Here is a 72,089-nt window from a genome sequence, read left to right on the forward strand (position 1 = left end):
CGGCACAAAGCCTCAGCCACCCAGATTTCACACACTCGCGCTCTCGCACGTAGTGTGATGAAAAGGATTCTCACGTCCGTGAGCAATCCCGATTCCGGCGCTCGGGAACAGACAAGGGACAAACGCACACAGATGTTACTCACCGTCAGTTTTGCACTGCGAACGTCTTCTTATCTTACAGGTCCCTGTAAGGAGATAAACAAACAAGCAAACCGCCGTGCAGGGCCTAACTCTAACCTAGTGTCACACCCTATACTAACTACAACGGCAGAGCCCTCAAACTAGCTCTGTGGGTGTGGTGCAACAAAACTAACACACTTAACGAGCTCACACATCGCCCCGCACGGTAACATACATCACGATACACAATGCAAGCGACGGTACGGTCCCTTTATCTACCCGACTCAGAACACCCAGTAGTGGGGGCCGCACAGCTCACCCACCTACCGTACTCTCTCCTTAGGGGCTCATGCCGAGCGGGCCTGCCTACCTAACACCTCAGGGTGGCCTGGGCCTAGTGCCCAGTGCCACCTTTATTCACCTCGGGGCACTTGTTCACTGGGCCTAGCGCCCCCTAACTGCACACAGGCCGGAGGCCTGACTTCGCCCACGGGCCTAGCGCCCGCCTAACTTGCCGCCCGTTGGGTGACCTGGGCCTTGTGCCCAAGGTCACCTTATATGTACCAACTGCCAAAATACACTAGGGCCTAGCGCCTTCTAATGCCCCACAGGCCTATCGCCTGATATGCCCCCGGGCCTAGTGCCTGCCTAACTGGTGCCCGTTGGGTGACCTGGGCCTAATGCCCAGGGTCACCTTAATGTACCCCTAATTGGCCACGGGCCTGCAGGGCCCGACTAAATGCCCCCACGGGCCAGGAGGGCCCGACTATGTGCCCACGGGCCGGGAGGGCCCGACTACGTGCCCACAGGCCGGGAGGGCCTGACTGTGCCCACGGGCCTAATGCCCGAACACCCGGTGGTCTAGGGAGGAGCGGGTACAGGGGCACCTGAAAAGGGCCTACCTGACTCACTGGAAGAGGCACCAGGGGGGAGCTTCGTCAGCTCTTCGCTTCCCACCCCTGGTGACCTCTCCGACGCTCTCCTTCAATCTTCGGCCGCTGGCCCGTCCTGGCCAGCGGCGCCGCCGTCGCCTCGCCGCGTCCAGCCGCCGCTGGACATCCTCCGGCCGCCGGGCGTCTTCCGGCCTCTTCCGCGGCCACCCGAACTCCGACCACCGCGACCAGTTCTTCCGGCTCCTCCGCGCGGTGTCTCTCCTCTTCGCGCTCTTCCGCGCGCTCCGTCCCTTCGGCTCCTCTGACGTCAGACGCCGGGGGCGGGGCCTATGACGTGGCGAGCGCCGATTGGCTCGCCGCGTCCCTCTCTGACTGGCTGGCTCCCGGAGGGCGCCAAGATTCAAACGCCTCTGGTCCGGTGCAGGGAAAAGGGTAATCCCTGCACCGGACACCCGCCGCCACGCACCCAGCGCTGGGGACAGACAAGCTGCCCCAACGCTGTCCCCAGCTAGGGACAGCACCACAGATGTGCCCACAGGGCACATCTCTACATTTTTACTAACAATTCGTTTTTGGTCGATTTTGTTCGATTTGTCTTTTTTTTTCAAAGTGTCCAAATCGGGAATTTATGAAAGTCAAATTTCGGCAGTGATGTTGATATTCGTATTTTTGTAAAACTCAAAGTTGTAAATTACGATTGAATACACCATCGGTCAAATTCGGCTGCTTAGGTATAGAACACCATCCATGAGATCCGTGCATGCATATCTGTGGGCAAGGGTTTGTTAACATTAGAAATGTTTAGAAAAATTTGCGTGGGGTCCCCCCTCCTATGAATAACCAGCCTCGGGCTCTTTGAGCCGGTCCTGGTTAAAAATACGGGGGACCCCTACGTCTTTTGTGCCCCATATTTTTTACACCAGGACCAGGCGCAGAGCCTGGTGCTGGTTCTTAAAATATGGGGGGACCCCTGTCAATTTCACCCCCCCTATTTTTACAACCAGGACCGGCTCAAAGAGTCCGAGGCTGATTATTCATAGGAGGGGGGACCCCACGCAAATTTTTCTAAACATTTCTAATGTTAACAAACCCTTGCCCACAGATATGCATGCACGGATCTCATGGATCCATGCATTAATATTATAACAATATTCTACCAAACCTAAAATACTTTATTAACAAATATAGCATTACGTTTTTTTTTTTTTTAAACACATTTGTCAGTCATCTAAATTAAGCACCTAACTTAGCTTATATTGTAATTTATTATATCCTAATTAGAGATGAGCGGGTTCGGTTCCTCGGGATCCGAACCCCCCCGAACTTCACCCATTTTACACGGTTCCGAGGCAGACTCGAATCTTCCCGCCTTGCTCGGTTAACCCGAGTGCGCCCGAACATCATCATCCCGCTGTCGTATTCTCGCGAGATTCGTATTCTATATAAGGAGCCGCGCGTCGCCGCCATTTTCACTCGTGCATTGGAGATGAAGGGAGAGGACGTGCAGCGTTCTCTCAGTTGTGTTCAGTGTGCTGCAAATATCTGTGCTCAGTATGCTGCAAATATCTGTGCTCAGTGTGCTTGCAAATATCTGTGCTCAGTGTGCTGAAAATATCTACGTTCTCTGCCTGAAAAACGCTCTATATCTGTGCTCAGTGTGCTGCAAATATCTGTGCTCAGTGTGCTTTATTGTGGGGACTGGGGACCACCAGTATTATATAGTAGGAGGACAGTGCAGAGTTTTGCTGACCAGTGACCACCAGTATTATACGTTCTCTGCCTGAAAAACGCTCCATATCTGTGCTGCATTGTAGTATATAGTAGGAGGACAGTGCAGAATTTTGTTGACCAGTGACCACCAGTATTATATCAGTACGGTACAGTAGTCCACTGCTCTACCTACCTCTGTGTCGTCAAGTATACTATCCATCCATACCTGTGGTGCATTTTAGTTGTGCGCAGTATATATAGTAGGAGTACAGTGCATAATTTTGCTGACCACCAGTATATAATATATAGCAGTACGGTACAGTAGGCCACTGCTCTACCTACCTCTGTGTCATCAAGTATACTATCCATCCATACCTGTGGTGCATTTTAGTTGTGCGCAGTATATATAGTAGGAGGACAGTGCATAATTTTGCTGACCACCAGTATATAATATATAGCAGTACGGTACAGTAGGCCATTGCTATTGATATATTACTGGCATATAATTCTACACATTAAAAAATGGAGAACAAAAATGTGGAGGGTAAAATAGGGAAAGATCAAGATCCACTTCCACCTCGTGCTGAAGCTGCTGCCACTAGTCATGGCCGAGACGATGAAATGCCATCAACGTCGTCTGCCAAGGCCGATGCCCAATGTCATAGTAGAGAGCATGTAAAATCCAAAAAACAAAAGTTCAGTAAAATTACCCAAAAATCTAAATTAAAAGCGTCTGATGAGAAGCGTAAACTTGCCATTATGCCATTTACGACATGGAGTTGCAAGGAGCGGCTGAGGCCCTGGCCTATGTTCATGGCTAGTGGTTCAGATTCACATGAGGATGGAAGCACTCATCCTCTCGCTAGAAAACTGCAGGTCCACTCCTAGATGGGCCAGGTGTTTGTGTTGGCCACTTGGGTCGCTTAGCTTAGTCACACAGCGACCTTGGTGCACCTCTTTTTTTCTTTGCATCATGTGCTGTTTGGGGACTATTTTTTAAATCTGCCATCCTGTCTGACACTGCAGTGCCACTCCTAGATGGGCCAGGTGTTTGTGTCGGCCACTTGGGTCGCTTAGCTTAGTCACACAGCGACCTTGGTGCACCTCTTTTTTTCTTTGCATCATGTGCTGTTTGGGGACTATTTTTTTAATCTGCCATCCTGTCTGACACTGCAGTGACACTCCTAGATGGGCCAGGTGTTTGTGTCGGCCACTTGGGTCGCTTAGCTTAGTCACACAGCGACCTTGGTGCACCTCTTTTTTTCTTTGCATCATGTGCTGTTTGGGGACTATTTTTTAAATCTGCCATCCTGTCTGACACTGCAGTGCCACTCCTAGATGGGCCAGGTGTTTGTGTCGTCCACTTGGGTCGCTTAGCTTAGTTACACAGCGACCGTGGTGCACCTCTTTTTTTCTTTGCATCATGTGCTGTTTGGGGACTATTTTTTTTAAGTGCCATCCTGTCTGACACTGCAGTGCCACTCCTAGATGGGCCAGGTGTTTGTGTCGGCCACTTGGGTCGCTTAGCTTAGACACACAGCTACCTCATTGCGCCTTTTTTTTTCTTTGCATCATGTGCTGTTTGGGGACTATTTTTTTTAATCTGCCATCCTGTCTGACACTGCAGTGACACTCCTAGATGGGCCAGGTGTTTGTGTTGGCCACTTGGGTCGCTTAGCTTAGACACACATCGACCTTGGTGCACCTCTTTTTTTCTTTGCATCATGTGCTGTTTGGGGACTATTTTTTAAATCTGACATCCTGTCTGACACTACAGTGCTACTCCTAGATGGCCCAGGTGTTTGTGTCGGCCACTTGGGTCGCTTAGCTTAGCCATCCAGCGACTTCCGTGCAAATTTTAGGACAAAAAATAATATTGGGGGTCATTCCGAGTTGTTCGCTCGCTAAGCCGCCGCCTACTGGGAGTGAATCTTAGCATATCAAAATTGGGAACGAAAGATTAGCAGAATTGCAAATAGACACTTCTTAGCAGTTTCTGAGTAGCTTCAAACTTACTCGGCATCTGCGATCAGTTCAGTGCTTGTCGTTCCTGGTTTGACGTCACAAACACACCCAGCGTTCGCCCAGACACTCCCCCGTTTCTCCAGCCACTCCCGCGTTTTTCCCGGAAACGGTAGCGTTTTTTCGCACACTCCCATAAAACGGCCTGTTTCCGCCCAGAAACACCCACTTTCTGTCAATCACACTCCGATCACCAGAACGAAGAAAAAACCTCGTAATGCCGTGAGTAAAATTCCTAACTGCATAGCAAATTTACTTGGCGCAGTCGCACTGCGGACATTGCGCATGCGCATTAGCGACTAATCGCTCCGTTGAGATAAAAAAATACCGAGAGATCAACTCGGAATGACCTCCATTGTGAGGTGTGAGGTGTTCAGAATAGACTGGAAATGAGTGGAAATTATGGTTATTGAGGTTAATAATTCTATGGGATCAAAATGACCCCCAAATTCTATGATTTAAGCTGTTTTTGAGGCGTTTTTGTAAAAAAACACCCGAATCCAAAACACACCCAAATCCGACAAAAAATTTTCAGGGAGGTTTTGCCAAAACGCGTCCGAATCCAAAACACGGCCGCAGAACCGAATCCAAAACCAAAACACAAAACCCGAAAAATTTCCGGTGCACATCTCTGATCCTAATTATAACATACACTTACATCCATCATAAAGTGCATAATGTGTGACATGTGTCTGCACTACCAGCAAAATAAACCAACAAATACATGTGTACAGAAACTAAACATCTTTGGGACAAACTACTTTGATAGTGAAAACAAAACCTTTATTGAAGGTTAGAACAGTACCCACAAATGCTAATGTAAATCACACATGTTTAAAGTTATCAACAATATGTGTAAAAAAAATAATGTATAAATGTTGCCAAAAATTCTTAAAAAACAATAACGTAAAATATTAACCAGATTGTTTTATGTTGTGTAGTTAAACATTTTTAGCACAAGTTTCAGGTGTCATTTTGGATGTTGCTTTTTGGACGAAGATGATCCCTGTCCAGCAACATTACTTCGGGTTCTCTGGGATCTCCGTACTGGGGAAGGTAACTGGGGTGATGCTGGGTGTGGTGGTTGAGGAGCTTGCTGTTTGGGTTTGTTGTTGAATGGGTAAAATGTTCTGACTGAGATTGTTTATACTGGCGGACAGTTGAGTATTGGCATCAGAATTTTGCTCTATTGTTCTAGATAAACTTTGCAATAGAAGCAGATTGTTTTGCATGATATTGATGAACTGCTGTTGGTGTCTAAGCTGATCATCCATTACTCTGATAATGGCATGGTTGTTTTGCACATTGTCTGCACGTATTTGCTCAAGGGTATTAGCAGTACGGGTCATTTGGAGGTTCAGTCTGCTGCTATTTCGTGATATGCGTGGGAGGTGAAGTGGCAGACTTGCCTGAAATTGGGTTTGTCCTTTTTTGTATTCACCAACGATGGTTTGCGCATGTGACTACCTGGTCAAGAATTCATTGTCACGGATGTCCGCCTGTGATGTTTGTGTGGTCAGTTGAGCAGTTGGTGTTGGCTGTGTGGGTGATGACCTCATTGTGGGCGACCTTGGTCGGGTTGGTGAAGAAGGCTGCTGTTGATGCACAGAATTGTCATCACTCAATGTGTCCTGCTGTGTTTCCTGGGGCATGTCGGATTCTGTATGGGTTGTAATAAAGGTTTGATTAATTGTATTAAGGAATTTTAGTCATGTCGGACTTTAAAAAAAAATTCAGCAAACCATGCATGATGTAGGCCATATTGGCTGGGTAAATGATCCATAAATGAGCCAAACATAAAATTCCAAAAAGAAATATAATTTGGTTAGATTTTGAATTGACTTTGTCAATAACATGATTACACACTCCTGCCAAAAATAAAAAACAAAAACATTCAGAAAACACTATGACATTTAAAAAAACAACCAAAAAAACAACAACAAAAAAAAACATTGGAAACACATGAGCTGAATCTATGCCTTACATTTGATACTATGTAAGCTACATTTAAGATGGCATGCTAAGCAACACAACACAGCAAGACAACAAATGAATTCATATAGCACCTTCTACAACATTGATGGGTAACCTTTACACTACAGCTGCTGATGACATACACATCCCAGCATAGCCTGCGTAAGTTTCCAATACTCCAAATGTACAAAATGTCGCAGGACATGTTGGGATGATAAGTTCAGCAACAGCTGGAGTCGGAAGGTTAGCCATTAAGGTTACATAATATAATACATGCAATATGCTTGTTTGCTCTGGTCAACATCCAACCTCCAAAAATACCACAAATTAATCACATTGGCAACTATGTTGCCATGGATCAATTTGTAAGGAATCAATTCTGCTGAACCTTGCTATGCGGACAGTTCCGCATGCACTTTCTTAAAAAAAAAAAAAAATTCACAAGTGACGACACATATCTGTTTCACCAAACCAATTTTATGTGATAAACAATATCCTTCACTTATCACTTCTTTACTTGCCACATTTCTGTGTGACATATTGACAGGGCCGGAATGACACACAGGGTTAGCATACAAAACACCGGTACACACCACTGCATGAGGGGCCACTACTTCCTCTAATGAGCGGAATCAAGACTGTGCACTTGTCTTATACATGGAATTTATATATCATTACACTGTAGGACTTTATTGGTTTTGGCACGCCTCTGTGTTGTTTTCATTGAACACCTTGGTTGGCTTTGACCAGGCAAAAGTATGGGTCCATAACAAGAGGTGTCCCCGGTGTGCCCTTCATGTCCCAGTACAACACTGCATGCTGACAATGTGTCTTTAAATACATTTTGACACCACAAAAATGAATGTTAATCAGTGTATAAGTCTTGATAATGTAATTCTGTGTGTACTTACCAGCAACATGATGAGAGTGTGGCTGAGGTCTTGGAGGAGTTGCCAAAAGCTCTTCTGGAGGCTGTGGGGCCACAAGAGAAAGGCGCCGTTGTTGTTGATACTCGGTAACTGTTTGACTTGGTTCACTCCGTCGCCTCTTGTGTGGCATACTTTTGCCTTGGCGAGACACGTATGTACTTTGAGTTTGTGGAGTTGCGTGCAATGTGGCTGGGCCTATGTAGAAAGATTTTAATTATTTATTGTCTATTTTTTTTTTTTTAAACTTAAGACAAATTTTTAAAATAATGTACCTGCTTCTCCTGTATCTGCAGCTTAGGGCCTTGAGGTGGCAGCCATGGTTGCTGATTTTCTTTGAGTAACTACACACAAATAAAAAAAAAAAAAAATTAGTCATTTCATAAAATAATAGCATCATCGGTATAAAAATCATACAGGATTAATTGCAAAAACATCATTTATAATGTGTGTGACTAAGACATGTTAGTAACGAAAAAACACAAAATAGTCCAAGGACATTAGGATACAAAGACATTATGATGGAGCATGATATTACTGTTTGTAGTTAAAGAATCTCAAAACAACGTCATTCGGGTAAAAAAACATTTTCAAACATCTTGCTTGAGTCATGAATCAATAAAAAACAATACCGCAGGAGTTAGCACTAAATCAGATACTAATTTAACTAATTTAAATTATATTTACATAATCATTACAGTGACAATATTGTAAACCATTAAAACAACCTCAAAAACATGCTGCAAAATATATTACATAATATTATGCAAAATAACAACAGGTTACACTTCATCTGTTAAGGTAAAAAAATAAGATTTTACTCACCGGTAAATCTATTTCTCGTAGTCCGTAGTGGATGCTGGGAACTCCGAAAGGACCATGGGGAATAGCGGCTCCGCAGGAGACTGGGCACAACTAAAGAAAGCTTTTAGGTCACCTGATGTGCACTGGCTCCTCCCACTATGACCCTCCTCCAAGCCTCAGTTAGGACACTGTGCCCGGACGAGCTGACATAATAAGGAAGGATTTTGAATCCCGGGTAAGACTCATACCAGCCACACCAATCACACCGTATAACTCGTGATACTATACCCAGTTAACAGTATGAAAACACTGAGCCTCTCAACAGATGGCTCAACAATAACCCTTTTGTTAACAATAACTATGTACAAGTATTGCAGACAATCCGCACTTGGGATGGGCGCCCAGCATCCACTAGGGACTACGAGAAATAGATTTACCGGTGAGTAAAATCTTATTTTCTCTAACGTCCTAGTGGATGCTGGGAACTCCGAAAGGACCATGGGGATTATACCAAAGCTCCCAAACGGGCGGGAGAGTGCGGATGACTCTGCAGCACCGAACGAGAGAACTCAAGGTCCTCCTCAGCCAGGGTATCAAATTTGTAGAATTTTGCAAACGTGTTTGCCCCTGACCAAGTTGCAGCTCGGCAAAGTTGTAAAGCCGAGACCCCTCGGGCAGCCGCCCAAGATGAGCCCACCTTCCTTGTGGAATGGGCTTTTACAGATTTAGGATGCGGCAGTCCAGCCGCAGAATGCACCAGCTGAATTGTGCTACAAATCCAGCGATCAATAGTCTGCTTAGAAGCAGGAGCACCCAGTTTGTTGGGTGCATACAGGATAAATAGCGAGTCAGTTTTCCTGACTCTAGCCGTCCTGGAAACATAAATTTTCAAGGCCCTGACTACGTCCAGCAACTTGGAATCCTCCAAGTCCCTAGTAGCCGCAGGCACCACAATAGGTTGGTTCAAGTGAAAAGCTGATACCACCTTTGGGAGAAACTGGGGACGAGTCCTCAATTCCGCCCTATCCATATGGAAAATCAGATAAGGGCTTTTACATGACAAAGCCGCCAATTCTGACACACGCCTGGCCGAAGCCAAGGCCAATAACATGACCACTTTCCACGTGAGATATTTTAGATCCACGGTTTTAAGTGGTTCAAACCAATGTGATTTTAAGAACCTCAACACCACGTTGAGATCCCAAGGTGCCACTGGAGGCACAAAAGGGGCTGAATATGCAGCACTCCCTTTACAAAAGTCTGAACTTCAGGCAGTGAAGCCAGTTCTTTCTGAAAGAAAATCGACAGAGCCGAAATCTGGACCTTAATGGAACCCAATTTTAGGCCCATAGTCACTCCTGACTGTAGGAAGTGCAGAAATCGACCCAGCTGAAATTCCTCCGTTGGGGCCTTCCTGGCCTCACACCACGCAACATATTTTTGCCAAATACGGTGATAATGGTTTCCGGTTACTTCTTTCCTAGCTTTAATCAGCGTAGCAATGACTTCCTCCGGCATGCCCTTTTCCTTTAGGATCCGGTGTTCAACCGCCATGCCGTCAAACGCAGTCGGCGTAAGTCTTGGAACAGACAGGGCCCATGCTGTAGCAGATCCTGTCTGAGCGGTAGAGGCCATGGGTCCTCTGATATCATTTCTTGAAGTTCTGGGTACCAAGCTCTTCTTGGCCAATCCGGAACCACGAGTATCGTTCTTACTCCTCGCCTTCTTATTATTCTCAGTACCTTTGGTATGAGAGGCAGAGGGGGGAACACATAAACCGACTGGTACACCCACGGTGTCACTAGAGCGTCCACAGCTATTGCCTGAGGGTCTCTTGACCTGGCGCAATATTTATCTAGTTTTTTGTTTAAGCGGGACGCCATCATGTCCACCTGTGGTCGTTCCCATCGATTTACAATCAGCGTGAAGACTTCTGGATGAAGTCCCCACTCTCCCGGGTAAAGGTCGAGCCTGCTGAGAAAGTCTGCTTCCCAGTTGTCCACTCCCGGAATGAACACTGCTGACAGTGCTAGTACGTGATTTTCCGCCCATCGGAGAATCCTTGTGGCTTCTGCCATTGCCATCCTGCTTCTTGTGCCGCCCTGTCGATTTACATGGGCGACTACCGTGATGTTGTCTGACTGGATCAGTACCGGCTGGTGTAGAAGCAGGGATTTTGCCTGACTTAGGGCATTGTAAATGGCCCTTAGTTCCAGAATATTTATGTGTAGGGAAGTCTCCTGACTCGACCATAGTCCTTGGAAGTTTCTTCCCTGTGTGACTGCCCCCCAGCCTCGAAGGCTGGCATCCGTGGTCACCAGGACACAGTCCTGTATGCCGAATCTGCGGCCCTCTAGAAGATGAGCACTCTGCAGCCACTACAGCAGAGACACCCTGGTTCTTGGAGACAGGGTTATTAGGCGATGCATCTGAAGATGCGATCCGGACCATTGGTCCAACAGGTCCCACTGAAAGATTCTGGCATGGAACCTGCCGAAAGGAATTGCTTCGTAAGAAGCCACCATCTTTCCCAGGACCCGCGTGCAGTGATGCACCGATACCTGTTTTGGTTTCAGGAGGTCTCTGACTAGAGGTGACAGCTCCTTGGCTTTCTCCTCCGGGAGAAACACTTTTTTCTGGACTGTATCCAGAATCATACCCAGGAACAGTAGACGTGTCATCGGAACCAGCTGTGATTTTGGAATATTCAGAATCCAACCGTGCTGGTGTAGCACCTCCTGAGATAGTGCTACTCCCACCAATAACTGCTCCTTGGACCTCGCCTTTATTAGGAGATCGTCCAAGTACAGGATAATTAAAACTCCCTTTCTTCGAAGGAGTATCATCATTTCCGCCATTACCTTGGTAAACACCCTCGGTGCCGTGGAGAGTCCAAACGGCAGCGTCTGAAATTGGTAATGGCAATCCTGTACCACAAATCTGAGGTACTCCTGGTGAGGATAGTAAATGGGGACATGCAGGTAAGCATCCTTGATGTCCAGGGATACCATGTAATCCCCCTCGTCCAGGCTTGCAATAACCGCCCTGAGCGATTCCATCTTGAACTTGAATTTTTTTATGTATGTGTTCAAGGATTTCAAATTTAAAATGGGTCTCACCGAACCGTCCGGTTTCGGTACCACAAACAGTGTGGAATAGTAACCCCGTCCTTGTTGAAGTAGGGGCACCTTGATTATCACCTGCTGGGAATACAGCTTGTGAACTGCCGCTAGCACAGCCTCCCTGTCTGAAGGAGTAATCGGTAAGGCAGATTTTAGGAACCGGTGGGGTGGAGACGCCTCGAATTCCAGTTTGTACCCTTGAGATACTATTTGCAGGATCCAGGGATCCACCTGTGAGCGAGCCCACTGATCGCTGAAATTTTTGAGGCGGCCCCCCACCGTACCTGGCTCCGCCTGTGGAGCCCCACCGTCATGCGGCGGACTTGGAAGAAGCGGGGGAGGACTTTTGCTCCTGGGAACCTGCTGTTTGTTGCAGCCTTTTTCCCCTACCTCTGCCTCTGGACAGAAAGGACCCGCCTTTTCCACGCCTGTTTTTCTGAGTCCGAAAGGACTGTACCTGATAAAACGGCGCCTTTTTAGGCTGTGAGGGAACATGGGGTAAAAATGCTGACTTCCCAGCAGTTGCTGTGGAAACTAGGTCCGAGAGACCATCCCCAAATAACTCCTCACCCTTATAAGGCAAAACTTCCATGTGCCTTTTTGAATCTGCATCCCCTGTCCACTGGCGAGTCCATAAGCCTCTCCTAGCAGAAATGGACAATGCACTTATTTTAGATGCCAGCCGGCAGATCTCCCTCTGTGCATCTCTCATGTATAAGACTGAGTCTTTTATATGCTCTATGGTTAGCAGAATAGTGTCCCTGTCTAGGGTGTCAATATTTTCTGACAGGGAATCTGACCACGCAGCGGCAGCACTGCACATCCATGCTGACGCAATAGCTGGTCTAAGTATAATGGCTGAGTGTGTATATACAGACTTCAGGATCGCCTCCTGCTTTCTATCAGCAGGTTCCTTGAGGGCGGCCGTATCCGGAGACGGTAGTGCCACCTTTTTAGACAAACGTGTGAGCGCTTTATCCACCCTAGGGGGTGTCTCCCAACGTGACGTATCCTCTGGCGGGAAAGGGATTGCCATTAGTAACTTCTTAGAGATTACCAATCTTTTATCAGGGAAAGCCCACGCTTCTTCACACACTTCATTTAATTCTTCTGATGGGGGAAAAACTACGGGTAGATTTTTTCTCCCCAAACATAATACCCTTTTTAGTGGTACCTGGGTTTATATCAGAAATTTGTAACACCTCTTTCATTGCTTCAATCATGCAACGAATGGCCTTAGTGGACATTAGACTAGACTCATCGTCGTCGACACTGGTGTCAGTATCCGTGTCGACATCCGCGTCTGCCATCTGAGGTAGCAGGCGTTTTAGAGCCCCCGATGGCCTTTGAAACGCCTGGACAGGCACGAGCTGAGCAGCCGGCTGTCCCGCATTTGGCATGTCGTCAAATTTTTTGTGTAAGGAGTCGACACGTGCACGCAATTCCTTCCATAAGTCCATCCACTCAGGTGTCTGCCCCGCAGGGGGTGACATCCCTTCTATAGGCATCTGCTCCGCCTCCACATCATTATCCTCATCAAACATGTCGACACAGCCGTACCGACACACCGCACACACACAGGGAATGCTCTAACAGAGGACAGGACCCACAAAAGCCCTTTGGGGAGACAGAGTGAGAGTATGCCAGCACACACCAGAGCGCTATATAATGCAGGGACTAACTGAATTATGTCCCCTATAGCTGCTGTTATATATACTGCGCCTAAATTTAGTGCCCCCCCTCTCTTTTTTACCCTTTTCTGTAGTGTAGACTGCAGTGGAGAGCCAGGGAGCTTCCTTCCAGCGGAGCTGTGAGGGAGAAATGGCACCAGTGTGCTGAAGGAGATAGCTCCGCCCCTTTTTCGCGGACTATTCTCCCGCTTTTTTATGGATTCTGGCAGGGGTAATTATCACATATATAGCCTCTGGGGCTATATATTGTGGTATTTTTGCCAGCCAAGGTGTTTTTATTGCTGCTCAGGGTGCCCCCCCCTAGCGCCCTGCACCCTCAGTGACCGGAGTGTGAAGTGTGTATGAGGAGCAATGGCGCACAGCTGCAGTGCTGTGCGCTACCTTGGTGAAGAGTGAAGACTGATGTCTTCTGCCGCCGATTTTCCGGACCTCTTCTTGCTTCTGGCTCTGTAAGGGGGACGGCGGCGCGGCACCGGGACCGAACACCAAGGCCAGTTCCATGCGGTCGATCCCTCTGGAGCTAATGGTGTCCAGTAGCCTAAGAAGCCCAAGCTAGCTGCAAGCAGGTAGGTTCGCTTCTTCTCCCCTTAGTCCCTCGCTGCAGTGAGCCTGTTGCCAGCAGGTCTCACTGTAAAATAAAAAACCTAATTATATACTTTCTTTTTAGAAGCTCAGGAGAGCCCCTAGTGTGCATCCAACCTCGGCCGGGCACAAAATCTAACTGAGGCTTGGAGGAGGGTCATAGTGGGAGGAGCCAGTGCACACCAGGTGACCTAAAAGCTTTCTTTAGTTGTGCCCAGTCTCCTGCGGAGCCGCTATTCCCCATGGTCCTTTCGGAGTTCCCAGCATCCACTAGGACGTTAGAGAAATAAAACACTCACCAGCCTGTTTTGGGCGATCAGAATCACGTACGTAAGTGGCCCCGACAACCTCAGCAGGAATCAAACTACGGACAGGCTCCTCCCACTCCCTATAAGTTGCACGAAAGGCAGGTCCGCCCTCAGTTTTCCGTGCTGATTTGGCCTCCTTGGACATCTTGGCCTTCACATGGCGTTTAATATCGTAGAAGCGTTTTCTACATGTGTCCTCCGTACGCTTCAACACACCCTCGCAGTTCACTGCCGCAACCACTTTGGACCACAGTTGAGACTTGCGACGAGATGGGACCTTGGAGGCGTGTTGGCCAAACAGCTGCTGGTGATATTGCATGAGCACACGCACCAACGCCATATTTTCAGCATAGCTGAACTTCACATTCCTGACAGATTTGGTGGTAGTGCGTGGCTGCGGAGCAGCAGCAACATCACTCTCTGAATCACTGGAGGACAAAGCAGCAACCTCACCCTCCACCTCACTCACCTCCTCCCTCTCACTAACTTCCTCAACCTCACTCACCTCCTCCCTCTCACTCACCTCCTCCACCTCACTCACCTGGGACATGGACATATTACAGACGGAAAAAAAATACATTGAGAAATAAAAACACAAAACACAAACCTCCACTTCCACTACACACCGCACAACAAACAAACAAACAAACAAACAAACAAACAAACAAACACAAGAGACTTCACACAAAAATGACTTACAAAAAAACAACCACAAACTGAAAAAATACACCACAACAATAAACACAAGACTACTTACACACAATACAGCACACACCAATCGATCACAAAACTCCAAAATCACTCTCCAAAACGCCAACACACACCTCTACCTCTCACCTCTCCACTAGCTAAACCCACAAGGTTTGGACGGTTTGAGGCAATTTTATAGTCCTGGCCACACACACACCTCCTTCAGGAACACAACCAATCACGTTCGAGTAGAAAAAAACGAAAGTTCCAATAAAATACGTACGTGATTAACTGTAAGCCCGCCACGTAAAAAAAAAAATTACGAATTCGTAAACAAAGCACACACAAATACGAACGCATATCAACATCGGCCGAGATCCTAACCAAAAAATTACGAACAACATCGACATCGGAAAACACGAAACTTCAAAATACGAAAGAATAGTAAATAACAGATTTATGAAACAAAAAGTTGCACAAATACACTGTCGATGTCAGCCGTGATTTTTTACACTTCAAATCGCATAAAATACGAATTGTTAGTAAATATACCCCACAGTCAGAAACATATACACATACCACAAACAATCACACACTTATACACATATTATATATATATACTGTAGAGTGCTCCTCTCCTCCCTCTTACCTCACACACACACACACACACACACACACACACACACACACACACACACACACACACACACACTGACTGGGTGGGCCGTGGGCACATGTCTATAGCTGCTCCTACTGCCTTCTCTCCTCCCTCCTCTCACATGCTGCCTTCCGTGAAACTGAAAGCAGTGCCGTGTAGCCCCGCCCCCCAGCTCGGATTCCACCCCTCTGCCCTCTCCCTCTATTTTTTTTGGAATGTATGCAGCTTGCGGTGCACATTGCTCTGCAGCTGCACACTGAACAGTGGGGCCCCTAGCAGCAGGGGGGCCCAGGGTAATGTACCCCCTGTGACCCCCCCTTAATCCGGCTCTGACCTATTCCTACCAGGGGATCTGGTTAGCATACTGGTATTGTGGATGCCGGCAGTCAGTATACCGACACTGGAATCCTGACACTGGTCACAAGACCGACACCGGGATACCGACATCGATGACAATGATGGTGACGGAATCCTGACTGTCGGCATCCCGGTCATAACAATGACGGGGAGGGGCAAGGTAGGCTGCGGGGGTGGGGGGAGCTTACGTTTAAGCACTAGAGGGAGGGTTAGGGTTAGGAAGCAGAGGGGGGTTAGGGTTAGGCACGAAGAAGGAAGGGTTAGGGTTAGGCATTAAGGGGAGGAGGGTTAGGCTGCGGAGAGGGAGGGTTAGGCTTAGGTACTAAGCATGGAGAGTTAGCGTTAGACTGCAGGGAGGGAGGGTTGGGGTAGGGGGTAGAGTGGGAGGCTTAGGATACTTACTTACCAGGTGTTGGTATTCTGACCACTGGGGTTAGAACAGGGCTCTATGCCATTTATACTGACCACACTACCTAAACCTGTGATGTCATGACATCACACCTAGGGAGAGTGGCCTTGGGCTCTAGGCAGAGCATCCTAAGAATGCTCCGGGCAGCTCCACAGGCTGCAAGGTGTCTGCCCAGAGTGTTCCTTGGATGCTTCAGGCAGCTTAGCAGCAGTGCTAGAAGGCACCCTGCAAGCCACATGCAGGTGCCATGGGGTATCGATGGTGCCATCCACAAGGCCATGTACCCTGTGCAATGGCACCGCCTGTACACCGATAGTTATGAACTTAATTGCTACACTTAGGGTAAGATGTACTAAGCTTTGGAGTAAGATAAAGTACCAGCCAATCAGCTCATAACTGCCATGCTACAGGCTGTATTTGACAAAAGACAGTAGCTGAGTGGCTGGTACTTTACGTCTCTCCACTTTAACTATCTCCATGGCTTAGTACATCTTACCCTTGGTTTGATACTTGTAATCATTATCAGTGCAGACTTGCAGCAGCCAGCAAATGTAATGCCGGAAAACAGGTGTATTTACGCTTATGTCCAATGCTGCATAGACCGCAATTGTATTGACATACCCTCACTTAGCTTTGCCACAGTAGGAATGCCCCCTTACAGCCCAGTTACACCTTCAGATGCTGTCCATACTTCTGTGCACTCAGTTCTAGACTATGCGGAGTGCGATGGCACGTAAGATATGCTCTGCACATAGGGGGTCATTCCGAGATGATCGCTCGCTAGCAACTTTTTACAGCGCTGCGATCAGGTTAAATCTCTGCAAAATTGCGCATGCACCACAATGCGCAGGTGCATCGTACGGGTACAAAGAAGATCGGTTCTGGGTGATGGATTTAACAAAGAATCCATTTGCACAGCCGATCGCAAGGTGATTGACAGAAAGAGGGCGTTTGTGGGTGTCAACTGACCGTTTTCTGGGAGTGCTTGCAAAAACGCAGGCGTGTCCAAGCATTTGCAGGGATGGTGTTTGACGTAAATTCCAGGACCAAAAAGACTGAAGTGATCGCAGCGGCTGAGTAAGTCCAGAGCTACTCAGAAACTGCAAAAACTTTTTGTGCCGTTGGCTGCAACAGCATTCGCACACCTGCAAAGCGAAAATACACTCTCCCATAGGCGGAGACTATCTGATCGCAGCGCTGCAAAAAGTTGCTAGCGAGCGATCAACTCGGAATGACCCCCATAGTAATAGGGCTGTCGTTATCATTTTTGCATGATCACCACCCATATACTGTACTTATCTGTAGCTAATCACACACTAAAACCAACTCATAATACTAAATAATAATATTTACTCGAGATCAATTTTGAGTATATATCTTTATTAAATTACATACAACTGTATTAGTGATGTAAACCTTATATTCAAAATATTTAGCAATAAACAGAAAAAGCATCTGCAAACTCTCACAGTAAAACCCATAAAGCTCTTTACCCTGAGTTCTCTGTATGCATTTTCATTTTATACTTCTCATGGCATATAAGGCAAATCCATAACTGGTGTCAGAGGCGACCCGCTGCCTCACACTCCAGTGCTCAGTGTGCTGAGACTGGTGCCAGGGGTCAGCCAGCGGCCCCACAACCTAGTACTTAGTGTGCCAAGACTGGAGCCAGGGGTCAACCAGCAGCCCCACAATCTAGTGCTTAGTGTGCTGAGACTGGTGCCAAGGGTCAACTGACCCCTGACCACTGGTTGACCACAACCTAGTGCCCAGTGTGCCGAGACTGATGCTAGGGATCAAATAGGTTGTGGGCAGCCCCACAACCTAGTGCCCAGTGTTCCGAGACTGGTGCCAGGGGTCAACCGGCGGCCCCAAAACCTAGTGCCCAAAGTGCCGAGACTGATGCCATGGGTCAACCGGTGGTCCCACAACCTAGTACCCAGTGAGCCGAGACTGGTGCCAGGGGTCAACCGGCGGCCCCACAACCTAGTGCCCAGTGTGCCGAGACTGGTGCCATGGGTCAGCCGGTGGTCCCACAACCAAGTATCCAGTGTGCCGAGACTGGTGCCAGGGGTCAACCGGCGGCCCCACAACCAAGTATCCAGTGTGCTGAGACTGGTGCCAGGGGTCAACCGGCGGCCCCACAACTTAGTGCTTAGTGTGCCGAGACTGGAGCCAAAGGTCAACTGGCGGCATCACAACCTAGTGCTTACCGTGCCAAGACTGGTGCCAGGGGTCAACCCACGGCACCACAACCTAGTGCCCAGTGTGCCGAGGCTGGTGCCAGGATTCAACCGGCAACCCCACAACCAAGTGCCCAGTGTGCCGAGACTGGTGCCCCACAATCTAGTGCTTAGTGTGCTGAGACTGGTGCCAGGGGTCAACTGACCCCTGACCACTGGTTTACCACAACCTAGTGCCCAGTGTGCCGAGACTGATGCTAGGGTTCAAATAGGTTGTGGGCAGCCCCACAACCTAGTGCCCAGTGTGCTGAGACTGGTGCCAGGGGTCAACTGGTGGCCCCAAAATGTAGTGCCCAAAGTGCAGAGACTGGTGCCAGGGGTCAACCGGTGGTCCCACAACCTAGTACCCAGTGTGCCGAGACTGGTGCCAGGGGGCAACCGGCGGCCCCACAACCTAGTGCCCAGTGTGCCGAGACTGGTGCCAGGGGTCAGCCGGCGGTCCCACAACCAAGTATCCAGTGTGCTGAGACTGATGCCAGGGGTCAACCGGTGGCCCCACAACCAAGTATCCAGTGTGCTGAGACTGGTGCCAGGGGTGAACCAGCGGCCCCACAACCTAGTGCTTAGTGTGCCGAGACTGGAGCCAGGGGTCAACCGGCGGCATCACAACCTAGTGCTTACTGTGCCGAGACTGGTGCCAGGGGTCAGCCGGCAGCCCCATAACCTAGTGCCCAGTGTGCCAAGGTTGGTTCAAGGGGTAAATCAGTGGCACCCCAACCTAGTGCCCAGTGTGCCGAGATTGGTGCCAGGGGTCAACCGCCGGCCCCACAACCTAGTGCCCAGTTTACCGAGGCTTGATCCAGGGGTCAACCGGCGGCCCCACAACCTAGAGCCCAGTGTGCTGAGACTGATGCCAGGGGTCAAATTGGTTGTGGGCAGCCCCACAACCTAGTGCCCAGTGTGCTGAGACTGGTGCCAGGGGTCAACCGACGGCCCCATAACCTAGTGCCCAATGTGCAGACACTGGTGCCAGGGGTCAACCGGTGGCCCCACAACCTAGTGCCCAGTGTGCTGAGACTGGTGCCATGTGTCAACCGGTGGCCCCACAACCTAGTACTTAGTGTGCCGAGACCGGAGCCAGGGGTCAAACGACGGCCCCAGAACCTAGTACTCAGTGTGCCGAGACTGACGCCAGGGGTCAAATTGGTTGTGGGTAGCCCCACAACCTAGTGCCCAGTGTGCTGAGACTGGTGCCAGGGGTCAACCAATGGCCCCAAAACCTAGTGCCCAGTGTGCCGAGACTGGTACCAGGGGTCAACCGGCAACCCCACATCCAAGTGCCCAGTGTGCCAAGACTGGTGCCTAGGGTCAACCGTCGGCTCCAAAACCTAATATCTAGTGTGCCGAGACTGGTGCCAGGGGTCAACCGGCGGCCCCAAAACCCAGTATCCAGAGTGCCAAACCTGGTGCCAGGGGTGAACCGGCGGTCCCAAAGCCTAGTGCCCAGTGTGCCAAGACTGGTGCCAGGAGTAAATCAGCAGACCCACATCCTAGTGCCCATTGTGACAAGACGGTTGCCAGGGGACAACAGGCGACCCCACATCCTAGTGCCCAGTGTGCCGAGACTGGTGCCAGGGGTCAACCGGCGGCCACACAACCTAGTTTCCAGTGTGCCGAGAGTGGTGCCAGGGGTCAACCGGTGGCCCCACAACCTAGTGTTCAGTGTGCCGAGACTGGTACCATGGGTCAAACGGCGGCCCCACAACCTAGTGCTTAGTGTGCAGAGACTGGTGCCAGGCGTCAACCGGCGGCTCCACAACCTAGTGCCCAGTGTGTCGAGACTGGTGCCAGGGGTCATCCGGCAGACCCACAATCTAGGGCCAGTGTGCCGAGTCTGGTGCCAGGGGTCAATTGTCGGCCCCACAACCTAGTATCTAGTGTGCCAAGACTGGTGCCAGGGGTGAACCGACGGCCCCAAAACCCAGTATCTAGAGTGCCAAAACTGGTGCGAGGGGTGAACCAGCGGCCCCACAACCTAGTGCCCAGTGTGCCGAGACTGGTGCCAGGGTTCAACCGGTGGCCCCACAACCTAGTGGCCAGTGTGCCAAGACTGTTGCCAGGTGTCAACCGGCGGCCCCACAGCCTAGTGCCCAGTGTGCCAAGATGGTTTCAAGAGGACAACCGGTGACCCCACTTCCTAGTGCCCAGTTTGCCGACTCTGGTGCCAGGGGTCAACCGGCGGCCCCACAACCTAGTTCCCAGTGTGCCCAGACTGGAGCCAGGGGTCAACCGGCGGACCCACAACCTAGTGTCCAATGTGCTGAGACTGGTACCATGGGTCAAACGGCAGCCCCAAAACCTAGTGCTTAGTGTGTCGAGACTGGTGCAAGGCATCAACCGGCGGCCACATAACCTAGTGCCCAGTGTGTCAAGACTGGTGCCAGGGGTCATCCGGCAGCCCCACAATCTAGTGCCCAGTGTGCCGAGACTGGTGCCAGGGGTCAACCAGTGGCCTCGCAACCTAGTGGCCAGTGTGCCAAGACTGGTGCCAGGTGTCAACCGGTGGCCCCACAACCTAATGCTTAGTGTGCCACAACTGGTGCCAGGGGTCAACCGCCGGCACCACAGCCTAGTGCCCAGTGTTCCAATACTGGTGCCAGGGGTCAACCGGCGGCCCCACAACCTAGTGTCTGGTGTGCCGAGGCTGGTGTCAGGGGTCAACTATGTTGTGGGCGGCCCTACATCCTAGTGCCCATTGTGCCATGGCTGGTGCCAGGGGTCAACCGGCGGCACCACAGCCTAGTGCCCAGTGTTCCGATACTGGTGCCAGGGGTCAACCGGTAGCCCCACAACCTAGTGTCCAGTGTGCCGAGGCTGGTGCCAGGGGTCGACCAGCAGCCCCATTACCTAGTGCCCAGTGTGCAAAGACTGGTGCCAGGGGTCAACCGGTGGCTCCACAACCTAGTGCCCAGTATGACAAGACTGGTGCCAGGGGTCAACCGGCAGCCCCACAACCAAGTGCCCAGTGTGCTGAGAGTGGTCCCAGGTGACAACCAGAAGCCCCATAACCTAGTGCACAGTGATTCGAGACTGGTGCCAGGGGTCAACCAGCGGCCCCACAGCCTAGTGCCCAGTGTGCTGAGACTGGTGCCAGGGGTGCCGAGACTGGTGCCAGGGGTCAACTGGCAGCCCCACAACCTATTGCCCAGTGTGCCGAGGCTGGTGCCAGTAGTCAACCGGTGACCCCACAACCTAGTACCCAGTATGCCGAGACTGGTACCAGGGGTCAACCAGCGGCCCCACAACCTAGTGCCCATTGTGCCGAGACTGGTGCCAGGGGTCAACTGGCGGCCCCACAACCTAGTGCCCAAAGTGCCGAGACTGGTGCCAGGGGTCAACAGACAGCCCCAAAACCTAGTACCCAGTGTGCCGTGACTGGAGCCAGGGGTCAACAGGCGGCCCCACAACCTAGTGCCCAGTGTGCCGAGACTGATGCCAGGGGTCAACCGGCAGCCCCATAACCTAGTGCTCAGTGTGCCGAGGCTGGTGCCAGGGGTCAACCGGCGGCCCCACAACCTAGTTCCCAGTGTGCAGAGGCTGGTGCCAGGGGTGAACCAGCGGCCCCACAATCTAGTGCCTAGTGTGTCAAGGCTGGTGCCAGGGGTCAACCGGCGGCCCCACAACCTAGTGCCCAGTGTGCCGAGACTTGTGCCAGGGGTCAACCGGCAGCCCCACATTCTAGTACCCAGTGTCCCGAGGCTGGATCCAGGGGTCAACCGGCGGCCCCACAACCTAGTGCCCAGTGTACCGAGACTAGTGCCAGGAGTCAACCGGTGGCCCCACAACCCAGTGCCCAGTGTGCCAAGACTGGTGCCAGGGGTCAACCAGTGGCCCCACAACATAGTACTTAGTGTGCCGAGACTGGAGCCAGGGGTCAACCAGCAGCCCCACAACTTAGTTCTTAGTGTGCCGAGACTGGTTCCAGAGGTCAACTGACACCCCAAAACCAGGTGCCCAGTGTGCCGAGACTGATGCCAGGGGTCAAATTGGTTGTGGGCAGACCCACAACCTAGTGGCCAGTGTACTGAGACTGGTGCCATGAGTAAACCGATGGCCCCATAACCTAGTGCCCTGTGTGCCGAGACTTGTGCCAGGGGTCAACCCGCATCCCCAAAGCTTAGTGCCCAGTGTTCCAAGACTGGTGCCAGGAGTCAACCGGCGGACCCACATCCTAGTGCCCAGTGTGCCAAGACGATTGCCAGGGGACAGCCGGCGACCCCACAACCTAGTGCCCTGTGTGCCGAGTCTGGTGCCAGGGGTCAACTGACAGCCCCACAACCTAGTGCCCAATGTGCCAAGACTGGTGCCAGGGGTCAACCGGCGGCCCCCAACTTAGTGCCCAGTGTGCCGAGACTGGTGCCATGGGTCAAGCGGTGGCCTCACAACCTAGTGCACAGTGTGCTGAGAATGGTGCCAGGGGTCAACCGACGGCCCCACAACCTAGTGCCCAGTGTGCTGAGTCTGGTGCCAGGGGTCAACCGGTGGCCCCACAATCTAGTGCCCACTGTACCGAGACTGGTGCTATGGTTCAACCGGCGGCCCCGCAACCTAGTGCTTAGTGTGCCAAGACTGGAGCCAGGGGTCAACTGGCGGCCCCACGACCCTAGTGCTTAGTGTGCCGAGACTGGAGCCAGGGGTCAACCGGCGGCATCACAACCTAGTGCTTACTGTGCCAAGACTGGTGCCAGGGGTCAACCGACGGCCCCATAACCTAGTGCCCTGTGTGCCGAGTCTGGTGCCAGGGGTCAACTGACAGCCCCACAACCTAGTGCCCAATGTGCCAAGACTGGTGCCAGGGGTCAACCGGCAGCCCCACAATCTAGTGCCCAAAGTGCATAGACTGGTGCCATGGATCAAGCGGTGGCCTCACAACCTAGTGCACAGTGTGCTGAGAATGGTGCCAGGGGTCAACCGACGGCCCCACAACCTAGTGCCCAGTGTGCTGAGTCTGGTGCCAGGGGTCAACCGGCGGCCCCACAATCTAGTGCCCACTGTGCCGAGACTGGTGCTATGGGTCAACCGGCGGCCCCGCAACCTAGTGCTTAGTGTGCCAAGACTGGAGCCAGGGGTCAACTGGCGGCCCCACGATCTAGTGCCCACTGTGCCGAGACTGGTGCTATGGGTCAACCGGCGGCCCCGCAACCTAGTGCTTACTGTGCCGAGACTGGAGCCAGGGGTCAACCGGCGGCATCACAACCTAGTGCTTACTGTGCCAAGACTGGTGCCAGGAGTCAACCGACGGCCCCATAACCTAGTGCCCTGTGTGCCGAGTCTGGTGCCAGGGGTCAACTGACAGCCCCACAACCTAGTGCCCAATGTGCCAAGACTGGTGCCAGGGGTCAACCGGCAGCCCCACAATCTAGTGCCCAAAGTGCAGAGACTGGTGCCATGGGTGAAGCGGTGGCCTCACAACCTAGTGCACAGTGTGCTGAGAATGGTGCCAGGGGTCAACCGACGGCCCCACAACCTAGTGCCCAGTGTGCTGAGTCTGGTGCCAGGGGTCAACCGGCGGCCCCACAATCTAGTGCCCACTGTGCCGAGACTGGTGCTATGGGTCAACCGGCGGCCCCGCAACCTAGTGCTTAGTGTGCCAAGACTGGAGCCAGGGGTCAACTGGCGGCCCCACGACCCTAGTGCTTAGTGTGCCGAGACTGGAGCCAGGGGCAACCGGAGGCATCACAACCTAGTGCTTACTGTGCCAAGACTGGTGCCAGGGGTCAACCGACGGCCCCACAACCTAGTGCCCAGTGTGCCGAGACTGATGCCAGGGGTCAAATAGGTTGTGGGCGGCCCCACAACCCAGTGCCCAGTGTGCAGAGACTGGTGCCAGGGGTCAACCGGCAGCCCCACAATCTAGTGCCCAAAGTGCAGAGACTGGTGCCAGGGGTCAAGCGACAGCCCCAAAACCTTGTACCCAGTGTGCCAAGACCGGTGCCAGGGGTCAACAGGCGGCCCCACAACCTAGTGTCCAGTGTGCAGAGACTGGTGCCAGGGGTCAACCGGCAGCCCCATAACCTAGTGCCCAGTTTGCCGAGGCTGGTGCCAGGGGTCAACCGGCGGCCCAACAACCTAGTGCCCAGTGTGCAGAGGCTGGTGCCAGGGGTGAACCAGCGGCCCCAAAACCTAGTACCTAGTGTGTCAAGGCTGGGGCCAGGGGTCAACTGGTGACCCCACATCTTAGTGTCCAGTGTGCCGAGACTGGTGCCAGGAGTCAACCGGCAGACCCAAAACCTAGAGCCCAGTGTACAGACACTGGTGCCAGGGGTCAAATGGTGACCCCACAACCAAGTGCCAGTGTGCCGAAACTGGTGGCAGGGATTAACCGGTGGCCCCTCAACCTAGTGTCCAGTGTGCCGTGACTTGTGCCAGGGGTCAAATGGTGGCCCCTCAACCTAGTGCCCAGTGTGCCAAGACTAGTGCCAGGGTCAACCGGCGGCCCCAAAACCTAGTGCCCAGTGTCCCGAGACTGGTGCCAGGAGTCAACCGGCGGCCCCACAACCTAGTGCCCTGTGTGTCGAGACTGGTGCCCGGGGTCAACCGGTGGCCCCACAACCCAGTGCACAGTGTGCCGAGATTGATGCCAGGGGTCAAATTGGTTGTGGACAGACCCACACCCTAGTGGCCAGTGTGCTGAGACTGGTGCTATGGGTAAACCGACGGCCCCATAACCTAGTGCCCAGTGTGCCGAGACTGGTGCCAGGGGTCAACCGGCATCCCCAAAACTTAGTGCCCAGTGTTCCAAGACCGGTGCCAGGAGTCAACCGACGGACCCACATCCTAGTGCCCAGGCTGCCAAGACGATTGCCAGGGGACAACCGGCTCCCCCTCAACCTTGTGCCCACTGTGCCGAGACTGATGCCAGGGGTCAACCAGCATCCCCACAACCTAGTGCCCAGTGTGCTGAGACTGGTGTCAGGGGTCAACCGGCAGACCCACAACCTAGTGCCCAGTGTGCCGAGATTAGTGCCAGGTGTCAAACGGCAGCCCCACATCCTAGTGCCCAGTGTGCCGAGACTGGTGCCAGGGGTCAAATGGTGGCCCCACAACCTAGTGCCCCGTGTGCCGAGACTGGTGCCAGTGTTCAACCGGCGGCCCCACAACCTAGTGCCCAGTGTGCCGAGACTGGATCCAGGGGTCAACCAGCGGCCCCACAACCTAGTGCCCAATGTGCTGAGACTGGTGCCAGGGATCAACCGGCGGCCCCATAACCTAGTGCCCAGTGTGCCAAGACTGGTGCCAGGGGTCATCCGGCAGCCCCACAGCCTAGTGCCCTATGTGCCGAGACTGGTGCCAGGGGTCAACCGGTGGCCCCACATCCTAGTGCCCAGTGTACGGAAACTGTTGCCAGAGTTCAACCGGCAACACCTCAACCTTGTGCCCAGTGTGCCGAGACTGGTGCCAGGGGTCAACTGTCGGCCCCACAACCAAGTGCCCAGTGTGCCAAGACTGGTGCCAGGGGTCAACCGGTGGCACCACATCCTAGTGCCCATTGTGCCGAGACTGGGGCCAGGGGTCAACCAGCGGCCCCACAACCTTGTGCGCAGTGTACCGAGACTGGGTGCCAGGGGTTTAACTGATGGCCCCACAACGTAGTGCCCAGTGTGCCGAGACTGATGCCAGGGGTCAACCAGCGGCCCCCAAACCTAGTGCCCATTGTGCTGAGACTGGTGCCAAGGTTCAACCGGCGGCACCACAACCTAGTGCTTAGTGTGCCGAGACTGGTGCCAAGGTTCAACCGGTGGTCCCACAACCTAGTGCCTAGTGTGCCGAGACTGGTGCCAGGGGTCAACCAGTGGCCTCACAACCTAGTGCCCAGTGTGCCGAGACTGGTGCCAGGGGTCAACCAGTGGCCTCACAACCTAGTGGCCAGTGTGCCAAGACTGGTGCCTGGTGTCAACCGGCGGCCCCACAACCTAATGCTTAGTGTGCCACAACTGGTGCCAGGGGTTAACCACCGGCACCACAGCCTAGTGCCCAGTGTTCCAATACTGGTGCCAGGGGTCAACTGGCGGCCCCACAACCTAGTGTCCGGTGTGCCGAGGCTGGTCTCAGGTATCAACTATGTTGTGGGCGGCCCTACATCCTAGTGCCCAGTGTGCCATGGCTGGTGCCAGGGGTCAACCGGCGGCACCACAGCCTAGTGCCCAGTGTTCCGATACTGGTGCCAGGGGTCAACCGGTAGCCCCACAACCTAGTGTCCAGTGTGCCGAGGCTGGTGCCAGGGGTCGACCAGCAGCCCCATTACCTAGTGCCCAGTGTGCGAAGACTGGTGCCAGGGGTCAACCGGTGGCTTAACAACCTAGTGCCCAGTGTGACAAGACTGGTGCCAGGGGTCAACCGGCAGCCCCACAACCAAGTGCCCAGTGTGCCGAGACTGGTCCCAGGTGACAACCAGAAGCCCCAAAACCTAGTGCACAGTGATTCGAGACTGGTGCCAGGGGTCAACCAGCGGCCCCACAACCTAGTGCCCAGTGTGCTGAGACTGGTGCCAGGGGTGCCGAGACTGGTGCCAGGGGTCAACTGGCAGCCCCACAACCTATTGCCCAGTGTGCCGAGGCTGGTGCCAGTAGTCAACCGGTGACCCCACAACCTAGTACCCAGTATGCCGAGACTGGTACCAGGGGTCAACCAGCGGCCCCACAACCTAGTGCCCATTGTGCCGAGACTGGTGCCAGGGGTCAACTGGCGGCCCCACAACCTAGTGCCCAAAGTGCCGAGACTGGTGCCAGGGGTCAACAGACAGCCCCAAAACCTAGTACCCAGTGTGCCGTGACTGGAGCCAGGGGTTAACAGGCGGCCCCACAACCTAGTGCCCAGTGTGCCGAGACTGATGCCAGGGGTCAACCGGCAGCCCCATAACCTAGTGCTCAGTGTGCCGAGGCTGGTGTCAGGGGTCAACCGGCGGCCCCACAACCTAGTGCCCAGTGTGCAGAGGCTGGTGCCAGGGGTGAACCAGCGGCCCCACAATCTAGTGCCTAGTGTGTCAAGGCTGGTGCCAGGGGTCAACCAGCGGCCCCACAACCTAGTGCCCAGTGTGCCGAGACTTGTGCCAGGGGTCAACCGGCAGCCCCACATTCTAGTACCCAGTGTCCCGAGGCTGGATCCAGGGGTCAACCGGCGGCCCCACAACCTAGTGCCCAGTGTACCGAGACTAGTGCCAGGAGTCAACCAGTAGCCCCACAACCCAGTGCCCAGTGTGCCAAGACTGGTGCCAGGGGTCAACCAGTGGCCCCACAACATAGTACTTAGTGTGCCGAGACTGGAGCCAGGGGTCAACCAGCAGCCCCACAACTTAGTTCTTAGTGTGCCGAGACTGGTTCCAGAGGTCAACTGACACCCCAAAACCAGGTGCCCAGTGTGCCGAGACTGATGCCAGGGGTCAAATTGGTTGTGGGCAGACCCACAACTTAGTGGCCAGTGTGCTGAGACTGGTGCCATGAGTAAACCGATGGCCCCATAACCTAGTGCCCTGTGTGCCGAGACTGGTGCCAGGGGTCAACCCGCATCCCCAAAGCTTAGTGCCCAGTGTTCCAAGACTGGTGCCAGGAGTCAACCGGCGGACCCACATCCTAGTGCCCAGTGTGCCAAGACGATTGCCAGGGGACAGCCGGCGACCCCACAACCTAGTGCCCAGTGTGCTGAGTCTGGTGCCAGGGGTCAACTGACAGCCCCACAACCTAGTGCCCAATGTGCCAAGACTGGTGCCAGGGGTCAACCGGCGGCCCCCAACTTAGTGCCCAGTGTGCCGAGACTGGTGCCATGGGTCAAGCGGTGGCCTCACAACCTAGTGCACAGTGTGCTGAGAATGGTGCCAGGGGTCAACCGACGGCCCCACAACCTAGTGCCCAGTGTGCTGAGTCTGGTGCCAGAGGTCAACCGGTGGCCCCACAATCTAGTGCCCACTGTGCCGAGACTGGTGCTATGGGTCAACCGGCGGCCCCGCAACCTAGTGCTTAGTGTGCCAAGACTGGAGCCAGGGATCAACTGGCGGCCCCACGACCCTAGTGCTTAGTGTGCCGAGACTGGAGCCAGGGGTCAACCGGGGGCATCACAACCTAGTGCTTACTGTGCCAAGACTGGTGCCAGGGGTCAACCGACGGCCCCATAACCTAGTGCCCTGTGTGCCGAGTCTGGTGCCAGGGGTCAACTGACAGCCCCACAACCTAGTGCCCAATGTGCCAAGACTGGAGCCAGGGGTCAACCGGCAGCCCCACAATCTAGTGCCCAAAGTGCAGAGACTGGTGCCATGGGTCAAGCGGTGGCCTCACAACCTAGTGCACAGTGTGCTGAGAATGGTGCCAGGGGTCAACCGATGGCCCCACAACCTAGTGCCCAGTGTGCCGAGACTGATGCCAGGGGTCAAATAGGTTGTGGGCGGCCCCACAACCCAGTGCCCAGTGTGCAGAGACTGGTGCCAGGGGTCAACCGGCAGCCCCACAATCTAGTGCCCAAAGTGCAGAGACTGGTGCCAGGGGTCAACCGACAGCTCCAAAACCTAGTACCCACTGTGCCAAGACCGGTGCCAGGGGTCAACCGGCAGCCCCACAACCTAGTGTCCAGTGTGCCGAGACTGGTGCCAGGGGTCAACCGGCAGCCCCATAACCTAGTGCCCAGTTTGCCGAGGCTGGTGCCAGGGGTCAACCGGCGGCCCAACAACCTAGTGCCCAGTGTGCAGAGGCTGGTGCCAGGGGTGAACCAGCGGTACCAAAACCTAGTGCCTACTGTGTCAAGGCTGGGGCCAGGGGTCAACTGGTGACCCCACATCTTAGTGCCCAGTGTGCCGAGACTGGTGCCAGGAGTCAACCGGCAGACCCAAAACCTAGAGCCCAGTGTACAGACACTGGTGCCAGGGGTCAAATGGTGACCCCACAACCAAGTGCCAGTGTGCCGAAACTGGTGGCAGGGATTAACCGGTGGCCCCTCAACCTAGTGTCCAGTGTGCCATGACTTGTGCCAGGGGTCAAATGGTGGCCCCTCAACCTAGTGCCCAGTGTGCCAAGATTAGTGCCAGGGTCAACCGGCGGCCCCAAAACCTAGTGCCCAGTGTCCCGAGACTGGTGCCAGGAGTCAACTGGCGGCCCCACAACCTAGTGCCCTGTGTGCCGAGACTGGTGCCCGGGGTCAACCGGTGGCCCCACAACCCAGTGCCCAGTGTGCCGAGATTGATGCCAGGGGTCAAATTGGTTGTGGACAGACCCACACCCTAGTGGCCAGTGTGCTGAGACTGGTGCCATGGGTAAACCGACGGCCCCATAACCTAGTGCCCAGTGTGCCGAGACTGGTGCCAGGGGTCAACCGGCATCCCCAAAACTTAGTGCCCAGTGTTCCAAGACTGGTGCCAGGAGTCAACCGACGGATCCACATCCTAGTGCCCAGGGTGCCAAGACGATTGCCAGGGGACAACCGGCTCCCCCTCAACCTTGTGCCCACTGTGCCGGGACTGATGGGGTCAACCAGCATCCCCACACCCTAGTGCCCAGTGTGCTGAGACTGGTGTCAGGGGTCAACCGGCAGACCCACAACCTAGTGGCCAGTGTGCCAAGATTAGTGCCAGGGGTCAAACGGCAGCCCCACATCCTAGTGCCCAGTGTGCCGAGACTGGTGCCAGGGGTCAAATGGTGGCCCCACAACCTAGTGCCCCGTGTGCCGAGACTGGTGCCAGTGTTCAACCGGCGGCCCCACAACCTAGTGCCCAGTGTGCCGAGACTGGAGCCAGGGGTCAACCAGCGGCCCCACAACCTAGTGCCCAATGTGCCGAGACTGGTGCCAGGGATCAACCGGCGGCCCCATAACCTAGTGCCCAGTGTGCCAAGACTGGTGCCAGGGGTCATCCGGCAGCCCCACAGCCTAGTGCCCAATGTGCCGAGACTGGTGCCAGGGGTCAACCGATGGCCCCACATCCTAGTGCTCAGTGTACGGAAACTGTTGCCAGAGTTCAACCGGCAACACCTCAACCTTGTGCCCAGTGTGCGGAGACTGGGGCCAGGGGTCAACTGTCGGCCCCACAACCAAGTGCCCAGTGTGCCAAGACTGGTGCCAGGGGTCAACCGGTGGCACCACATCCTAGTGCCCATTGTGCCGAGACTGGGGCCAGGGGTCAACCAGCGGCCCCACAACCTTGTGCGCAGTGTACCGAGACTGGTGCCAAGGGTCAACCGGCGGCACCACAACCTAGTGCTTAGTGTGCCGAGACTGGTGCCAAGGTTCAACCGGTGGTCCCACAACCTAGTGCCTAGTGTGCCGAGACTGGTGCCAGGGGTTTAACTGATGGCCCCACAACGTAGTGCCCAGTGTGCCGAGACTGGTGCCAGGGGTCAACCAGCGGCCCCCAAACCTAGTGCCCATTGTGCTGAGACTGGTGCCAAGGGTCAACCGGCGGCACCACAACCTAGTGCTTAGTGTGCCGAGACTGGTGCCAAGGTTCAACCGGTGGTCCCACAACCTAGTGCCTAGTGTGCCGAGACTGGTGCCAGGGTTCTTCTGGCGGCCCCACAACCTAGTGCTCAATGTGCGGAAACTAGTACCAGGTGTCACTTGCGGCCCCACAGCCTAGCGCCCAGTGTGCCGAGACTGGTGCCAGGGGTCACCTGTGTCCCCACAGCCTAGTGCCCCTTGTACTGTATCTGGTGCAGGGATCAACTGCTTTCTCACATTCTAGTGCCCAGTGTGCCGAAACAAGCCAGCGGAGGCCAAAACTGGTGTCAGGGGTAACCCGTCGCCTCACAATCTAGGGCCCAGCAGTCGGAGGTTGAAACTACCCAGTCTATCAAACAAACATGCGGCATGGCAGGATTTCTCACAAGCAACCTAGGCGCCTGCCTAGCGCCCTGCGGTTCGCAATGGGCCATTGCACAGGCCCCAGGAAATCCGGCTTAGACTCCGTTCCCAGAGGAACACTGTGCTGCATGTGTGTCAGGTACAACGCATGTCATGACATCACGTGACAGACCCGTCCACTATGTGCCCTAAGCAGTGAGCATCGGAGTGAGGAGGTTCCATCGGCGCATCTCAGCCAGAAAATACAAAGTCTGTAGGTCTGGGATGCTTTACAACAATAGCGCCTAGGGCTATCATCAGTGAACACTAGAGTGGGAGGATGATGTGGTGAGGGATAAGAACAGCACAGTCGCACGGCTCGTCCGACGCTAGAAACGGCACTGGGTGCAGGGAGTTCAACTGTCAAAGTTACACGTGTTATATACAGTACATTTTTCACCATTAGGTGGCACATAGGAGCCCTTACTAACTTTTGCCTTTATGCTTGCAATATATCTACTTATGCCTCTGGACCTGCTCATTGTACTGTGGTATAAAATGAACTGGAGGGCATTATAATGTTACATAATATGAATTGGGGAGCTGTAGTGTGGCACAATATGAAGTGGAGGCACTTTGCAGTGGCATAATATGAGCAGCGGGCACTGTAATGTGACATAATGTGAACTGGGGACACTGTAGGCCATAATGTGAATTGGAGTTACTGTGTTGCATAATGTGTACTGGTAGCCCTACAATGTGACATAATGGGGGTCATTCCGAGTTGATCGCAGCTGTGCTAAATTTAGCACAGCTACGATCATCTTCCCTGACATGCAGGGGGATGCCCAGCACAGGGCTAGTCCGCCCCGCATGTCAGTGCCGGCCATCCCCCCGCAGAAGTGCAAAGGCATCGCACAGTGGCGATGCCTTTGCACTTCAAGAGTAGCTCCTGACCAGCGCAGTAGCGTGCTGGCCGGGAGCTACTCGTCGCTCCCCGGCCCGCAGCGGTTGCGTGTGACGTCACGCAGCCACTGCGGACTGCCCCCGCCCCCCCCCCCTCACGGTCCGACCACACCTGTGTTGGCCGGACCTCGCCCTCTAAACGGCAGCTTAATGCCGCCGTCCAGCCCCCTCCCGCCCAGCGAATGCCTCTGTCTCAGAGGCGATCGTAGGCATCAATGGTTGCTATGCGCCGGCACATGTGCAGTTCTGACCCGATCGCTGCGCTGCGAACTGCAGCGAGCGATCGGGTCGGAATGACCCCCAATGTGTACTGGAAGACCTACAATGTGACATAATATAATCTAAGGCACTATGATGGTTCATAAATAATCGAGGGCACTACTATGGGGCATAACATCAACTAGGGCTCCACTATTGTTCAGAAAATGCACTAGGGGACTATTATGGGACATCAAATTAACCATTGCTGCAGAAAGGTGTCTCTTAAAAATGTTTCTATGGGGCCCACAAAATTATGGCTACACTCGTTCTTGCTCATTTAAATAAAGCGCCCAAAACCGCCGAAGAGGAGTCAGCTCTAAAGTGCGCTTAGTAAATGTGCTCCTGCAACCTAATTTAACATGGATTGCTTGCTTTCTATAACTTCAATGTACGGCAACACCAATACTATACCTGCCAACGCCGTACCTCTGTACAGTATTTCTCCAACAAAATCTGCGCCCATACCCTCTACCTCTCTATCTGTCCCTGCTGTGCAGAAAAGCCACATAAGGTTTACAAATAAATGGATTTGCTGCCCCATCACGCTAGGTACCGGCCACCTGTCTGCCTATTGATCCAGCAGACATATAAGATGGACAGACCTGACCTCCCATCACCCGGATTACAGGATAACAGGGAATGCATTCTGAACAGACACTTCACTTTTCATGCAAAGTGTGACTGCAGTTCTTCATTTGTGCTACAGAAGATTTATATTTACTACAGTGTATATTATTAGTTATCTTGAACTCAGACCAATTTTGTAGATATCTTCTTTTTTAGCTTTTTCCTCATATCTCGTTGTCTGTTTGTTCTGCCCTATCTTGTTTTATTATTGTATTTGTGCCAATTCTAAACCTTAAATTATACATGAATGCATAGTTTTATAATTATTATTATTATTATTATTATTATTATTATTATAAGAATAAGATAAAATATATTGCTCAGATGCTATTCTTTGCTACAATCACACAGTACCTATTTTTTGCATAATAACTGGAATGACATGGTATTCCAATTATTTTTTTGTGTCCATACTGTTCCTGGTTATATACTATATAGGCACTGTGCACCCCTTTTGGTGCTATATAAGTAAAGGATAATAATAATAATAATAATAATAATAATAATAATTGTTCTGACAATTATTCTATAAGTAATCTTTTATTTTTGCCTTCTGCTGAGCATGCAGTATGGCTTATGGGAGGGATCCGGTCTGAAGATCGACACTGTCTAGGTCAACAATGTTTAGGTCGACCACTATTGGTCGACAGTCACTATGTCGACATGGTTTCAAGGTCGACATGGTTTCTAGGTCGACAGGTCAAAAGGTCGACATGACATTTTCTAATTTTTTTTCTTTTTTTTTTACTTTTTCAAATTAACGATCCACGTGGACTACGACTGGAACGGTAATCTTTGCCCGAAGCATGGCAAGTGAAGCGAGCCATGCGAGGGGACACGGTGCACTAATTGGACTTCCCAGTCACTGTACGGAGAAAATTACACAAAAAAAACATTAAAAACTCATGTCGACCTTTTGACGTGTCGACCTAGACCATGTCGACCTAGAACCCCTGTTGACTTTCCAACCCTGTCGACCTAGTGCCTGTCGACCTATAGTGGTCGACTCAAACATTGTCGACCTAGAAACTGTCGATGCAATAATCCACACCCCTTATATATATGACATAGGTTTGCTCCATTGGTTACCAAGAATATCTAATAATGTAATATTATTGTTGTTTATCATGTATTTTCTTTAATTATTAGCAGTGTGCGACTCATACCTTCAGTCTTCGGGGTGGGGTGGGGGGGCTGCCGGTGCATGCGCACCAGTCACTCTCGGGGATTAAAAAAAAAACAGTTTGTGTATGCGACCTGACTTATATGGGCTGCATCGGCTGCAGCCCATAGAAGCACATTACCGTTCTCCTCTGCGGCATATGCTGCCGTCCTAGAAGCACATTACTGCTGGCAGAAAGGCTTCCTAATGGAAGCCCTATCTGCCAATCACTGTCCTGCATGTGATTAGCAAATTGTGCTTCCAATAGGAAGCACTGCAATCACTCTGGACTCACTGGTTATGGCGGATTTTTACTGGGGCTGCAGCCCCCAGGTAGAATCTGCCACTGATTATTAGCATTTGTTACCAGTTCATCATAGGTGCAGACAGGAGTGCCAAGACAGGGGGAGGAGTACAAAGTACCGTGGCAGAGCTGGTCTGGGGACAAGGCCTGCTAAACAGGTATAGCCATGCCACACCATTATATGGTCACACCCTGTTCAATTTTCATGTCATGGAGTGGCCATACAACTACTTGCTTGGCCCCCCTCCCATCATTCTCATGATGGCTGTGGTTGCAGATAAATGGGATTGAGCCATTCGAGGTATTAAAGAGCACCTCGCATTATTTGAAGCTCTGAAGCCATATAACTACTGTTTGTAGCTCCACTGCATCTCAGCCAATGGGGACACATTAGCAGTGTTGGACTGGGGCATGAAGGGCCCACCGGGGGGATCTGTGGTAGGGGCCCATGTTTAGGGGTGTGGCCACTCTCCAGAAGGGGGGTGGCCAGCCACCACAGAGGTTTGGCTAACCATTAGAGTGTGCATGGTCTGGTCCCCTTCTAAATATATATAGTAAATACTGCTGGTGCATGCATTATAATGTACCAGATTAATAACAGTAATGCACTATAGAAAATACACCATAGTCCTGTGCAGTATAAGGTAACATATGTATAATGTATAATTCAAGTTCACAGTCTCGAACCTGACCCTTAGAGGAGGAGGTGGGGCCCCAGGCAGTGAGGCCCACCGGGGGTTCCCCCTGTAGCCCTATGGGCCAGTCCGGTCCTGCATACTAGTTCACACTTCGCCCACCAGGAGATAAGTGAAGCAGGAAGTCCAGGTGGGAGGGGCTTGGTGCTGTGACTTGTCTTATCACAGTTCTGCCTTCAAGAACCAAGTTTGGAAGTCTCCCAGATAGTGTGACCAACCATCCCAGTTTGCCCAGGACTGTTAAAGTTTTGATACTCAAAGTCCATGGCCAGCAAACCCCTCCTGGGAAGCCTAAAGTCACTGTTTCCTTCTACAGGGTCAATCCCTTTAGCTGCGATTATATTGTGGATGCAAATCATTGCAGCAGCGGCCGCACTTTACGATGGCCTGAATTTGCACAAAAGTGCTCGCTGCCCTCTGAGCACATTGGTACGAAATTCAGCACAAAACCAGGCCGCGAAGGGTGCAAGATTGGGTGTTGTTGCCGACGTTTACACGCCGTGACAACGACACATCGCGCCCTTCGCGGGTAAATGGGTCGACCCATAATTGTGTGAAAGAAGGAAATGTCATATGGTGGCTTTAAAAAATAAAAATAATAATAGGCTGAAAGCAATTATATTATTATTTAATGGCAAATGTACTGTATACAACGTAAAAAAAAGCTCCAAGACATGGGATAAATCCCACTATCTCAGTACAACAATGTAACAATTACCACATTAATGCACAGTTTAATAAATCACCCACTGTTCCATCAAGCTTTCCTTTCAAATTATGAGCATTGTTATTATGGCCTCGCAACTGTTAATAGTCAGCCTTTGGGCTCTATTCATCATTCAGTTAAAGACATGGAATTATTCCTGTCTGTGTCTTTTACACAAACTGAAGTAACAATCCAATTCATTATCTAGGTAACATGGGAGATTTCACTAAGGTCTGCTTACCTGACAGAAAATGACAAAGTCCCGATAATAGTGTACGGGGATCAGTGTTAATGCAGCAGGTTACTAACATACACAACTTTAAGAATTTGTATAGTCAAAATGGCAGTTTTTCTTGCATGAAACAAAATGTCAACAAAAGAAAAGCCTTCTTGTAAACCTCAACTTTTATGGTCTGGTAAACATGTGACCGGAGTTGGCCATATAAAATGTTTGGTCACCCTACCTCTACTACGGTATGCCGGTGCTCGGGATCCCGGCATCCAGCTTACCGGCGCCGGGATCCCGACCGCCGGTATACCGGCAGGGGGGTGAATGCAAAAGAGCCCCTTGCGGGCTTGCTGTGCTTACCATGCTACGGGCTCGCTGTGCTCGCCGCGCTGCGGGCACGGTGGCGTTTATTCTCCCTCCAGGGGTGTCGTGGCCAACCCAAGAAGGAAAACAGCTGTTGGTATGCCGGCTATCGGGATTCCGGCGCCGGTATGCTGACCACCGGGATCCCTACAACCGGCATATCCAGTGTGTAAGGATGTTGCATTCTGATAAGACAGTTTGTGGAGTGTGTTATCATTAGCTAATCATTAGTCATGAAGAATTCCTGTCAATAGATAGATAGATAGATAGATAGATAGATAGATAGATTCTGTCTATACATCTATAAATTAAAATGTCTGTTTGTCCGATTACGATAAACTTTGAAACCACTGAACTGATTGCGATGCGGTTTTCACCATTGTGTAGGTAATTTTCTCAGGCAAGTTTTAGGCTACGTATCACCACGATCAGTCATCAGGGGGCTGTGGGCTGGACTCTGTGAGGAGAGGTCCCGTTCACTGCGCTCGGCAAGTTGGTAGTGACAGGCGTACGCGCCCCAATAGCAACCGATCAGAATATTGCAGCACATGTGTACTGTGCACCATGATAGACTTATCCGCAGGTAAGCGTTGTAACTTGTACTATCATCCACCGCACTCTATAGCATACCTCCCACACTGTCCCAATTTTCATGGAACAGTCCCGTTTTTCTGGGACTGTCCCACATGCAAGCTGTGGTGGGAGGGGGCAGTTGTGAGACCCTCTCTCACTTGCTGTTCTGCTTAGCTCTCTGCTCTGCTTAGCATGCGTGCAACGTCTTTTCACCAGGAGAGAGTCTGTCTCACAGAGCGCTGGGCATTCCCCCCATAGTGACGGAAATGGAAGTTCTGCGAGCAGAAGGGTCCTGCTTCACAGGGACTAGATGTTGGGAGGTATGCTATATATCACCAAAATCCCCAAACCCTAGGTAACCTACTTACATTATTACTGAATTCCACCCGAGCAAATCCAGATGCTGCAGCTTTTAGATACAGTACATAAAAAAGAAAAGAATAGGCAGCACTGAAAAGAAACAGCCTTAATGGTCACCTGTATTTTATTTTATTTTCTGTACTGTACAGTATTTTTTTATATATATATATATATATATATATATATATATATATAGCAGAGCAAAAACGTGGCACTCACGGCAAATCGAAGAACTCACACAGTCAACAGAAGTTGATGTAACGTTTCAGTGGACACCCCACTGTCGTTTTTGCTCTGCTGTATTACTTCGGTTTCACGGAGGCACCGGCATTATCTGCATTGAGCTTTAGTAGTGCCTTACCTCTCCATATATATATATATATATATACACACACACACACACACACACACACACACACACACACACACACACACACACACACACATGCATACACATTTACAGTGATAAGTTTTATTTTAGATTTATTACCCAATAGAAGATGCCAAACATGCAGGTAAAGAAAAAATGATACACAAGGAGATAGAACCAGTTTTCACTACTGTTTACTCATTAACACTAATAAAGACAGTTCCTCAAATTACAATAATGAAAAAAATCTATATGCATTCACAATGCACAGATATGCAAATAAATACCTTGAACATATAGCGATATCTCAACCTACAGATTACAGTTTAGGAAGAATCACACAGTATTATTACTGAAAGAGGAGAATTCTCGCTTGTTTCCGAAAAACCACTTAGAGTAATCCCCTGAGCCGCACTGTGGGTCTTGAATGTCTTAATGGATTCTTTAATGACAGATGATAAGAGCCAAAGGTACTTTTATTTCTTTAGAAATTGTTCCAAATATACAACCCCAATGATTAAAGCAAATAGACATGGCTTAAAGAGTGACAGTTGTAAACCGTTGTTCTCTGACTAAATAACTCCCTCTATGTTATAGGTGACGTCTCTACCCTTTTGAAATAAACTACCAAGTAGTGAGCAAGCATAAACAGATATCGGCAAGCTATTTCCCTTTTCACAAATATGGATTTAAAATGCTTTGGCGCTTAAGAGTAATTGAGTCTAATATCCCATAAGCCTATTTATTTTCAATTGAGCATGGTTTGACATGGGCGTTGCAAAGCGGTCCATACAAGACTAACATGATATGCTTGTAAAGCCTTTTATGATGTGAATGTACTCTGAAGGTATACAATTTAAGAGTTTTGCTGGTTTCGGGTTTCACAAAGGAATGGCACAGGCTTATATCAGTTCTTGTGTACCGCAAAGTTATAGTGCTTTGTATTTCCCATGTAGCATCAATGAAACACAGAAGAGCATCTGTGCAACGCAATGTTTAAACAAACACATCCATCCAACTAGATAATAAAACCGCATGCAGTAAACACAGCACATCCATGTAATTAGATAATAAACCAGCATATAGTAAACACCGATGATTTGTCCATGTACTAAGCTAACAAACCTGCAGGGCACATAAAAACCACAGACACATATGCATGTTATAAGAGCTGGATGGTGGTTGTAGGGCGTTCATAAATAGGCCGCGGTCACGCTTGCTCGTTAACATATGTACTAAAAATACAGTGTAAAGCGTTATCACACGCCAAGGAAGGGGTATTCCTCCTCCCTGGTTAGTCTTGTTCCCACAGAAAAGTCGTGGCCTGGGTATTTAGTACATGCCTCACCCCCAGTCGTCACCTCTCTGTAATTCCACCTACATGTCCACCATACACCCTCACTCTGCTTAGCCTAAATAGGTGCTTTGGTTTCTGTAATGAAACAGGAGTGCTGCTGGGTAATGTAATTACATTTCTATTCTGTTTACTGAAACTTCTATCTAATAAATGTTTTGCATTTTGTATATATATATATATATATATATGTATATATATATTAGTGATGTGCACCGGAAACTTTTCGGTTTTTGTGTTTTGGTTTTGGATTCGGTTCCGCGGCCGTGTTTTGGATTCGGACGCGTTTTGGCAAAACCTCCCTGAAAATTTTTTGTCGGATTCGGGTGTGCTTTGGATTCGGTATTTTTTTACAAAAAACCCTCAAAAACAGCTTAAATCATAGAATTTGGTGGTCATTTTGATCCCATAGTATTATTAACCTCAATAACCATAATTTCCATTCATTTCCAGTCTATTCTGAACACCTCACACCTCACAATATTATTTTTAGTCCTAAAATTTGCACCGAGGTCGCTGGATGACTAAGCTAAGCGACCCAAGTGGCCGACCCAAACACTTGGCCCATCTAGGAGTGACACTGCAGTGTCAGACAGGATGGCACTTCAAAAAAAATAGTCCCCAAACAGCACATGATGCAAAGAAAAAAAGAGGCGCAAAGAGGTAGCTGTGTGACTAAGCTAAGCGACCCAAGTGGCCGACACAAACACCTGGCCCATCTAGGAGTGGCACTGCAGTGTCAGACAGGATGGCACTTCAAAAAAATAGTCCCCAAACAGCACATGATGCAAAGAAAAAAGAGGCGCACCAAGGTCGCTGTGTGACTAAGCTAAGCGACACAAGTGGCCGACACAAACACCTGGCCCATCTAGGAGTGGCACTGCAGTGTCAGGCAGGATGGCACTTCAAAAAAATAGTCCCCAAACAGCACATGATGCAAAGAAAAAAAGAGGCGCACCAAGGTCGCTGTGTGACTAAGCTAAGTGACACAAGTGGCAGACACAAACACCTGGCCCATCCAGGAGTGGCACTGCAGTTTTCTAGCGAGAGGATGAGTGCTTCCATCCTCATGTGAAGCTGAACCACTAGCCATGAACATAGGCCAGGGCCTCAGCCGTTCCTTGCCACTCCGTGTCGTAAATGGCATATTGGCAAGTTTACGCTTCTCCTCAGACGCTTTTAATTTTGATTTTTGGGTCATTTTACTGAACTTTTGTTTTTTGGATTTTACATGCTCTCTACTATGACATTGGGCATTGGCCTTGGCAGACGACGTTGATGGCATTTCATCGTCTCGGCCATGACTAGTGGCAGCAGCTTCAGCACGAGGTGGAAGTGGATCTTGATCTTTCCCTATTTTAACCTCCACATTTTTGTTCTCCATTTTTTAATGTGTGGAATTATATGCCAGTATCAATAGCAATGGCCTACTACTATATATACTGCGCACAACTGAAATGCACCACAGGTATGGATGGATAGTATACTTGACGACACAGAGGTAGGTAGAGCAGTGGCCTTCCGTACCGTACTGCTATATTTACTGGTGGTCACTGTCAGCAAACTGCAAAACTAAAATGCACCACAGGTATAGAATCTAGATGGATAGTATACTTGACGACACAGAGGTAGGTAGAGCAGTGGCCTTCCGTACCGTACTGCTATATATACTGGTGGTCACTGTCAGCAAACTGCAAAACTAAAATGCACCACAGGTATAGAATCTAGATGGATAGTATACTTGACGACACCGAGGTAGGTAGAGCAGTGGCCTTCCGTACCGTACTGCTATATATATACTGGTGGTCACTGGTCAGCAAAACTCTGCACTGTACTCCTCCTATATAATATACTGGTGGTCCCCAGTCCCCACAATAAAGCAGTGTGAGCACAGATATATGCAGCACACTGAGCACAGATATGGGGTGTTTTTCAGGCAGACAACGTATACTGGTGGTCACTGGTCAGCAAAACTCTGCACTGTACTCCTATATAATACAGCTGCTCCCCAGTCCCCACAATTAAGCAGTGTGAGCACAGATATATGCAGCACACTGAGCACAGATATGGAGTGTTTTTCAGGCAGACAACGTATACTGGTGGTCACTGGTCAGCAAAACTCTGCACTGTACTCCTCCTATATAATACAGCTGCTCCCCAGTCCCCACAATTAAGCAGTGTGAGCACAGATATATGCAGCACACTGAGCACAGATATGGAGTGTTTTTCAGGCAGACAACGTATACTGGTGGTCACTGGTCAGCAAAACTCTGCACTGTACTCCTCCTATATAATACAGCTGCTCCCCAGTCCCCACAATTAAGCAGTGTGAGCACAGATATATGCAGCACACTGAGCACAGATATGGAGTGTTTTTCAGGCAGAGAACGTATACTGGTGGTCACTGGTCAGCAAAACTCTGCACTGTACTCCTCCTATATAATACAGCTGCTCCCCAGTCCCCACAATTAAGCAGTGTGAGCACAGATATATGCAGCACACTGAGCACAGATATGAAGTGTTTTTCAGGCAGAGAACGTATACTGGTGGTCACTGGTCAGCAAAACTCTGTACTGTACTCCTATATAATACAGCTGCTCCCCAGTCCCCACAATTAAGCAGTGTGAGCACAGATATATGCAGCACACTGAGCACAGATATGGAGTGTTTTTCAGGCAGACAACGTATACTGGTGGTCACTGGTCAGCAAAACTCTGCACTGTACTCCTCCTATATAATACAGCTGCTCCCCAGTCCCCACAATTAAGCAATAAGCAGCACAAATATTATTAATAAATAGAGAGGACGCCAGCCACGTCCTCTCCCTAACATTTCCAATGCACGAGTGAAAATGGCAGCGACGCGCGGCTGCTTATATAGAATCCGAATCTCGCGAGAATCCGACAGCGGGATGATGACGTTCGGGCGCGCTCGGATTAATCGAGCCATACGGGAGAATCCGAGTATGCCTCGGACCCGTGTAAAATGGGTGAAGTTCGGGGGGGTTCGGTTTCCGAGGAACCGAACCCGCTCATCACTAATATATATATATCTTAGTGATGTGCACCGGAAATTTTTCGGGTTTTGTGTTTTGGTTTTGGATTCGGTTCCGCGGCCGTGTTTTGGATTCGGACGCGTTTTGGCAAAACCTCTCTGAAAATTTTTTGTCGGATTCGGGTGTTTTCTTACAAAAACCCCTCAAAAACAGATTAAATCATAGAATTTGGGGATCATTTTGATCCCATAGTACTATTAACCTCAATAAACATAATTTCCACTCATTTCCAGTCTATTCTGAACTCCTCACACCTCACAATATTATTTTTAGTCATAAAATTTGCACCGAGGTCGCTGGATGGCTAAGCTAAGCGACCCAAAGGCCGACACAAACACCTGGCCCATCTAGGAGTGGCACTGCAGTGTCAGACAGGATGGCAGATTTAAAAAATAGTCCCCAAACAGCACATGATGCAAAGAAAAAAAGGTGCACCAAGGTCGCTGGATGTCTAAGCTAAGCGACCCAAGTGGCCGACACAAACACCTGGCCCATCTAAGAGTGGCACTGCAGTTTTCTAGCGAGAGGATGAGTGCTTCCATTCTCATGTGAATCTGAACCACTAGCCATGAACATAGGCCAGGGCCTCAGCCGTTCCTTGACACTCTGTGTCGTAAATGGCATATTGGCAAGTTTACGCTTCTCATCAGACGCTTTTAATTTTGATTTTTGGGTAATTTTACTGAACTTTTGTAGTATACTTGACGACACAGAGGTAGAGCAGTGGACTACTGTACCGTACTGCTATATATATACTGGTGGTCAGCAAAATTCTGCACTGTCCTCCTACTATATACTGCGCACAACTAAAATGCAGCCCAGGTATGGATGCATAGTATACTTGACGACACAGAGGTAGAGCAGTGGACTACTGTACCGTACTGCTATATATATACTGGTGGTCTGCAAAATTCTGCACTGTCCTCCTACTATATACTGCGCACAACTAAAATGCAGCACAGGTATGGATGCATAGTATACTTGATGACACAGAGGTAGAGCAGTGGACTACTGTACCGTACTGCTATATATATACTGGTGGTCAGCAAAATTCTGCGCTGTGCTCCTACTATATACTGCGTACAACTAAAATGCAGCACAGGTATGAATGGAAAGTATACTTGATGACACAGAGGTAGAGCAGTGGACTACTGTACCGTACTGCTATATATATATACTGGTGGTCAGCAAAATTCTGCACTGTCCTCCTACTATATACTGCGCACAACTAAAATGCAGCACAGGTATGGATGCATAGTATACTTGACGACACAGAGGTAGAGCAGTGGACTACTGTACCGTACTGCTATATATATACTGGTGGTCACAGCAAACTTATGCACTGTCCTCCTACTATATACTACAATGCAGCACAGATATGGAGCGTTTTTCAGGCAGAGAACGTAGATATTTTCAGCACACTGAGCACAGATATTTGCAAGCACACTGAGCACAGATATTTGCAGCACACTGAGCACAGATATTTGCAGCACACTGAGCACAGAAACTGAGAGAACGCAGCCACGTCCTCTCGCTATCATCTCCAAAGCACGAGTGAAAATGGCGGCGACGCGCGGCTCCTTATATAGAATATGAATCTCACGAGAATACGACAGCGGGATGATGACGTTCGGGCGCGCTCGGGTTAACCGAGCAAGGCGGAAAGATCCGAGGCTGCCTCGGAACCGTGTAAAATGGGTGAAGTTCGGGGGGGTTCGGATCTCGAGGAACCGAACCCGCTCATCACTAATAAATATATATATATATATATATATATATATATATATATCCTGTTAAAACTACTGGGTTTTTATTTTTAGCCTGGACTTAACATTTTTATGTATCCTTTATTACACCATGTACCAGGGGCGTAAGTTCATATTAGACGCCCGGAGACGAAACAAACTAATGGTGCCCCCCCTCCTCACTTTCACCACCAACACACACATTTCACTTCCAACAGACACATCCATATATGCACACACACACAACCACGTATACACACTCACAGCCACATACGCACACACACACACACACACACACACACACATACACACACACACACACACACACACACACAAAACCACATATGCACACACACAACCACATATACGCACACGCAGCCACATATGCACACACACATCCACATATATACACTCACAGCCACATACACTGTCAAAGTCGAAAAATATTGCATAACACACAGCCCGTATAAAATTCACACACATGCCCACTGCGCGTGCACTTGTTCCGCCGTGCGTGCACATATCCGCAATTTGCGTATGGTCGCTCCCGCGGTCCTGCGCGTGGTATGGGTATTTACGGCGGAGTTTGTGAACGCATGGAGAGCTATCAAAACATTACATATTTAATCCAAATAGTGCACATTGTACACACAGTCCCCCTGCACCACAATCTTAAAGTATCAACAGTTTCAATGATTCCAGAACAAAGGGATTCACCTTTACAGGATAGGAGGGGACAGACTAAGGTTATAAGGTGGTGTTTGGTATCCAGCTGTAGGGTATTTTAAGGGAAATATTCCGGTGTTGGTTTGCGGAAGATCACATGTTCCTGCGGATAGTTAGGTGCAGAAGCAGAATATGGATATAAACTGTATTTACTGTATATTATGTATGCGGCGGGAATCCAGAGGAGACCACCCACAAGAGAAGTTGGGAAAGACATCGCCTACCTTTTCAAATCGACCTATGACCTCTCTTGTACTGTAAAAGTGCATTCCTGTGTCCAATGGACAAAGGAATTACAGTATCCATTGTATTGCTTTTGGAAGTATTGTATAAAAAGCCTGTTGCAGCCTGGCCGGGCACAAGACTCTCAGTGCTATCAACCTGATAGCGGAGGACCGGACCGGGAAGCGCACGCGAATATTCTCACGTTTGTACATTGACTGTAGCCATTTACTCTGTTGTATTGTAGTGCATAATTTGTATTGTTAACCCCCTTTCAGAAATATTACTCTGTGGTGTCGGAACCCAGTGATTAACTACAAATCGGTGTTGTGTCCTCTTTTCCCTGCTAAGGCTTAAAGTGTATTACATTGCCTAACTGTATAAGGTTTAAAAGCGTATTAATTGGGTGTGTACGCGCTGCGAGTACTCTGTACCGTCAGCGCGACGTTTGTACGCAGAGTCCGTACATGGTACGGGACTCATGTACGCAAATAGCGTAAAAGGTACGTCGAGTGCATATTAAGTCTAGCGGCCGCAGCGGCTCCATGGTAAAAGTGTGTTTAAAGGTATAGCTTTATGTTTTAAGATAATATCGACATTATCAATTGGGGACATCGTCCGGTTTTTCCACATACCCGCAGCCTAGCAGGTTAAAGCAGACTTTATCAGCAAAGGGCAGACAGGTATCATACGTAAACCTTTTTCTGGTCGGTGGATACACTGGAAACCCTATTTTATTGCTGATTAGATGGCGTCTGCTCTGCATGGTTTGTAGGGATGCTGGTGGGACCCGTAAAGTAAATACGCAAAGCTATTTAAAAAGTCTGTGAATTTCTGTTTGGCGCCAAATGCGCACACAACACAAGCGTACACCTGTACTCTGTATACCCGCTCACATTGTTGCCATAAGTACTGATTACTAGATTCATTTAGACCTGTGTAAAAAAAAAAAAAAACAGAGAAATTTGTTGCTATTTAGTTAAAATATAGAATAAATATTAAGGAAGTAAACGTAAAACACAAACACAGTCTGGCCTAGTTAAAAAGATTTATACAGAAAGAAACTTTGTTGTGTTAAGTGAGCGATTATAGGTAATTTCGCTTACATTTATAGAAGTGTGGGATTTGTACTTTTGCGGACGTACGGTTTTTGTACACGTGTCTCGGACAAAGTACGGGACTGCATACGCAATGTAAAGACATACACACGGTCGCGTGTTTACGCAACGTGTGTAAGGGTACGACCGCTAAGTACAAATTACACAATGGTATCGTTTAGTTTAGGGGCGGGACAGTAGCCACGCTACATTAGCACAAATTGCTCGGTTTCCAAGATTTAGTTTAAATAAAACCTTTTTTACTGTATTGCCTCTGGGAGTAAAGCTGTTTATCTGAATGAAAGATAATTTTCTGTACAGAAAAACCAAAGTGTATTTGAGTGAGCGAACGTGAGTGAGCGAACGTAACAGAGAACGTAGTGGACCCAGGGATTTCGGGTTCCCGTCGAGTGGTACATCAAGTGAGTGGAGACTTGGTGGCGTGAGGCAGCTGACTCATGTTAATATAGATTTAAGTACAAAGGAGCAAGGTAGGCAATTGTGTTAGAGTACCGCGGCCCAGGGGGTTAGCGAGGTTTACCCATTTAGTTTTTGTTTATACGCTCCGACTGAGGTTTCGCAGCTTGTGATTCGATTCCAGTGGTCGTACGGCGGATAAGTAACAAGTACCTATACGCTGTGCGATTGGACCGCGCGTTCATGGGTGCAATATTTAGCGCAACGTGATAACCTTTTTACGAGCTTTGCGTAAAATCGCGGTATCATTAGCGCTGTATATAGCATACGCAAGCGTGATTTGTGTATAATAAAGGTTTAGGGAATTTTCGCTGGCCTCTCTCAGGAAATATCCAACGGCCTATATTTATTGGAAAGGGTAAGTTATTCCCAGAAACTTCCAGTAAATAGAGGTTACATAGGGGCCCTAAGTTGGGTACATTGCCTTCGCTATCGACAGTGTATGGTAGTACTGGCCAACGTGGGCGGTGAGCGGGTGAAGAGCGCTCGGAGAACTTTCACCGTTGCCTTATATTGAGTATTTTGTTTTTTTTTGTGGGATTAGCCGAAAGGGCAATACCTGCAAATTATGGGGGCCAGTTGCTCAAGTAAGGGACGTTCAACCAGGGTTCAGGTTGACATGCCGCGGCCCAGGGGTCAGCGAGGTTCATAATGTGTGAGAAGCATGGACCACACACAGAAGTTTTATGCAATGAATGGGAACGTATGACTACGAAAGATAGGGAACCATTCTCTAAGGTAGGCAGTTTTGAACCAGAGGTATTGCAGAATTTAAGGATTAGGATATGTCTGATAAAATCCCGAAAACAAAGGGTCAGACACACAGATTGTTTAAATTTATGGCAGCAAGAGGGTGATATGCAAAGAGAATTAGCTCACGCAGCAGGTTCCAAACCTAGCAGGAAAATAATGTCAACTGCACCACCACCACCGTATATTGTGGAGGAGAAAGTGGCTACTGACAATGGCATATTGGTATCCGATAAGAGTATAGTTGATAAATGTACTAACGCTAACCCTTGCCAGTTGTATCCCATTTTAAATTATCCTCAGGACTGCGAGCAAGAAGATGAGCCCAGCACGATATCGGCACTCTCTCTAGCAGCCACCATACAGAATACTCAGGTGGGCACGGCCCAACCAGCAAGAGCCGTAGTAAGGCCCCCTAGCGGAGGGATAAGTGAGGTCGTGTCCACAGGTAAGTACGGTACCATACATTATGCAGAGACAATAGCACCGCACATTGTGGAGTCAACTCAGAATGACGTAATTGAATTAAATCCTGTCAGGGTGATCGCAGTCCCCAATGGGAGGACTGATGCTCAAGGAGTCACTCCCATCAGGAACATTGCTATGCATTGTCCCTGGTCCCGGACAGAATTGAGGTCAATTATGTCAGAATTTCCCGATCCCAGAAAGGATCTAGTCGCATGCCAGAGGTTCATTAAAGAGTTAGGTAACGCCACCGAACCCACAAACAAAGATTGGCGAACAGTGCTATGAGTATGTTTACCTTCCAATATTGACCCCGCAAAATTTATTACTGATTGTAGATTAGACGCAGAAGTACCTCTCACTGATGAGTACACTCAGGAGAATGTAAGAAAAATCAATCTGCAATTAGGAGTATATTTCCCTACTGTTGTCAAATGGAATAAAATCTTTCCCATAAGACAAAAAGAAGGTGAAATGGCATCTGAATATTTCCATCGAGCACTGCAGGAAATGGCTAGATACACTGGGATCGAGGACATTAAGGACAATGTACATCACAGGGAGGTAGCTGTGTCAGTATTAATGGACGGGTTAAAAGAGACATTAAGAAAAAGGGTACAAACCTCTCTACCTAACTGGAGAGGTATCTCGGTGGCTGCATTAAGAGAGTCCGCTATCGAGCACGACCGGAACGTCATTAAGCACAGGGAGTCTCAGGGGGACAAGCTGATGACAGTAAGTATAAATGCTCTTACAACAAAACCGCATCAGCCAAAACCCCAGACCCCTGATGGTAAGTCACGTGTAGTAGTATGCTATAACTGTCAGAAGGAAGGACATTTTGCATGGAATTGTAGGTATAAAAACACACATAAGGTATACCGACCCCCTAGACCAGGATATGAACCACACTATAATACACATAATTGGGATCAGGGACCGCATAGGAGAAGTTATGAGCCACATGCAGGGGAAACAAGGAGGTATCCACCTAGGAGGGACTGGCAGACCTCCGAAAATTCTCAGTTACCCCCCTCACATATTGTAGCTGCCAGTGCGCTGCGGGAGGGTCACAATATACAATAGGGGTTGGGCCACACCTGTAGTCTGCAGCCAGTGAAGTTGATTGCTAGCCTTGGTAGTGAACCTGAGGTCACAGTTGATGTAGCTGGTAGATCATTACCTTTTCTTGTAGATACAGGGGCGGCCAGGTCAGTGTTAAATTCGACGGTAGGTATGAAAGCCACGGGTAAAACAATTTCGGCAATGGGAGTAACAGGAATAGTGCAACACTACCCTTTGAGTAGACCTGCGGAGATTACGATAGGGCCTTTGCAGACCAAGCATTCCTTTTTGCTGGCTGCATCGGCTCCGACTAATCTACTTGGGAGAGATTTATTGTGTAAAATGAGGTGTGTCATATATTGTACTCCTGAGGGTGTCTTCTTGGATAAACCCGAGAATCACGTTCAGGAAGTGCAGGATATATTAGACACCCCACAAAGGCTAATGTCACACTCTGCTGTTATAGAAAGGTGTCCATCAAAGGTAGAGGAAATGATCTCACGAATACCGGGTTCCCTTTGGACCAAAGATGGATAAGACACTGGATTGATGGCGAATGTAGCTCCAGTAGTAGTGCAAATAAAAGATGGTAGGATAGCTCCAAAAATCCCTCAGTATCCTCTGAAGCCAGAGGTGGAATTAGGAGTGTACCCAGTCATAGAGCGCTTGCTACAACAGGGCATCCTAGTCAGGACGTCCAGCACTGCCAATAGTCCCATCTTCCCTGTGAAAAAGAGTGGGGGGAGGAGTTACAGGCTAGTGCAGGATCTAAGGGGGATAAACAAGATAGTTGAGAGCCAATTCCCCGTAGTGCCAAATCCAGCTGTCATCCTCATGCAAATTCCCCCTACTGCAAAATTTTTCACAGTCATTGACCTCTGTTCTGCCTTCTTTTCTGTCCCTCTGCACCCTGACAGCCAATACCTGTTTGCATTCACATACAGGGGAGTACAGTACACCTGGACTCGCCTACCCCAAGGTTTCATTGACAGCCCAAGTATTTTCTCCCAGGCTTTGCTTGACTGTTTACAATCCTTTCAACCTGAGAGCGGATCAGTATTAATACAGTATGTAGATGACTTTTTGCTATGTTCTGATTCACTCGAATCGTCCTTGAAAGACACAAAAGAGCTTCTGTTTCACCTTTCTAATACGGGACACAAGGTTTCAAAGGATAAGTTGCAGCTGTGCCAGACAAGGGTAAAATATTTGGGACATTGCTTGACGCAAGGACTGAGACACCTCACCGCTGATAGAATACAGGCGATTCGCGACATGACTCTGCCACAAACCCAGCAACAGATCCGCACCTTTCTTGGAATGTGTGGGTACTGCCGAAACTGGATCCCAGGGTTCTCCATACTGGCTTTACCTTTGCAAGAGATGGTCTCTTCGAACAAACCAGATCGGATCTCACACACAGATGAGTCCGAACTGGCATTTGAGAGACTCAAACAGTGCCTATCACAGGCACCTGCATTAGGCATGCCAGATTATGGGAAACCCTTTGAATTGTACGGTACGGAAAGTGCTGGGTGTGCGGCAGGTGTCCTAACCCAGAGACATGGTGATGCCAGCAGGCCGGTAGCTTACTACAGTGCACAGTTGGACACCGTAGCGCGGTCTCTCCCCACATGCTTGCGAAGTGTTGCAGCGATAGCTTTGCTAGTAAGTAAAAGCGAAGACGTAGTGTTAGGATACAACCTGACAATCCATACACCTCATGCAGTATCAGCCTTACTGAACTCCGCCCAAACCAGACATGTCTCATCGGCACGGTTTACAAAGTGGGAATTAGCACTAATGGCCTGTGTAAACATCACCATAAAGAGATGCAATGCACTAAATCCTGCAACTTATCTGCCAAGTGTGCCTGGACAGACACAAAGGGTGGAGGATGAGAATGATGGTGAAGGAGGATTTAGTGCAGACACTGATACGCATGATTGTATGGAATACCTGAACCAGACTTTCACTGCAAGACCTGACATTAGTGACAACCCACTGGAAGGCGTAGATTTTACTTTTTACACTGACGGTAGTTGCCACAGACAGACGGACTCAGGAGACCTGTGTACTGGATACGCAGTCGTAGATGACAGAAGTATCATAGAAGCTGAGCCCCTGGGCCCACCGCACTCAGCACAAGTTGCTGAGCTGGTCGCCCTAACCAGAGCTTGTGAATTGGCCAAGGGTGAGTCAGCCAATATATATACAGATTCTAGGTATGTCTTTGGAGTAGTGCATGATTTCGGGGCCCTATGGCGCCTCAGAAATTTCATGACGGCAGCTGGCACACCTGTAGCGCATGCATCCCACATAAAAAGGCTTCTAACAGCGATACAAGAACCAGACAGAGTGGCTGTTATCAAGTGCAAAGCACACACTTACAACCAACTCCCAATCTCACTTGGTAACAGCCGGGCAGACGAAGCTGCTAAATCAGCAGCCAGCACCCCCATACAAACGAACATCACATCACTGATGACATTCAACACAATCAACACACAAAAATTAATTGAAATGTAAAATGTGTGTTCTCCACAGGAAAAGGCGGTCTGGAGGTCAAAGGGGTATGACCAGGAGTCCTCAGGACTCTGAACAGGTGGACACGGTAAGCCAGTGTCCCACAGAGCATATCTTCCAAGCTTAGCTGAGGCGGCACACGGTCTGACTCATCTGGGTAAAGAGGGTATGTGTAAGCTGGTGAGAGCCTACTGGTGTGCGCCAGGATTCTCTTCTCATGCGGGTAAGAGAGAAATGACATGTCTTACTTGCTTGAGGAAGAATATTGGAAAGTCAATACCAACAGAACCATTCCATATCCCTCTGACAGACGGCCCTTTTCAGGTAATACAAATTGACTTCATACAGTTACCACCCTGTAGGAATTTAAAATATGTGTTAGTCTGTATTGATGTATTTTCCAATTGGGTAGAAGCGTTCCCTGCTGCCACAAATACTGCTACGTTCACTGCAAAGAAAATTGTGCAGGAATTTGTGTGTAGATATGGTATCCCTAGAATAATTGAAAGCGATAGGGGTACCCATTTTACAGGTGAAGTCTTTCAGGTTATGTGCAAACTGATGGGAATTAATAGCAAGCTGCATACTCCGTATCGACCACAGGCGAGTGCGAAGGTGGAGAGAGTGAACAGCACTATTAAGAACAAGCTGAGCAAAGTGATGGCTGAGACTGGATTGTTGTGGCCAGAAGCTTTGCCACTAGTATTGTACAGCATCAGAACCACTCCCAGGTCCCCCCTTAACCTATCACCCTTTGAGATTCTTTTTGGCCGACAACCCCATGTAATAATAGACCCCCAGGATGATTTGAAATGCAATAACGAAGTGACTGTAAAATATTTGGTTAAGATGAGCCAGCAGCTGAGGAATCAAAATAGAAATCTAAAGCTGGTGATTCCTGACCTACCGAACAGTAATTGTCATGACATTGAACCTGGGGATTATGTAATGATTCGAAATTTTCTACGCTCAGGTTGCCTCATTGACAGGTGGGAAGGACCGTACCAAGTCTTGCTAACCAGCATGACAGCATTAAAGGTTGCCGAAAGAGAGACTTGGGTCCACTCGTCCCACTGTAAGAAGGTCGCTGACCCGGAAAGAACCCGTGACAAAGAGCAGAGTGTAGAGAACATCGTATCACTGGAGTGTCTGTTCCGGGAAGGTTGAGAGGCAGGACTGTTGAGACGGCACCTGAGCGCGGAGAACAACAAGACCAGAGGCGGTTGTCGCACCAGTTTTTGTTTTTTATTATTTTCTCCATCTCCCACTACCCTCTTTCTCTCCTTCTCTTTCTCCCCCTTCTTGTTTCCCTTCTCTTCCCTTAACAAGATGGACTTACCCCAAGAGACTGCGTTCCGGGTTTTCCTGTTAATCCTGTTGTTGACCAGGACAGTCTGTTTCGGTGAGGGTCCCAGAGAGGTCGAGAAAGGATCTGGAATGGGTTCTGATGGCGAGGATGGATTTGTAGAATCTCAAGAGCAACACATCACTCGAGCAAAGGCGAGTATCAGAAAGCGATCTGGTAGTCAGGGAGCTCGGAGGCACTGTGAAGGGTTATTGGCTGAGAAAAATTGCATTTGTAAGAATTGTGAAAACATAGTCGAGGATGGGTGCATCCAGAGATGTCAGTCCAGCCTTAATATCAACATGGACCGTCATCCATTGAGTGATTACCACTCACTAGTGGGTAAGGTCTTAAACCAGACAGAATGCTGGGTGTGCTCATAAGTACCTCAAGGTCAGAGCAAGTCAGGATTAGTACAGTACCCTTTAGCAATAGATGAAGTACTCGAATTATGGGGTGGGAGACCGGTGGACAAGAAATTCAATATTTCTAGGCCCCCTAGTTTGAAGCTCCACCAGTATCATGTAGATAGATCCTTATTATGTTTCAATATTTCCAATTACCGAAAACCGGGAAATTGGGAGGTGACATGGAATAACCAGACAATGGCCTTTTCGCACAGAGCTGATAGGATACCCATAGACTCTGAACTTGTACGCCAAATAGCCAACAGTGGAAGGTATTTTCGGTATAGGTATACTCGAGGAAGCAAGACCATGTGGGTTGGAGAAGTATCACCAGGGTACAGTGCTCATATCATCCAGCCTGATACTTGTACTGAGCAGATGGGAGAACTAGGGAAGGGGTTTTTCACTTGGAAAGTTTGTAATATGGTAATGTCATATTCTGTCCCTATGTTCTCCCCGATGATGCCTATTTCATATGTGGGAGGAAGGCGTATAAGTGGCTTGCCCCGAACTCAGAGGGATTGTGTTATGTTGGAAGAGTGTTGCCAGAGGTCATGACCATAACCCATGATAAGATGAAAGATGTTCACCGCAGTGCTCGGGCTCCTTATACTCATACTCACTATGAACACATCGTCAAGAGACACCTCATAGAGAGGACAGAGCACGTAGCCTCTGATTTGATCCACGAATCCACCGGGATTCAATTCCTTCTCGCATTAGACATCACCCGTACTGCCAGAGGAATTATAAATTATAGGTATATCCATGCGCTAGCGAGCTTGATAGATAATATCACTGAGATGTATGACAACACCTTCAGGTATACGGGAAGGGAGTTACAAGCTTACAAGATGGAACTGATCCAGCACAGCATGGTCCTTAATTATATCACAGCCGTGACGGGTGGGTACTGTGTCACTTTGGCAACTCAATATGGTGTGAAGTGCTGCACGTATATTACAAACAGCACTGACGACCCCACAGAGATTATCGATCAAAAGATGGATGATATATTGCAGTTGAAGTGGGAGTTCCGGAGGAGACACAACCTTACCCTGACCGCCATGGGTAATGAGCTGACTGGCTGGGTCTCATGGTTGAACCCACGAAATTGGTTCTCAGGATTAGGAGAGTGGGCTCAAAATGTTATTATGAGTGTAGGAAAGTTTCTCCTTTGTATCCTGGGAGTCGTCATAATTATTGGCTTGATATTTAGGTGTGTTCGAATTCTAACGCGGCGCTCCTGTGCTCCAGGAGGGCTCAGCGGTATACAGGTGCGGTGCTATGAGAAGCTTCCTGGGCCAGCGCAAACACCCTTACACTGGTCACTCAGGCTATCAGGGACTCCGGTAAACGCTGCTAGCTTAATACCTCAGGCCAGTATAACTTTCAAATAGTGCAGGAAGACGCGCCATTTGACTCGTGGACACTCGCTCAGGTTAGAGGAGAGGAGATTCCGCACAATACATCGTAAAGGCTTTTTCACGGTAAGGACAATACGTGTTTGGAATTCCCTGCCCGAGGGAGTTGTAATGGCGGAATCTGTCAACACCTTTAAGAATGGGTTAGATAAATTCCTAATGGATAAGGATATCCAGGGGTATGGTGCATAGTCATGCATTATAGTTACTATAAATAGGGATAAAATGCAACGGCTGACAGCAGCATCAGTCAGAAATTTTAGTCAAATCATCATGCATAGGAAACCACAAATAGGTTGAACTCGATGGACAATTGTCTTTTTTCAACCTCAGATACTATGTTACTATGTTTGGGGGCGGAGCTTCTCCTCAGACCAGACCCAGCAGCTCACCAGCGCCATTTTTTCCCTGCAGATCCACTTCCAGCGACGCTGACAGGGAGCGCTGTCCCTCGACACGACTCCAGCTATCATATGCAGTACCAGGGGGTTGTAGAAGGGGGGGAGGCTGTAACTTAGCTGTGTAGTCTATTAAGGGTACACAGTCAGCACCAGGCAGCAGCGCCGTAACTACCTGTGTGCCAGGTGTGCCTGGCACACAGTGCAGTTACCCTGAGGGTGCACGGCCAGCGGCTTGTAATGAGTCAAACTGACTCATTACAAGCCACCAGTCTTTTGCCATGCGCTGCACTGGAGGAGAGCAGCAGCGCCGGAGGCAGAGAAGAAGGAGGAGGGAAGGGGGCTGGAGCCGAAGCAGCGCTATGTCATTGGTAGTAGCGCCGCTGCAGCACTCCCTTCTCCTTCCGTATTGGCTGCACGGCGCTGCTGTGAATGCTGGGATGCAGTTCCCTCATCCCAGCATTCACAGCGGCAGTACCCCTCCCTCCTCCTCCTTTTCCCCTGTGGCTGCCCGGCATCTCTTCCAGCACGAGGAGCCTGACTGCCAGTGGGGAGAGATGGTAAGTATCTCTCTCTCTCTCCCTCTCTCTCTTCTGCCACAATGTGTAAAAAGGGGGACTGGCTGCCGTAATGTGTAAATAGGGGGACGCTGACTGCCGCAATGTGTAATAAGAGGATGCTGGCTGCCGTAATGTATAAAAAGGGGGACGCTGTCTTCCGTAATGTGTAAAAAGGGGGAAGCTGTCTGCCGTAATGTGTATAAAGGGGGATGCTGTCTTCCATAATGTGTAAAAAGGGGGACGCTGTGTGCCGTAATGTGTAAAAAGGGGGACGCTGTCTGCCGTAATGTGTAATAAGGGGGACGCTGTCTGCCGTAATGTGTAATAAGAGGACACTGTCAGCCTTAATGTGTAAAAAGGGGGACGCTGTCTTCCGTAATGTGTAAAAAGGGGGACGCTGTCTGCCGTAATGTGTAGAAAGGGGGACGCTGTTTTCCGTAATGTGTAAAAAGGTGGACGCTGTCTGCCGTAATGTGTAGGAAGGGGGACGCTGTCTGCCGTAATGTGTAAAAAGGGGATGCTGTCTTACGTAATGTGTAAAAAGGGGACGCTGTCTGCCGTAATGTGTAATAAGAGGACGCTGTCTGCCGTAATGTGTAATAAGGGGGACGCTGTCTGCCGTAATGTGTAATAAGAGGACGCTGTCTGCCGTAATGTGTAAAAAGGGGGACGCTGTCTTCCGTAATGTGTAAAAAGGGGGACGCTGTCTTCCGTAATGTGTAAAAAGGGGGACGCTGTCTGCCGTAATGTGTAAAAAGGGAAACGGTGTAAAAAGGGGGACCCTGTCTGCCATAATGTGTAAAAAGGGGGACGCTGTCTGCTGTAATGTGTAATAAAGGGGACGCTGTCTGCCGTAATGTGTAATAAGAGGACGCTGTCTGCTGTAATGTGTAAAAAGGGGGATGCTGTCTGCCGTAATATGTAAAAAAGGGGACGCTGTCTTCCGTAATGTGTAAAAAGGGGGACTGTCTGCCGTAATGTGTAAGATGGGGGACTGTCTGCCGTAAAGTGTAAAAAGGGGATGCTGTCTGCCGTAATGTGTAATAAGGGGGACTGTCTGCCGTAATGTGTAAAAAGGGGGACTGTCTGCCGTAAACTCTACCTGGTGTAGTGGCGCTACTGTGCAGCGTAATTTGAATAATGGAGACTAATGTGCACCGTAGTATGAATTGGTATTATTTTGTGGCCACGCCCCTTCCCCGTGAAGCCACGCCCCTATATATTTTTCACGCACCTGCGGCGCATGGCGCATGTCTTGCATGGGGGGGCACCAATGCCATTTCTTGCACACAGCGCTAAAATGCCTAGTTATGGCACTGCCAGGCAGTTCTTATATAACTGTCTCTGGGGCGCTGTGTGTGCGCTGTCTCTCTCTGAAGATACTTGGGGGGAAACTGTGTCTGACATTTTCCTGTGTGTGTGTGTGTGTGTGTGTGTGTGTGTGTGTGTGTGTGTGTGTGTATGTGTATGCAAATATCACATAACCATGTCCAGGGACTCTGTGTCTTATGTGTTAGGCGCCGAGGGTCCGCCCGTCAGTGCGGCCCGGCGCCTAGCAACTAGGGACGCCGCATGCGGACAGCCGCCGGCTCCCTAGCAACGCTAGACGCCGGGCGCACGGAGCCGCTCAGACCCTAGCAACGGGGACGCCACTGTCGGACCGCGTTCCCCGTTGCTGGGTCTAGATTAATCACCTCATTGGTATCCTGGCCGTGCAGCATGCAGCTGCACGGCATGATTGTTAATTACCCTGTCTGGCTCCTGATTGGAGAGCTCCCAGTTAAAAGCACTCTCTGGACTTCTCACAGACGCCGGTAATAGCTTCCTGTTTGCTGTGTCTGTTGCAGAGAGTTTTCCAGTCCTGTCTATCCGGTCGTTCCTGTCCTCAGTGGTCCAATACTCGGAAGTTGTCATCTTTTCCTGGAGTCCTGACCGAGCACCTTTAACATCCTGTGGTGTTCGTGAGTCGCGGCGTAGCCGTGTGTTGCGGCTTGGCCGCTTACTATTTATTATTTGGTTACATTGTGTTTCGGAGCTTTTGCGGAGGATTCCGCTCCCACAAATCCACTCTGGTATCCAGCGGTGCTGGATAGGAGTAACGGATTCGTGGATTTTTGGTTGTCCTTTTCCCTGGCGGTTTGTCCGCACATACTTCTGGTTTAAGTTAGTTAGCTTGTAGCCCCTGGCCTGGTTGCTTAGTCAGAGGGCCCCTTGTTATCACCCTGTCTCGGATTTCCCTTTGTCTCCCATTAAGACCTGAGGGGGCATCGGAGTTGGGCAGACATAATCCGCCCTTCAAACGCGGCTGCCATGGGCTCAAGCAACCATAGTCTCGCAGGGGATTTCTGATAACACGGGCGAGACAACGGAGTTAGGGCGCCAGGGGTTACTAGGCTTTCCTGCTCCCGTACCCAGCATTCCATTCCAGTACTCTGACCTCCGTCATAAGATCACCTCTGGTCAGACGTACTGGTATCATAACATTATTACCGGCCAGACTAAAATTTAAAATTAAACAGGGTTTGATTTTTCCCCTTATTTCAGTTTGGAAGATTTGTCGGCCTCATGAATCCCACTGGTGTAGGGCCAAATCCTGGCCAGCTTCTAGTTAGTCAGATTCAAGAACTTACTCAGATGGTTCAGGATCTGTCCCTTCGGGTGAGGTCACAGGAAGATCTGTTACGGACTTCCCCGAGGGTCGTTCCTGAACCAAAAATGCATTTGCCTGACCGTTTTTCTGGGGATAGAAAGCAGTTTTTTAATTTTAAAGAGTCTTGTAAACTTTATTTTCGTTTAAGACCAGTCTCCTCAGGTACGGAATCTCAGCGGGTCGGAATTATTATTTCTTTACTTCAGGGGGATCCCCAGACCTGGGCTTTTGGTTTAAGAACTGACGATCCGGCATTGTTGTCTGTAGACGCCTTTCTGGGGTCTTTAGGGCTATTGTATGATGACCCTGATAGAGAGGCATCCGCCGAGAGTCATTTGCGTGCTCTCAGACAGGGTAAGAATCCTGCAGAGATTTATTGTACGGAGTTTCGCCGTTGGTCGAACGACTGTGGATGGAATGACCCAGCCCTGCGCAGTCAGTTTCGCCTCGGCTTATCTGAGTCTATAAAAGACAGTCTCCTTCAGTATCCCGCTCCTGAGACTCTTGATAAACTCATGGAGCTTTCTATTAAGATTGATCGTCGTCTCAGAGAGCGGAGGGCTGAAAAAGGAGCATCTGTCGGGTCTACTCCTGGTGTTTTTTTCCATTCCTGTGGACATAGAGGAGCCCATGCAGATAGGTCTCTCCAAGCTGTCTTCTGAAGAAAGAACCAGAAGGCAAAATTCTGGTCTTTGTTTGTACTGTGGGAGTAAGGGACATTTTGCCCGTAATTGTCCGAACAAGTCGGGAAACGCCTCGACCAAGTGAATTGTGAGGGGGTTCACTTTGGTCTGCAGCTTATCTCCTCAAATAATTCACTGTTAGTCCCAGCTAAAGTTTCCTTTGGCAGCCTCTGTTCCTCGGTGTCGGCTTTTGTTGACAGTGGAGCTGCAGGGAACTTTATGGACTTAACGTGGGCCAAGGCCTTAGGTATTCCTCAGTTAGCCTTGGGTAGGTGTATCACCATGCATGGTTTAGATGGGAGTCCCTTGTCCAATGGGGTTATTTCTCTCTGTACACCTCCTGTACTATTTTCGGTAGGAGCTCTTCATTCCGAAAAAATTGAATTTTTCCTTACCCATTGCCCAGCAGTTCCAGTGGTTCTGGGTCACCCTTGGCTGGCCTTTCATAATCCCATCATTGATTGGCAGTCGGGGGAGATCTCACAGTGGGGTACCATCTGTAATAAGGAATGTATTACGCTTCCCATCAGAATAGCTGCTGTCATTCCCGCACCCATTCCTGTAGAATACCAGGATTTTGTTGATGTATTTTCCAAGGGCAATGCGGACATTCTGCCTCCCCATCGGCCTTATGATTGTGCTATTGAGCTAATTCCTGGTGCCACTTTGCCTAAGGGAAGGTTATATGCATTGTCCGGACCAGAAACTGTGGCCATGAATGAATATGTTAAAGAAAGCCTAGGGAAAGGATTTATCAGGCCATCTAAATCCCCTTTAAGTGCAGGCTTCTTCTTTGTGGAGAAGAAGGATGGATCACTCAGACCTTGCATTGACTTTAGAGCCTTGAATAAAATCTCAGTAAAAAATACTTACCCTTTGCCGCTGATTTCTGTCCTCTTTGATCAGCTACGTTCGGCTGTGATTTTTTCTAAGATTGACCTGAGAGGAGCATATAACCTAATCCGAATCAAGTCAGGGGATGAGTGGAAAACGGCATTCAGTACTCAGTCGGGTCACTATGAGTATCTGGTTATGCCATTCGGCCTGTCTAACGCTCCGGCAGTTTTCCAGGATCTCATTAACGATGTGCTCCGTGATTTTCTTGGAAGATTCGTAGTAGTCTATTTAGACGATATCTTGATATATTCTGACTCTATTGAACAACACGTTACCCAGGTGCGTCAGGTTCTAAAAAAATTACGTGAAAATCACCTATATGCCAAGCTGGAGAAGTGTGAATTTCATGTCACGGAGGTATCCTTTTTAGGGTACATTATTTCCCCTCGGGGATTCTGTATGGAACCGAAGAAGCTCCAAGCCATCCTTAGTTGGGCGCAACCCACCAACTTAAAAGCAATTCAGCGCTTTTTAGGGTTTGCGAATTATTATAGAAGATTTATTCACTCTTTCTCCGACCTAGTTGCTCCCATTGTGGCACTGACTAAGAAGGGAGCGGATCCAACCAACTGGTCACGTGAAGCTGAGTTATCTTTTCAGGCCTTGAAACAAGCCTTTGTCTCAGCCCCGGTCCTCAGACATCCCAACCCAGAATTGCCTTTCATTGTTGAGGTTGATGCCTCGGAGGTTGGAGTAGGGGCTATCCTATCTCAGAAGGATCCGGATTCTCTGGAATTACATCCTTGTGCCTTTATGTCCAGGAAATTCTCATCTGCTGAATCCAACTACGATGTTGGTAACCGGGAATTACTGGCTATTAAATGGGCTTTCGAGGAGTGGAGGCATTGGCTTGAGGGAGCAACACATACCATTTCAGTTTTGACTGATCACAAAAATCTTCAGTACATTGAATCAGCTAAACGGCTGAATGCCCGGCAAGCTCGTTGGGCTTTATTTTTTACTCGTTTCAAGTTTATTATCACCTTCAGGCCAGGTTCCAAGAATGCCAAGGCGGATGCCCTGTCACGCAGTTTTCTTCCAGTTCATGATAACAGTCCTGTTACTCCCATACTTCCGTCTTCAGTCATTCGGGCAGGCCTCACACAAGATTTATTTACCCAGTTAAAGCAGCTTCAACATCAAGCTCCTGGAAATACTCCTGCTGGTCGTCTTTATGTCCCTGAGTTTTTGAGAGCAACCGTTTTGACGGAGTTTCATGATAGCAAAGTTGCCGGGCATCCGGGGATCGCTAAGACTTTGGAATTAGTCTCCCGCTCAGTATGGTGGCCTGGTCTTTCCAAAGACATTAAGGAGTTTGTTTTTTCGTGTCAGGTCTGTGCACAGCATAAAGTTCCCCGTTCCTTGCCTATCGGTCAACTTATGCCCTTGAATGTTCCTCTCAGGCCATGGTCTCATATTTCCATGGATTTTGTGGTGGACCTCCCTCTGTCAGCCGGATGCCGAGTCATATGGGTGGTAGTTGACCGTTTTAGCAAGATGGCCCATTTCATTGCTCTTCCCCGATTGCCATCTGCCCAGGGATTGGCAGTTTTGTTCCTCCGCCATGTTTTCAGACTCCATGGGTTACCCACTGATATTGTTTCTGATCGGGGTCCACAATTCATTGCACAATTTTGGAAGTCTTTTTGTGCCTCTTTAAAGATGAAATTGTCTTTAACGTCTGGCTACCATCCCCAATCCAACGGGCAGACTGAGCGAGTTAATCAATCATTAAAACAATATTTGCGTTTGTACTCGGCCAAACTCCAAAATGACTGGTCCGAGTTTCTTCCGTTGGCGGAGTTTGCTTACAACAATGCCTGTCATTCCTCCACCAATGTGTCTCCATTTTTTACAGTTTTTGGTTTTCACCCCAGAGCTAATTCCTTTTTTCAACATTCCTCTGTCTCCTCACTGACCTTGACCGCTCATCTCAGACTCATTTGGAGAAAAGTGCACCTTGCTCTCAGAAAAGCGGCATTTCGGGAGAAAAAATTTTCTGACAGGCTCCGGCGGCCGTGCACTTTTAAAGTTGGAGATAGGGTGTGGTTTTCGACTCGCAACATTAGACTTCGACAAACCTCAGCCAGATTGGGCCCTAAATTTATTGGACCATTTCATATTATAAAAAAAATCAATCCAGTTGCTTTCCGGTTACGTTTACCAAGAACTCTCCGGATCGGAAATACTTTCCATTGCTCCCTGTTGAAACCATACGTTTCTTCCAGTAGATTTCCTCGGAAGATCTCTCAGGGGAAATCACCAATAGATGTACAGGGTCAGCAGGAGTTCTTGGTGGAGAAGGTTCTCGATTCCAAGTTGTCCCGGGGTCGGCTTTATTTTTTGGTACATTGGAGAGGTTATGGTCCAGAAGAAAGGTCTTGGGTCCTGGATGAGGATCTCCATGCCCCGAGGCTCAAAAAGGCATTTTTTCGAGAATTTCCTCAGAAACCTGGCCTTAGGGGTTCCTTGACCCCTCCTCAAGGGGGGGGTACTGTTAGGCGCCGAGGGTCCGCCCGTCAGTGCGGCCCGGCGCCTAGCAACTAGGGACGCCGCATGCGGACAGCCGCCGGCTCCCTAGCAACGCTAGACGCCGGGCGCACGGAGCCGCTCAGACCCTAGCAACGGGGACGCCACTGTCGGACCGCGTTCCCCGTTGCTGGGTCTAGATTAATCACCTCATTGGTATCCTGGCCGTGCAGCATGCAGCTGCACGGCATGATTGTTAATTACCCTGTCTGGCTCCTGATTGGAGAGCTCCCAGTTAAAAGCACTCTCTGGACTTCTCACAGACGCCGGTAATAGCTTCCTGTTTGCTGTGTCTGTTGCAGAGAGTTTTCCAGTCCTGTCTATCCGGTCGTTCCTGTCCTCAGTGGTCCAATACTCGGAAGTTGTCATCTTTTCCTGGAGTCCTGACCGAGCACCTTTAACATCCTGTGGTGTTCGTGAGTCGCGGCGTAGCCGTGTGTTGCGGCTTGACCGCTTACTATTTATTATTTGGTTACATTGTGTTTCGGAGCTTTTGCGGAGGATTCCGCTCCCACAAATCCACTCTGGTATCCAGCGGTGCTGGATAGGAGTAACGGATTCGTGGATTTTTGGTTGTCCTTTTCCCTGGCGGTTTGTCCGCACATACTTCTGGTTTAAGTTAGTTAGCTTGTAGCCCCTGGCCTGGTTGCTTAGTCAGAGGGCCCCTTGTTATCACCCTGTCTCGGATTTCCCTTTGTCTCCCATTAAGACCTGAGGGGGCATCGGAGTTGGGCAGACATAATCCGCCCTTCAAACGCGGCTGCCATGGGCTCAAGCAACCATAGTCTCGCAGGGGATTTCTGATAACACGGGCGAGACAACGGAGTTAGGGCGCCAGGGGTTACTAGGCTTTCCTGCTCCCGTACCCAGCATTCCATTCCAGTACTCTGACCTCCGTCATAAGATCACCTCTGGTCAGACGTACTGGTATCATAACATTATGCTGCAGAAGAAGTATCTTCTCCAGAGGAATCCATTCCATGTACCCAGGAATGTAGTATCATGTCTCAGACTTCTGAATCTGAGCCACAATGACTGGCTTCCATTAAGGGACTGTTATTTCAGATTTTTACTAGGGTTGCCCATACTGAGACTGAAACTCAGGTTTTAAGGAAGTCTATGGAAGTTTGGCCGGGTGCTGTTCCCAATGCCTCTAACTCCCCTAGCATATACCTAAAGAAGCGTGCACTTGCCCAGATTATGCAAGCCGACACAGATACTGACTCTGACACAGCAGACGTGATGGGGATATACTGAGGGGGGCGGCATCCCTCACAAAGGGGGTGCAGCTCATGATTGAGGCCATTAGGGATGTGTTACACATTACTGACACAACACCTGACTGGCCAAGGAGAGCTTGGTACGCGGATCTTCTGGACTTACTGCTGGAAGATCCGAGGCCTCTTCCTCTTCGCGAGGATCTACTGCAACAGGGGCCGTTCGCTTATAAAGACTTACTGTGGCTACGTTTGACGGCATGGAGGTTGAACGCCAGATTTTAGCCTGGAAGGGTATTCTGAGCAAGGTTATTCCTACCCTGATACAGGTTAGGAAAGGAGTAACGTCTGAAAATTACCATCGCATTTGGAAAAAAGATGTGTCTTGGTGTGAATCCAAGAAGTTTCCTATGGTGGAGTTTCAACTTGGACGGTTTCTCCTCTTCCTGCCAGCAGGTGTGGATGTGGGCCTGCGTTTGGGATCCATAAAGGTCCAGATTTCGGCCTTGTCCATTTTCTTTCGGATACAACTGGCTTCCCTCCCTGAGGTTCAGACTTTCTTGAAAGGGGTTCTGCACATCCAGCCTCCCTTTGTGCCTCATACGGCACCCTGGGATCTTAACGTGGTATTGCATTTCCTGCAATCAGATTGGTTTGAGCCTTTACAGGAGGCTGAGGTCAAGTTTCTCACGTGGAAGGCTGTCACTTTGTTGTCCTTGGTTTCTGCTCGACGTGTGTCGGAATTGGGGGCTTTGTCCTGTAAAAGCCCCTATTAAATCTTCCATGAAGATAGAGCTGAGCTCAGGACACGTCAGCAGTTCCTTCCAAAGGTTGTGTCGGATTTTCATATCAACCAACCTATTGTGGTGCCAGTGGCTACTGACTCCTCAATTACATCAAAGTCCTTGGATGTTGTGAGGGCTTTGAAGATCTATGTTAAGAGGACTGCTCGTCACAGGAAATCGGACTCTCTGTTTGTCCTTTATGATCCCAAGAAAATTGGGTGTCCTGCTTCTAAGCAGACGATTTCTTGCTGGATCAGGTTCACTATTCAGCATGCATATTCTACGGCAGGATTGCCGTGTCCAAGATCGGTTAAGGCCCACTCTACTCGTAAGGTGGGTTCTTCCTGGGCGGCTGCCCAGGGGGTCTCGGCTTTACAACTTTGCCGAGCGGCTACTTGGTCAGGGTCGAACACGTTTTCTAAGTTCTACAAGTTCGATACTTTGGCCTCTGAGGACCTAAAGTTTGGTCAATCAGTTCTGCAGGAGCCTCTGCACTCTCCCTCCCGTTTTGGGAGCTTTGGTACATCCGCATGGTACTAATGTGGACCCCAGCATACTCTAGGATGTAAGAGAAAATAGGATTTTAATTACCTACCAGTAAATCCTTTTCTCGTAGTCAATAGAGGATGCTGGGCGCCCGCCCAGTGCTTCATTATCCTGCAGTGGTTACTTGGTTCAGTACTGCTTCGTTCGTAGTTAAGTACTGCGTTGTTACTTGGTTCAGTAATGTTATTCAGCTATTGCTGAGTTTTCGAGCTAGTTAGCTTGGTTTGCCTTGTTTGTGTGAGCTGGTGTGAATCTCGCCACTATCTGTGTAAAATCCTTCTCTCGAAGTTGTCTGTTTCCTCGGGCACAGTTTCTAGACTGGATCTGGTAGGAGGGGCATAGAGGGAGGAGCCAATCAGAGCTCGCGGACCGGAAGCCAATCAGAAGCCACTGCTGCCGGTCCACGAGCTCTGATTGGCTCACAAACAGGCGGCTGGTTTGAAGTCCTATACGCCGCCGCCGCCCGACATAGCCGCACTCTCCTCCCTGTCCTGACCCCCTGACACCCGAGACACGCCGCCGGATGGAGCAGCAGCAGCAGCAGCAGCGGTAAGCAGCACAGTGGGGTGGGGGGGCACTGTGGGGGCATTTGTGGATCTGGCACTGTGTTGGGCATTTGTATACCTGGCACTGTGGGGTCATTTGTATACCTGGCACTGTAGGGGCATTTGTATACCTGGCACTGTGGGGGGCATTTGTATACCTGGCACTGTGGGGGCATTTGTATACCTGGAACTGTGGGGGGCATTTGTATACCTGACACTGTGGGGGTATTTGTATACCTGGCACTGGGGAGAGGCATTTGTGGATCTGGCACTTTGGGGGCATTTGTATACCTGGCACTGTGGGGGCATTTGTATACCTGGAACTGTGGGGGGCATTTGTATACCTGACACTGTGGGGGTATTTGTATACCTGGCACTGGGGAGGCATTTGTGGATCTGGCACTTTGGGGGCATTTGTATACCTGGCACTGTGGGGGCATTTGTGGATATGGCACTGTGGGGGCATTTGTATACCTGGCACTGTGGGGGCAATTGTGGATCTGGTACTGTGGGGGCAATTGTGGATCTGGCACTGTGGGGGCATTGTGGATCTGGCACTGTACTATTGGGGGCATATGTGGATCATAAGCCGCCAAAAGTGCCTTCAGTGCGCGCACACAGTACCTCTAAGTGGCAGACCTACTGGGGGGCAGGGTAATTTTTTAAGTTGAGAATTTTTGTATAGCCCCCGAAGGATTTTATAAATATCCAAATGGCCCTTGGTAGAAAAAAGGTTCCCCACCCCTGCCTTATGCGGACTGAGAACTGCTGTTGCTCATTGCTCTTTGGTACCTACAGCCACACACAGTGGTTGAAGTGACTGGAGGCAATGGAGAAGGTGCCCACTTCTGACCAGGAGCCCGGTGGCAACCGACTCCATTGTCTCCGGTACTTCTGCCACTGCCACATACAGTGGATGCAGTTAAAATACTGTCTGTCAGGATCCCAGCGTTCAGGAGACAGACGCCGGAATCCTGACAGCTGATTAAATACCGACACCCGGAATCCCGGTCACCTCCGGGTATTCCCACTCGGTTGGTGGGTCCACACCATCAACCGAGCGTAAATATAACCTGTGGCGAGCGAAGCGAGCCACCGGGTCCCGAAGTGTGGCAAGCGCAGCAAGCCCATGAGGGGACTCCACTGCTTGGATTCTGTCAGACTGAATATTGCTGTTGGTATTCTGACCGCCGGCATCCCGTCTGCCGGTAAATCGCATGTATTCCACATACAGGGACCAGGTCACCCTATAATATGACATAAAGGGGACAGATGGAGCAGGACACAGAATAACAATGTCATCAGGATGTTATATGTAAACTGATGGGGATTTATTTATGAAGAGTCGGGCTGTAAAACCCGTCATTTTGGATCTTGTTTCTGCCCAATATTTTAAAGAGCAATGCTTCCACTACCCATGTCTTGCTAGTAGAAGCATTGCCCTTTTAAATTTCAGGCAGAAACATGATCCGAAATGACGGGTTTTACAACCTGACTCTTCATAAATAAACCGCATGATTTCTATGGGGGAGCTTTTCACAAACTCATCAGAGATTGAGACTCTGCATAAATTATAAAGCTAAACATATGGAAATTTTCACTTATACATTAGCTCCTTATTAGCACATGTCTACAGAACATATTCCAGCAAAAGCGTGGAGGGAGAGGAGTCTTTACATTTGTAGGTAAATAATGAAATCTGCTGAATTTTGGTCATTCAGTGCCAGAAAATTGTGAATGTTAGTAAGCAAAAAAATCAGAATTTGGATCTGGATGATAGACAGTGTCTACAGAAGGTCGGCAGTCAATACGTTGACACTATATGGTTGACAGGTACAAAAGATTGACAGATGAAAGGTCACCAGTACTTAAGGTCGACAGGTTCAAAAAGTCGACATGACAATGGTCGATGCACAAATGGTGGACACTTTTTTTTTCAAACATTTGCTTAATTTACTAGCCACGTGGATTACGATTGGGAATAGTAACCTTGCCCGAAGTGTGGCAACCGAAGCGAGCCCACGAGGGTCTACATTTCTACAGGTGGTGGATACAAATACAAAATTGGACCCCAAAAAACATGAAAACACCTGTGTCGACCATTTGTGTATCAAATATAGTCATGTCGACCTTTTGACCCAGTTGACCTTGGGTGTGGTTCATAGGGTGGACCACACTTAGGTCGACAGTGTCTAGGTCAACCACTATTGGTCAACAGTAACTAAGTTGACACCCATGATTCAGGCAAGTTGCCTCGCTCTACTACCGCTGCGCTCGGCACAGGTTACCATGCCCAATTGTAGTCCACGTGGATCGTAAAGTATGCAAAAGTTCTAAAAATGAAAAAAATTGCGAAAAACTCATGTTGACCTTTTTTTCATGTCGACCCAGTACGTCACCCTAGAAACCATGTTGACCTAATGACTGTCGACCTAAGTGTGGTCGACCTAGAGACTGGATACCATTGAACTTTTGTTCCTGTCAATCTTTACTTCTATTAACCTTTTATCTGTCAACCTTTTGTACCTGTCGACCTCATGTACTCGTCGACCTAATGCATGTTGACCATTTGGTGTCGACCTATTGACTGCAGAGCTAAATACTGTAGATCTTCTATACCACACCCGTAATAACATTTTGAAACAAAATTTTAGTTTATAATGTTGTATCTGAACATCTTGCTGTAGAAAAACATTAAGAATAAGAAATGTGAAGCATCTGTTAATGAATTCTCTGACTATTGGCCAAAAATCACTAATTGGACCACACAGCAATCTATGGGAGATTCATTAATCACATTTCCTAGGCTGTTAGTTGTCTAGACACTGAGCGATGTAACTAGAATAAGTCATAACAAATATTGTATACCTTATGCCAATGTGCTGTGGGTGCATTTCTGCTGTCCGTCACATATTACTTTCTACATTTAAATCTAGGCAGATGACTGTAACTAATATTAGCGATATGAAAACTAGAGATGAGCGGGTTCGGTTTCTCTGAATCCGAACCCGCACGAACTTCATGTTTTTTTTCACGGGTCCGAGCGACTCGGATCTTCCCGCCTTGCTCGGTTAACCCGAGCGCGCCCGAACGTCATCATGACGCTGTCGGATTCTCGCGAGACTCGGATTCTATATAAGGAGCCGCGCGTCGCCGCCATTTTCACACGTGCATTGAGATTGATAGGGAGAGGACGTGGCTGGCGTCCTCTCCGTTATAGTAGAAAAGAGTAAAGACTGAGTGACTTAGTTATAATTGTGGGGAGGATTGGGGACGGGGAGCAGCTGTTAGGGAGTACAGTGATTTAGATTAGGAGAGAGAGAGAGAGAGAGAGAGATTGACCTGATTTACTGGAGCTTAGGAGTACTGTAGAAGAGAGTGCAGAGTTTACTAGTGACTGACCACAGTGACCACCAGACAGTGCAGTTTTATTTAATATATCCGTTCTCTGCCTGAAAAAAACGATACACACAGTGACTCAGTCACATACCATATCTGTGTGCACTGCTCAGCCCAGTGTGCTGCCTGCATCATCTATGTATATATTATATATCTGACTGTGCTCAGCTCACACAGCTTATAATTGTGGGGGAGACTGGGGAGCACTGCAGTGCCAGTATTATAGGTTATAGCAGGAGCCAGGAGTACAAGACAGTCACATACCATATCTGTGTGCACTGCTCAGCCCAGTGTGCTGCATCATCTATATGTATATATTATATATCTGACTGTGCTCAGCTCACACAGCTTATAATTGTGGGGGAGACTGGGGAGCACTGCAGTGCCAGTTATAGGTTATAGCAGGAGCCAGGAGTACATATTATATTAAAATTAAACAGTGCACACTTTTGCTGCAGGAGTGCCACTGCCAGTGTGACTGACCAGTGACCTGACCACACTGACCACCAGTATAGTTAGTAGTATACTATATTGTGATTGCCTGAAAAAGTTAAACACTCGTCGTGTGACTTCACTTGTGTGGTGTTTTTTTTTTTATTCTATAAAAAACTCATTCTGCTGACAGACAGTGTCCAGCAGGTCCGTCATTATATAATATATATACCTGTCCGGCTGCAGTAGTGATATATATATATTTTTTATATCATTATTTATCATCCAGTCGCAGCAGACACAGTACGGTAGTTCACGGCTGTAGCTACCTCTGTGTCGGCACTCGGCAGTCCGTCCATAATTGTATACACCTAACCGTGGTTTTTTTTTCTTTCTTCTTTATACATACATACTACGACATCTCTTTATCAACCAGTCTATATTAGCAGCAGACACAGTACAGTACGGTAGTTCACGGCTGTGGCTACCTCTGTGTCGGCACTCGGCAGTCCGTCCATAATTGTATACCACCTAACCGTGGTTTTTTTTTCTTTCTTCTTTATACATACATACTACGACATCTCTTTATCAACCAGTCTATATTAGCAGCAGACACAGTACAGTACGGTAGTTCACGGCTGTGGCTACCTCTGTGTCGGCACTCGGCAGTCCGTCCATAATTGTATACCACCTAACCGTGGTTTTTTTTTCTTTCTTCTTTATACGTACATACTACGACATCTCTTTATCAACCAGTCTATATTAGCAGCAGACACAGTACAGTACGGTAGTTCACGGCTGTGGCTACCTCTGTGTCGGCACTCGGCAGTCCGTCCATAATTGTATACCACCTAACCGTGTTTTTTTTTTCTTTCTTCTTTATACATACATACTACGACATCTCTTTATCAACCAGTCTATATTAGCAGCAGACACAGTACAGTACGGTAGTTCACGGCTGTGGCTACCTCTGTGTCGGCACTCGGCAGTCTGTCCATAATTGTATACCACCTAACCGTGGTTTTTTTTTCTTTCTTCTTTATACGTACATACTACGACATCTCTTTATCAACCAGTCTATATTAGCAGCAGACACAGTACAGTACGGTAGTTCACGGCTGTGGCTACCTCTGTGTCGGCACTCGGCAGTCCGTCCATAATTGTATACCACCTAACCGTGGTTTTTTTTTCTTTCTTCTTTATACATACATACTACGACATCTCTTTATCAACCAGTCTATATTAGCAGCAGACACAGTACAGTACGGTAGTTCACGGCTGTGGCTACCTCTGTGTCGGCACTCGGCAGTCCGTCCATAATTGTATACCACCTAACCGTGGTTTTTTTTTCTTTCTTCTTTATACGTACATACTACGACATCTCTTTATCAACCAGTCTATATTAGCAGCAGACACAGTACAGTACGGTAGTTCACGGCTGTGGCTACCTCTGTGTCGGCACTCGGCAGTCCGTCCATAATTGTATACCACCTAACCGTGGTTTTTTTTTCTTTCTTCTTTATACATACATACTACGACATCTCTTTATCAACCAGTCTATATTAGCAGCAGACACAGTACAGTACGGTAGTTCACGGCTGTGGCTACCTCTGTGTCGGCACTCGGCAGTCCGTCCATAATTGTATACCACCTACCCGTGGTTTTTTTTTCTTTCTTCTTTATACATACATACTACGACATCTCTTTATCAACCAGTCTATATTAGCAGCAGACACAGTACAGTACGGTAGTTCACGGCTGTGGCTACCTCTGTGTTGGCACTCGGCAGTCCGTCCATAATTGTATACCACCTAACCGTGGTTTTTTTTTCTTTCTTCTTTATACATACATACTACGACATCTCTTTATCAACCAGTCTATATTAGCAGCAGACACAGTACAGTACGGTAGTTCACGGCTGTGGCTACCTCTGTGTCGGCACTCGGCAGTCCGTCCATAATTGTATACTAGTATCCATCCATCTCCATTGTTTACCTGAGGTGCCTTTTAGTTGTGCCTATTAAAATATGGAGAACAAAAATGTTGAGGTTCCAAAATTAGGGAAAGATCAAGATCCACTTCCACCTCGTGCTGAAGCTGCTGCCACTAGTCATGGCCGAGACGATGAAATGCCAGCAACGTCGTCTGCCAAGGCCGATGCCCAATGTCATAGTACAGAGCATGTCAAATCCAAAACACCAAATATCAGTAAAAAAAGGACTCCAAAACCTAAAATAAAATTGTCGGAGGAGAAGCGTAAACTTGCCAATATGCCATTTACCACACGGAGTGGCAAGGAACGGCTGAGGCCCTGGCCTATGTTCATGGCTAGTGGTTCAGCTTCACATGAGGATGGAAGCAATCAGCCTCTCGCTAGAAAAATGAAAAGACTCAAGCTGGCAAAAGCACAGCAAAGAACTGTGCATTCTTCGAAATCCCAAATCCACAAGGAGAGTCCAATTGTGTCGGTTGCGATGCCTGACCTTCCCAACACTGGACGTGAAGAGCATGCGCCTTCCACCATTTGCACGCCCCCTGCAAGAGCTGGAAGGAGCACCCGCAGTCCAGTTCCTGATAGTCAGATTGAAGATGTCAGTGTTGAAGTACACCAGGATGAGGAGGATATGGGTGTTGCTGGCGCTGGGGAGGAAATTGACCAGGAGGATTCTGATGGTGAGGTGGTTTGTTTAAGTCAGGCACCCGGGGAGACACCTGTTGTCCGTGGGAGGAATAGGGCCGTTGACATGCCTGGTGAAAATACCAAAAAAATCAGCTCTTCGGTGTGGAGGTATTTCACCAGAAATGCGGACAACAGGTGTCAAGCCGTGTGTTCCCTTTGTCAAGCTGTAATAAGTAGGGGTAAGGACGTTAACCACCTCGGAACATCCTCCCTTATACGTCACCTGCAG

This window comes from Pseudophryne corroboree, chromosome 4 (assembly GCF_028390025.1).
Source record: "Pseudophryne corroboree isolate aPseCor3 chromosome 4, aPseCor3.hap2, whole genome shotgun sequence".
In the NCBI taxonomy this organism is placed as follows: domain Eukaryota; kingdom Metazoa; phylum Chordata; class Amphibia; order Anura; family Myobatrachidae; genus Pseudophryne; species Pseudophryne corroboree.